This window comes from Dendropsophus ebraccatus, chromosome 3 (assembly GCF_027789765.1).
Source record: "Dendropsophus ebraccatus isolate aDenEbr1 chromosome 3, aDenEbr1.pat, whole genome shotgun sequence".
Lineage (NCBI taxonomy): Eukaryota > Metazoa > Chordata > Amphibia > Anura > Hylidae > Dendropsophus > Dendropsophus ebraccatus.
The window spans coordinates 200,170,665-200,223,497 of NC_091456.1; the positions used below are offsets into that span (position 1 = coordinate 200,170,665).

Below are 52,833 nucleotides of genomic sequence, written 5' to 3' on the forward strand. Positions count from 1 at the left end.
GTCTAGCAAAGCCAATATCTCAGTGAGGCAGATAAAGTTCTGATGTCTCCCAGTTCTGGCTGTCCTCGTTTCCCCACAGGAATTGTTCACTTGGCCAATCTCTGGGTGGGGCAGGTCATCGCTGAGCAGGGAGTTCCTACAGGGACGAAATGTCACAGAAAGCAGCAGAGACCAGGAGCTATGACTTTTTTTTCCTTTTTAGGCAACCCAAGATAACCAAATACCCATTTTAGAACCTGTAATGTATTCAGCAAGTGAGCTGTCCAGCAGTCTAAGGAGCTCAGTGGCAAGAGCAGAACCCTGGTTTGTTGGAGGCAATGGATTCCAATCTTGACACCTAGTGGCATTGACAGTAGAGATATATTGTAAGGGAGGACCCCCACTTTATCTGTCAGCTGGAGCTTTTTTGAAGATAGGAGGCCCCAATTCTAAGGTGTCCCTGGTTCACCTGTGACACATTATAGTTCCCTCGTATATTTCATCCACTATTATAACTGTTTGGGGCACTATAGATGGGGGACAGATAGGGAGGGTACTGGAAATCATCCTGGCGGTCTGGACCATAAGGACACAGAAAATGGAAAATGGGAGACTCTGATTAGAGAAGATGAACAATGCGCATGTACACAGAAATCACGGGGCGCACAGCATGCCAAGAATACCATCCCAGGGACAATCAGTAGTGACATACCCAGGTCGTATCTCAGTATAGATACATATTCAGGCGTATCTCAGTTTAGATATATACCCAGGTCGTATCTCAATATAGATACATACCCATGTGGTATCTCAATATAGATACATACCCAAGGGATATCTCAATATAGATACATACCCAGGTCGTATCTCAATATAGATACATATTCAGGTGTATCTCAATATAGATACATACCCAGGTAATATCTCAATATAGATACATACCCAGGTCATATCTCAATATAGATACATACCCATGTGGTATCTCAATATAGATTCATACCCAAGTCATATCTCAATATAGATACACACCCAAGTCATATCTCAATATAGATATATACCCAGGTCGTATCTCAATATAGATATATACCCAGGTCGTATCTCAATATAGATACATACTCATGTGGTATCTCAATATACTGTAGATACATACCCAGGTCGTATCTCATTATAGATACATACCCATGTGGTATCTCATTATAGATACATACCCATGTGGTATCTCAATATAGATACATACCCATGTGGTATCTCAATATAGATACATATACAAGTCATATCTCAATATAGATACAATAGAAGCAATATAGACACTAATAACTATAGATACAATATAGACACTAATAACTATAGATATAATATAGACACTAATAACTATAGATACAATATAGACACTAATAACTATAGATACAATATAGACACTAATAACTATAGATACAATATAGACACTAATAACTATAGAAGCAACTAAGAAATATAGATACCCTTGGCCCCAAAGCAGAATGGATCCGTAAAGAAAACCACCTAATCCCTATGTGCATGGGAGAAACAATAGTAGGTGACGGGACATATCACCCAATGTGGTAACCAAAGTTCCCCAATCCAAACGCAATAGCACAGTGCAATCTCATTTAATACATTACATATATATGTCACATAATTCCACATATTGCCACATAAGAAGTTAGTTAAACCACAAGGCCTTAAGTATATTATAATACTGTGCTTGTAATTTGAATTGTTTTTGAGGAAAAATGTCGGCTGTCCAAAAAGATGGGGAAAATATTGTGTTCCATAGCCTAAGTCTGCATCCATGGGAAGTCATTCATGTACGGTATGGTTTCTCCATTACCGACCTCATCTCGATGATGGACCGCAATTACATCTAGAAGAGCAGGAGAAGAAGAGCGGAACAGTCATACGTGTGTAGTAAAACCACCCGAGATTACAGAAAACATATAGTAATAAATAAAAAAATATACAAAATATACGTAAAAAGAGAAGTATGGGAAAAAAATGTGTGAAAAATTGTATAAAAAGTGTAAAAAGATATGAATGTGAAAGGTATGTAAAAAGGAAAAGAGAAAAGATAGTGTGTACATTGTGAAGAGAATTCAGATAAAAGAGATGTTAGTAGTAATATGTTAGTAGCTTTATTTCGTATCATCAGGACCTGGTCACAGGGGCCAGCATAGCTACCATCCTCTTGCAAACAATAGGAATTATTGGCCTTGCCGTGCTCAACCGCCCCATCCCCCACATCTCCCGGTCCCCACTGCCCTCTGTCCCTTCCTGGTTCCTGTAACACAATGTCCCCACAGGAATTGTTCACCAGCCAATCACAGGTGGGGGCGGGTCTCCAGTGAGGACAGTGATTGGCTGAGCAGGGAGTTCCTGCAGGGATAAGGTTTCACAGGAAGCCGCGGGGACCAGGATCCATCAGGATGGTTACGGCAGGTCACATGACTCTTTTTCCCATCCCCCAGCTGTGGTATTACCCTTTTAAGAAACAAGAACCTGTAATGTATTCAGCAGGGGATGTGTCCAGCAGCCTCAGGAGCTCAGAGAGAAGAGCAGGAGGCTATGGAGTCCAATCCTGACACCTACTGGCATCGAGAGGAGAGGTGTATTATAGAGGGAGCTGACGGACGTGTATTATAGAGGGAGCTGGCGGACGTGTATTATACAGGGAGGACCCCACTATATCTGCCAGCCGGGGGTGTATTATACAGGGAGGACCCCACTATATCTGCCAGCCGGAGGTGTATTATACAGGGAGGACCCCACTATATCTGCCAGCCGGAGGTGTATTATACAGAGAGGACTCCACTATATCTGCCAGCCGGGGGTGTATTATACAGGGAGGACCCCACTATATCTGCCAGCCGGGGGTGTATTATACAGGGAGGACCCCACTATATCTGCCAGCCGGGGGTGTATTATACAGGGAGGACCCCACTATATCTGCCAGCCGGAGGTGTATTATACAGGGAGGACCCCACTATATCTGCCAGCCGGAGGTGTATTATACGGGGAGGACCCCCACTATATCTGCCAGCCGGAGGTGTATTATACAGGGAGGACCCCACTATATCTGCCAGCCGGAGGTGTATTATACAGAGAGGACTCCACTATATCTGCCAGCCGGAGGTGTATTATACAGGGAGGACCCCACTATATCTGCCAGCCGGGGGTGTATTATACAGGGAGGACCCCACTATATCTGCCAGCCGGGGGTGTATTATACAGGGAGGACCCCACTATATCTGCCAGCCGGAGGTGTATTATAGAGGGAGGACCCCACTATATCTGCCAGCCGGGGGTGTATTATACAGGGAGGACCCCACTATATCTGCCAGCCGGGGGTGTATTATACAGGGAGGACCCCACTATATCTGCCAGCCGGGGGTGTATTATACAGGGAGGACCCCACTATATCTGCCAGCCGGAGGTGTATTATAGAGGGAGGACCCCACTATATCTGCCAGCCGGGGGTGTATTATAGAGGGAGGACCCCACTATATCTGCCAGCCGGGGGTGTATTATACAGGGAGGACCCCACTATATCTGCCAGCCGGAGGTGTATTATACAGGGAGGACCCCCACTATATCTGCCAGCCGGGGGTGTATTATACAGGGAGGACCCCACTATATCTGCCAGCCGGGGGTGTATTATACAGGGAGGACCCCACTATATCTGCCAGCCGGGGGTGTATTATAGAGGGAGGACCCCACTATATCTGCCAGCCGGGGGTGTATTATAGAGGGAGGACCCCACTATATCTGCCAGCCGGGGGTGTATTATACAGGGAGGACCCCACTATATCTGCCAGCCGGAGGTGTATTATACAGGGAGGACCCCCACTATATCTGCCAGCCGGGGGTGTATTATACAGGGAGGACCCCACTATATCTGCCAGCCGGGGGTGTATTATACAGGGAGGACCCCACTATATCTGCCAGCGGGGGGTGTATTATACAGGGAGGACCCCACTATATCTGCCAGCCGGAGGTGTATTATACAGGGAGGACCCCACTATATCTGCCAGCCTGAGGTGTATTATACAGGGAGGACCCCACTATATCTGCCAGCCGGGGGTGTATTATACAGGGAGGACCCCACTATATCTGCCAGCCGGGGGTGTATTATACAGGGAGGACCCCACTATATCTGCCAGCCGGAGGTGTATTATACAGGGAGGACCCCACTATATCTGCCAGCCGGAGGTGTATTATACAGGGAGGACCCCACTATATCTGCCAGCCGGGGGTGTATTATACAGGGAGGACCCCACTATATCTCCCAGCCGGGGGTGTATTATACAGGGAGGACCCCACTATATCTGCCAGCCGGGGGTGTATTATACAGGGAGGACCCCACTATATCTGCCAGCCGGGGGTGTATTATACAGGGAGGACCCCACTATATCTGCCAGCCTGAGGTGTATTATATAGGGAGGACCCCACTATATCTGCCAGCCGGGGATGTATTATACAGGGAGGACCCCACTATATCTGCCAGCCGGGGGTGTATTATACAGGGAGGACCCCACTATATCTGCCAGCTGGGGGTGTATTATAGAGGGAGGACCCCACTATATCTGCCAGCTGGGGGTGTATTATACAGGGAGGACCCCACTATATCTGCCAGCCTGAGGTGTATTATACAGGGAGGACCCCACTATATCTGCCAGCCGGGGGTGTATTATACAGGGAGGACCCCACTATATCTGCCAGCTGGGGGTGTATTATACAGGGAGGACCCCACTATATCTGCCAGCCGGGGGTGTATTATACAGGGAGGACCCCACTATATCTGCCAGCCGGGGGTGTATTATACAGGGAGGACCCCACTATATCTGCCAGCCGGGGGTGTATTATACAGGGAGGACCCCACTATATCTGCCAGCCGGGGGTGTATTATACAGGGAGGACCCCCACTATATCTGCCAGCCGGAGGTGTATTATACAGGGAGGACCCCACTATATCTGCCAGCCGGGGGTGTATTATACAGGGAGGACCCCACTATATCTGCCAGCCGGAGGTGTATTATACAGGGAGGACCCCACTATATCTGCCAGCCGGGGGTGTATTATAGAGGGAGGACCCCATTATATCTGCCAGCCGGGGGTGTATTATACAGGGAGGACCCCACTATATCTGCCAGCCGGAGGTGTATTATACAGGGAGGACCCCACTATATCTGCCAGCCGGGGGTGTATTATACAGGGAGGACCCCACTATATCTGCCAGCCGGGGGTGTATTATACAGGGAGGACCCCACTATATCTGCCAGCTGGGGGTGTATTATAGAGGGAGGACCCCACTATATCTGCCAGCCGGAGGTGTATTATACAGGGAGGACCCCAATATATCTGCCAGCCGGAGGTGTATTATACAAGGAGGACCCCACTATATCTGCCAGCCGGGGGTGTATTATACAGGGAGGACCCCACTATATCTGCCAGCCGGGGGTGTATTATACAGGGAGGACCCCACTATATCTGCCAGCCGGAGGTGTATTATAGAGGGAGGACCCCACTATATCTGCCAGCCGGAGGTGTATTATACAGGGAGGACCCCACTATATCTGCCAGCCGGGGGTGTATTATAGAGGGAGGACCCCACTATATCTGCCAGCCGGGGGTGTATTATACAGGGAGGACCCCACTATATCTGCCAGCCGGGGGTGTATTATACAGGGAGGACCCCACTATATCTGCCAGCCGGGGGTGTATTATACAGGGAGGACCCCACTATATCTGCCAGCCGGGGGTGTATTATAGAGGGAGGACCCCACTATATCTGCCAGCCGGGGGTGTATTATACAGGGAGGACCCCACTATATCTGCCAGCCGGGGGTGTATTATACAGGGAGGACCCCACTATATCTGCCAGCCGGGGGTGTATTATACAGGGAGGACCCCACTATATCTGCCAGCTGGGGGTGTATTATACAGGGAGGACCCCACTATATCTGCCAGCCGGGGGTGTATTATACAGGGAGGACCCCACTATATCTGCCAGCTGGGGGTGTATTATACAGGGAGGACCCCACTATATCTGCCAGCTGGGGGTGTATTATACAGGGAGGACCCCACTATATCTGCCAGCTGGGGGTGTATTATACAGGGAGGACCCCACTATATCTGCCAGCCGGGGGTGTATTATAAATAGGTAACTTACCCCACTTTAATCTCATATTCCTGCTCCTCCGTTGTGTCCTGGAATAAATGTGAGAACATTCAGGATAAGACACAAGAAGATGTCCAGGGGGGTAAATAAGGGGGGGGGGGGGCTGTCACAGTTATAACTGCCCCCTGTAACTATATAGACATCCTCAGGACACCCATAGAGATGAATACTGCAGTGGACCATGTGCGCAAGCAGCAATCTACAGGGGGACTCTGCATACATATGGCTATATACAGGGGGACCCTCCCAACTGGGAGCTATATACAGGGGGACCCTCCCAACTGGGAGCTATATACAGGGGGACCCTCCCAACTCGGAGCTATATACAGGGGGACCCTCCCAATTGGGAGCTATATACAGGGGGACCCTCCCAACTGGGAGCTATATACAGGGGGACCCTCCCAACTGGGAGCTATATACAGGGGGACCCTCCCAACTGGGGGCTATATACAGGGGGACACTGCCAACTGGGAGCTATATACAGGGGAACACTGCCAACTGGGAGCTATATACAGGGGGACACTGCCAACTGGGAGCTATATACAGGGAAACACTGCCAACTGGGAGCTATATACAGGGGGACACTGCCAACTGGGAGCTATATACAGGGGACACTGCCAACTGGGGGCTATATACAGGGGAACACTGCCAACTGGGAGCTATATACAGGGGGACACTGCCAACTGGGAGCTATATACAGGGGACACTGCCAACTGGGAGCTATATACAGGGGAACACTGCCAACTGGGAGCTATATACAGGGGACACTGCCAACTGGGAGCTATATACAGGGGACACTGCCAACTGGGGGCTATATACAGGAGGACACTGACAACTTGGAGCTTTATGCAAAAAACAAAGAGTGGTCAGCACTCGCAACGTAAAGGCCCCTTTAAATGGAATGTGGTGTTCTTGTTTTGGCTGTATGCCTCTCCACGAGCACGCGAGAAAAAACCCCCGGACCCAAGGGCATCCAACAAGGTATAAGCATAAAGGTACTCTCCAGCTCGCTTGATTGCTTTTAAACCTTTATTGTGTGATATTTAAAAGGCCGACGCGTTTCGGGCTATCTTGCCCTTATTCATGGCTCTAAACAACATGGAATACAGTGTATTAGAACATACATATCTACATATACAACCATGTAAGTAACAAAACAGATAAAAGAAAACAACCCTAATGTAAAGCATATATACATACAGAAATGTGAATGACATGCACTGAAACAAATACATGAAGTTAGTGATGTTAATATTAAAACATGCAATGTCACGTATGAATTGAAAAAAGTACTGGGATGAAAGAAATGCTTGAATGAAAATGCTAGGATGAGAAAAAAAAAAAAAAAAAAAAACTATTATATAATGTGTCCTGAGTATACCTATCCGGTTCCTACTGCTTGGAAATTTATCTGGGTTCTTCTTAAACAAGGATTTGTCTGTAGTCCCTCTCTTATACCTATAAGCATGTGTATATGAAGACTGCCCGAATGCACTAATATGATGAACCTAATATATGTACAAAAGAAAATCTTATTTGACTATCGGTTCAAATAATGCCAAAAGTTATTTCAAATAGCATACCTCTGTCAGGAGGTCCCAGGACGACCCATGAATTAAGAAGTCGTCACCCAAAATATAAGGGGGGACTATTCTAGACAAGATAAGATAAAAAAAAAAAAAAAAATTTTTTTTATAAATATATAAGCCATAATGCTGTTATGAACAAACAATAACATGAATGAAGATGGCAAATGTTTGTTCGATGTGTAATAATAAGATAGACTTACCCCTGTCCATGCCCTACAATGATAAAGGAAGAAGGTGAGCAGAGTGGCGTCAGTAGCCCCGCCACAAGGACTGTCTGCTTACCACTGTGTGTCCTTAAATAGCTGCAAGTGAGGGCGGGAGTGGAGCCAAGGTGATTGAGGTGACGTCATAATCGCGACGTCGCGTGCTGCTGTGAGCACCCCGTAATGCGTTCCAACGTGGAACGCACCACAAAGTGGAACACCTGCTGGCTGGGTATGGCTATCTAGATGCGGATCACGTGATCGCCCACGCTCACCGGATGATGTAGGTATTCCGGGTCCCAAGAGCGATCACGTGCTGAAAGCGGCTGGTCTCCAGAGAGGTCATGTGATGCGCTCCGTTCGGAACACAGATGATCACATGCTAGAGAGCAGCTGATCTCTGGGAAAGTCATGTGATGCGTTCCAGTCTGGAACGCAGCATCAGACAGCAGAAGAATGGATGATGTGTAGAGTATATCAGATAAAGAGAAACTGGATTAAGATGTGAGAAACTAATGAAAAGGATGGAAACTCTATGGACACAAGTAAGTCTAAACTTATGTGTGTAGGGCAGAATGGAAATAATTAAGTTGTATGTGAGATGAGAAAAAAAAAAAAAAAAATTTATAAAGAAATCAAAAAATCAAAAAAATCAAAAAATCATGAAAAATAAAAAAGAGAAGAATTGAAATAAAAATAAAATAAAATAAAATAAAATGAAAAATAAATAAAAAGGGGGAAAGGGGTTTATGGGAACAGAATTGAAACAAATGTGAAAAATAAAATTAAATGAATAAATAAGTATAAAGGAAGGGGAAAGTACAAAGGAAACACCAAACTTAAAGCAACATTAGTGAAAAAAACTCAAATCATTTTTGATATTTAAACCATTAGGGGACCTCGTGTCTAATCTAAATATCCATTCTGCTTCTCTTTTTAGGAGAGTTCTTCTCCAGTCGCCCCCTCTAGTAGGTTTATTGACTCGGTCTATCGCATAACATTCAAGCGACCTAATGTCTCCACTATGTTGAGTAATGAAATGTCTGGCTGCTTTTTTTTTTTTTTTTTTTTTTTCTCATCCTAGCATTTTCATTCAAGCATTTCTTTCATCCCAGTACTTTTTTCAATTCATACGTGACATTGCATGTTTTAATATTAACATCACTAACGTCATGTATTTGTTTCAGTGCATGTCATTCACATTTCTGTATGTATATATGCTTTACATTAGGGTTGTTTTCTTTTATCTGTTTTGTTACTTACATGGTTGTATATGTAGATATGTATGTTCTAATACACTGTATTCCATGTTGTTTAGAGCCATGAATAAGGGCAAGATAGCCCGAAACGCGTCGGCCTTTTAAATATCACACAATAAAGGTTTAAAAACAATCTAGCGAGCTGGAGAGTACCTTTATGCTTATACCTTGGAGCTATATACAGGGGGGACACTGCCAACTGGGGGCTATATACAGGGGGACACTGCCAACTGGGGGCTATATACAGGGGAACACTGCCAACTGGGGGCTATATACAGGGGGACACTGCCAACTGGGAGCTATATACAGGGGACACTGCCAACTGGGAGCTATATACAGGGGGACACTGCCAACTGGGGGCTATATACAGGGGGGCACTGCCAACTGGGGGCTATATACAGGGGGACACTGACAACTGGGGGCTATATACAGGGGAACACTGCCAACTGGGGGCTATATACAGGGGGACACTGCCAACTGGGAGCTATATACAGGGGACACTGCCAACTGGGGGCTATATACAGGGGGACACTGACAACTGGGGGCTATATACAGGGGGACACTGACAACTGGGGGCTATATACAGGGGAACACTGCCAACTGGGGGCTATATACAGGGGGACACTGACAACTGGGGGCTATATACAGGGGGACACTGACAACTGGGGGCTATATACAGGGGACACTGCCAACTGGGAGCTATATACAGAGGGACACTGCCAACTGGGGGCTATATACAGGGGGACACTGCCAACTGGGGGCTATATACAGGGGGACACTGCCAACTGGGGGCTATATACAGGGGGACACTGCCAACTGGGGGCTATATACAGGGGGACACTGCCAACTGGGGGCTATATACAGGGGGACACTGCCAACTGGGAGCTATATACAGAAGGACACTGCCAACTGGAGGCTATATACAGGGGGACACTGCCAACTGGGGGCTATATACAGGGGGACACTGCCAACTGGGGGCTATATACAGGGGGGACACTGCCAACTGGGAGCTATATACAGGAGGACACTGCCAACTGGGGGGTATATAGAGGGGGACACTGCCAACTGGGGGCTATATACAGGGGGACACTGCCAACTGGGAGCTATATACAGGGGGACACTGCCAACTGGGAGCTATATACAGAAGGACACTGCCAACTGGGGGCTATATACAGGAGGACACTGCCAACTGGGAGCTATATACAGGGGGACACTGCCAACTGGGGGCTATATACAGGGGGACCCTCCCAACTGGGGGCTATATACAGGGGAACACTGCCAACTGGGGGCTATATACAGGGGGACACTGCCAACTGGGGGCTATATACAGGAGGACACTGCCAACTGGGAGCTATATACAGGGGGACACTGCCAACTGGGGGCTATATACAGGAGGACACTGCCAACTGGGGGCTATATACAGGAGGACACTGCCAACTGGGAGCTATATACAGGGGGACACTGCCAACTGGGGGCTATATACAGGAGGACACTGCCAACTGGGGGCTATATACAGGAGGACACTGCCAACTGGGAGCTATATACAGGGGGACACTGCCAACTGGGGGCTATATACAGGGGGACACTGCCAACTGGGGGGTATATAGAGGGGGACACTGCCAACTGGGAGCTATATACAGGGGGACACTGCCAACTGGGGGCTATATACAGGGGGACACTGCCAACTGGGAGCTATATACAGGGGGACACTGCCAACTGGGAGCTATATACAGGGGGACACTGCCAACTGGGAGCTATATACAGGGGGACACTGCCAACTGGGGGCTATATACAGGGGGACACTGCCAACTGGGGGCTATATACAGGGGGACACTGCCAACTGGGAGCTATATACAGAAGGACACTGCCAACTGGAGGCTATATACAGGGGGACACTGCCAACTGGGAGCTATATACAGGGGGACACTGCCAACTGGGAGCTATATACAGAAGGACACTGCCAACTGGGGGCTATATACAGGAGGACACTGCCAACTGGGGGGTATATAGAGGGGGACACTGCCAACTAGGGGCTATATACAGGGGGACACTGCCAACTGGAGGCTATATACAGGGGGACACTGACAACTGGGGGCTATATACAGGGGGACACTGACAACTGGGGGCTATATACAGGGGACACTGCCAACTGGGAGCTATATACAGGGGGACACTGCCAACTGGGGGCTATATACAGGGGGACACTGCCAACTGGGGGCTATATACAGGGGGACACTGCCAACTGGGGGCTATATACAGGGGGACACTGCCAACTGGGGGCTATATACAGGGGGACACTGCCAACTGGGAGCTATATACAGAAGGACACTGCCAACTGGAGGCTATATACAGGGGGACACTGCCAACTGGGAGCTATATACAGGGGGACACTGCCAACTGGGAGCTATATACAGAAGGACACTGCCAACTGGGGGCTATATACAGGAGGACACTGCCAACTGGGGGCTATATACAGGGGGACACTGCCAACTGGAGGCTATATACAGGGGGACACTGACAACTGGGGGCTATATACAGGGGGACACTGCCAACTGGGGGCTATATACAGGGGGACACTGCCAACTGGGAGCTATATACAGGAGGACACTGCCAACTGGAGGCTATATACAGGAGGACACTGCCAACTGGGGGCTATATACAGGGGACACTGCCAACTGGGGGCTATATACAGGGGGACACTGCCAACTGGGAGCTATATACAGGGGGACCCTCCCAACTGGGAGCTATATACAGGGGGACACTGCCAACTGGGAGCTATATACAGGAGGACACTGCCAACAGGGCTATATACAGGGGACACTGCCAACTGGGGGCTATATACAGGGGGACACTGCCAACTGGGAGCTATATACATGGGGCACTGCCAACTGGGAGCTATATACAGGGGGACACTGCCAACTGGGGGCTATATACAGGGGAACACTGCCAACTGGGGGCTATATACAGGGGACACTGTCAACTGGGGGCTATATACAGGGGGACACTGACAACTGGGGGCTATATACAGGGGGACACTGCCAACTGGGGGCTATATACAGGGGGACACTGCCAACTGGGGGCTATATACAGGGGGACACTGCCAACTGGGGGCTATATACAGGAGGACACTGCCAACTGGGAGCTATATACAGGGGGACACTGCCAACTGGGAGCTATATACAGGGGGACACTGCCAACTGGGAGCTATATACAGGGGGGGGGGGACACTGCCAACTGGGAGCTATATACAGGGGGACACTGCCAACTGGGGGCTATATACAGGGGAACACTGCCAACTGGGGGCTATATACAGGGGGACCCTCCCAACTGGGGGCTATATACAGGGGGACACTGCCAACTGGGGGCTATATACAGGGGGACACTGCCAACTGGGGGCTATATACAGGGGGACACTGCCAACTGGGGGCTATATACAGGGGGACACTGCCAACTGGGGGCTATATACAGGGGGACACTGACAACTGGGGGCTATATACAGGGGAACATTGCCAACTGGGAGCTATATACAGAGGGACACTGCCAACTGGGGGCTTTATACAGGGGACACTGCCAACTGGGGGCTATATACAGGGGACACTGCCAACTGGGAGCTATATACAGGGGGACACTGCCAACTTGGAGCTATATACAGGGGGACACTGCCAACTGGAGGCTATATACAGGGAGACACTGCCAACTGGGGGCTATATACAGGAGGACACTGCCAACTGGGGGCTATATACAGGGAGACACTGCCAACTGGGGGCTATATACAGGGGGACACTGCCAACTGGGAGCTATATACAGGGAGACACTGCCAACTGGGGGCTATATAGAGGAGGACACTGCCAACTGGGAGCTATATACAGGGGGACACTGACAACTGGGAGCTATATACAGGGGGACACTGCCAACTGGCGGCTATATACAGGGGACACTGCCAACTGGGAGCTATATACAGGGGGACACTGCCAACTGGGGGCTATATACAGGGAGACACTGCCAACTGGGGGCTATATACAGGAGGACACTGCCAACTGGGAGCTATATACAGGGAGACACTGCCAACTGGGGGCTATATACAGGAGGACACTGCCAACTGGGAGCTATATACAGGGGGACACTGACAACTGGGGGCTATATACAGGAGGACACTGCCAACTGGGGGCTATATACAGGAGGACACTGCCAACTGGGAGCTATATACAGGGAGACACTGCCAACTGGGGGCTATATACAGGGGACACTGCCAACTGGGAGCTATATACAGGGAGACACTGACAACTGGGAGCTATATACAGGGAGACACTGCCAACTGGGGGCTATATACAGGAGGACCCTCCCAACTGGGGGCTATATACAGGGGGACACTGCCAACTGGGGGCTATATACAGGGGACACTGCCAACTGGGGGCTATATACAGGGGGACACTGCCAACTGGGGGCTATATACAGGGGGACACTGCCAACTGGGGGCTATATACAGGGGGGACACTGCCAACTGGGAGCTATATACAGGGGGACACTGCCAACTGGGGGCTATATACAGGGGGACACTGCCAACTGGGAGCTATATACAGGGGGACACTGCCAACTGGGAGCTATATACAGGGGGACACTGCCAACTGGGAGCTATATACAGGAGAACACTGCCAACTGGGGGCTATATACAGGGGGACACTGCCAACTGGGAGCTATATACAGGGGGACACTGCCAACTCGGAGCTATATACAGGGGGACACTGCCAACTGGGAGCTATATACAGGGGGACACTGCCAACTGGGGGCTAAATACAGGGGGACACTGCCAACTGGGAGCTATATACAGGGGGACACTGCCAACTGGGGGCTATATACAGGGGGACACTGCCAACTGGGAGCTATATACAGGGGGACACTGCCAACTGGGAGCTATATACAGGGGGACACTGCCAACTGGGGGCTATATACAGGGGGACACTGCCAACTGGGAGCTATATACAGGGGGACACTGCCAACTGGGAGCTATATACAGGGGAACACTGCCAACTGGGGGCTATATACAGGAGGACACTGCCAACTGGGGGCTATATACAGAAGGACACTGCCAACTGGGGGCTATATACAGGGGACACTGCCAACTGGCGGCTATATACAGGGGACACTGCCAACTGGGGGCTATATACAGGGGACACTGCCAACTGGGGGGTATATACAGGGGCACACTGCCAACTGGGGGCTATATACAGGGGGACACTGCCAACTGGGAGCTATATACAGGGAAACACTGCCAACTGGGAGCTATATACAGGGGGGCACTGCCAACTGGGGGCTATATACAGGAGGACACTGCCAACGGGGGGCTATATACAGGGGGACACTGCCAACTGGGGGCTATATACAGGGGACACTGCCAACTGGGGGCTATATACAGGGGACACTGCCAACTGGGGGCTATATACAGGAGGACACTGCCAACGGGGGGCTATATACAGGGGGACACTGCCAACTGGGGGCTATATACAGGAGAACACTGCCAACTGGGGGCTATATACAGGGGACACTGCCAACTGGGGGCTATATACAGGGGACACTGCCAACTGGGAGCTATATACAGGGGGACACTGCCAACTGGGGGCTATATACAGGGGACACTGCCAACTGGGGACTATATACAGGGGGACACTGACAACTGGGGGCTATATACAGGGGAACATTGCCAACTGGGAGCTATATACAGAGGGACACTGCCAACTAGGGGCTATATACAGGGGGACACTGCCAACTGGCAGCTATATACAGGGGACACTGCCAACTGGGAGCTATATACAGGGGGACACTGACAACTGGGAGCTATATACAGGGGGACACTGCCAACTTGGAGCTATATACAGGGGGACACTGCCAACTGGAGGCTATATACAGGGAGACACTGCCAACTGGGGGCTATATACAGGAGGACACTGCCAACTGGGAGCTATATACAGGGGGACACTGACAACTGGGGGCTATATACAGGGAGACACTGCCAACTGGGGGCTATATACAGGAGGACCCTCCCAACTGGGGGCTATATACAGGGAGACACTGCCAACTGGGGGCTATATACAGGGGACACTGCCAACTGGGGGCTATATACAGGGGGACACTGCCAACTGGGGGCTATATACAGGGGGACACTGCCAACTGGGAGCTATATACAGGGGGACACTGCCAACTGGGGGCTATATACAGGGGGGACACTGCCAAATGGGAGCTATATACAGGGGAACACTGCCAACTGGGGGCTATATACAGGGGGACACTGCCAACTGGGAGCTATATACAGGGAGACACTGCCAACTGGGGGCTATATACAGGAGGACCCTCCCAACTGGGGGCTATATACAGGGAGACACTGCCAACTGGGGGCTATATACAGGGGACACTGCCAACTGGGGGCTATATACAGGGGGACACTGCCAACTGGGGGCTATATACAGGGGGACACTGCCAACTGGGAGCTATATACAGGGGGACACTGCCAACTGGGGGCTATATACAGGGGGGACACTGCCAAATGGGAGCTATATACAGGGGAACACTGCCAACTGGGGGCTATATACAGGGGGACACTGCCAACTGGGAGCTATATACAGGGGGACACTGCCAAATGGGAGCTATATACAGGGAGACACTGCCAACTGGGGGCTATATACAGGGGACACTGCCAACTGGGGGCTATATACAGGGGGACACTGCCAACTGGGAGCTATATACAGGGGGACACTGCCAACTGGGGGCTATATACAGGGGGGACACTGCCAAATGGGAGCTATATACAGGGGAACACTGCCAACTGGGGGCTATATACAGGGGGACACTGCCAACTGGGAGCTATATACAGGGGGACACTGCCAAATGGGAGCTATATACAGGGGGACACTGCCAACTGGGAGCTATATACAGGAGGACACTGCCAACTGGGGGCTATATACAGAAGGACACTGCCAACTGGGGGCTATATACAGGAGGACACTGCCAACTGGGGGCTATATACAGGAGGACACTGCCAACTGGGGGCTATATACAGGGGGACACTGCCAACTGGGGGCTATATACAAGGGACACTGCCAACTGGGGGGTATATACAGGGGCACACTGCCAACTGGGGGCTATATACAGGGGGACACTGCCAACTGGGAGCTATATACAGGGGGGCACTGCCAACTGGGGGCTATATACAGGAGGACACTGCCAACGGGGGGCTATATACAGGGGGACACTGCCAACTGGGGGCTATATACAGGGGACACTGCCAACTGGGGGCTATATACAGGGGGACACTGCCAACTGGGGGCTATATACAGGGGGGACACTGCCAACTGGGAGCTATATACAGGGGGACACTGCCAACTAGGAGCTATATACAGGAGAACACTGCCAACTGGGGGCTATATACATGGGGACACTGCCAACTGGGGGCTATATACAGGGGGACACTGCCAACTGGGAGCTATATACAGGGGGGCACTGCCAACTGGGGGCTATATACAGGAGGACACTGCCAACGGGGGGCTATATACAGGGGGACACTGCCAACTGGGGGCTATATACAGGGGACACTGCCAACTGGGGGCTATATACAGGGGGACACTGCCAACTGGGGGCTATATACAGGGGGACACTGCCAACTGGGAGCTATATACAGGGGACACTGCCAACTGGGGGCTATATACAGGGGGACACTGACAACTGGGGGCTATATACAGGGGAACATTGCCAACTGGGAGCTATATACAGAGGGACACTGCCAACTGGGGGCTATATACAGGGGGACACTGCCAACTGGGGGCTATATACAGGGGGACACTGCCAACTGGGGGCTATATACAGGGGGACACTGCCAACTGGGAGCTATATACAGGGGACACTGCCAACTGGGAGCTATATACAGGGGGACACTGCCAACTGGGAGCTATATACAGGGGAACACTGCCAACTGGGGGATATATACAGGGGGACACTGCCAACTGGTGGCTATATACAGGGGACATTGCCAACTGGGAGCTATATACAGGGGGACACTGCCAACTGGAGGCTATATACAGGGGACACTGCCAACTGGGAGCTATATACAGGAGGACACTGCCAACTGGGAGCTATATACAGGGGGACACTGCCAACTGGGGGCTATATACAGGGGGAAACTGCCAACTGGGGGCTATATACAGGGGGACACTGCCAACTGGGGGCTATATACAGGGGGACACTGCCAACTGGGAGCTATATACAGGGGACACTGCCAACTGGGAGCTACATACAGGGGGACACTGCCAACTGGGAGCTATATACAGGGGGACACTGCCAACTGGGGGCTATATACAGGGGGACCCTCCCAACTGGGGGCTATATACAGGGGGACACTGCCAACTGGGGGCTATATATAGGGGGACACTGCCAACTGGGTACAATATACAGGGGGACACTGCCAACTGGGGGCTATATACAGGGGGACACTGCCAACTGGGGGCTATATACAGGGGGACACTGCCAACTGGGGGCTATATACAGGGGGACACTGCCAACTGGGAGCTATATACAGGGGACACTGCCAACTGGGGGCTATATACAGGGGGACACTGCCAACTGGGGGCTATATATAGGGGGACACTGCCAACTGGGTACAATATACAGGGGGACACTGCCAACTGGGGGCTATATACAGGGGGACACTGCCAACTGGGGGCTATATACAGGGGGACACTGCCAACTGGGGGCTATATACAGGGGGACACTGCCAACTGGGAGCTATATATAGGGGGACACTGCCAACTGGGGGCTATATACAGGGGGACCCTCCCAACTGGGAGCTATATACAGGGGAACACTGCCAACTGGGAGTTATATACAGGGGGACACTGCCAACTGGGAGCTATATATAGGAGGACACTGTCAACTGGGAGCTATATACAGGAGGACACTGCCAACTGGGGGCTATATACAGGGGGACACTGCCAACTGGGAGCTATATACAGGGGGACACTGCCAACTGGGGGCTATATACAGGGGGACACTGCCAACTGGGGGCTATATATAGGAGGACACTGTCAACTGGGAGCTATATACAGGGGGACACTGCCAACTGGGGGCTATATACAGGGGGACACTGCCAACTGGGAGCTATATACAGGGGGACACTGCCAACTGGGGGCTATATACAGGAGGACACTGCCAACTGGGAGCTATATACAGGGGGACACTGACAACTGGGGGCTATATACAGGGGAACATTGCCAACTGGGAGCTATATACAGGAGGACACTGCCAACTGGGGGCTATATACAGGAGGACACTGCCAACTGGGGGCTATATACAGGAGGACACTGCCAACTGGGGGCAATATACAGGGGACACTGCCAACTGGGAGCTATATACAGGGGGACACTGCCAACTGGGGGCTATATACAGGGGACACTGCCAACTGGGAGCTATATACAGGGGGACACTGCCAACTGGGGGCTATATACAGGGAGACACTGCCAACTGGGGGCTATATACAGGGGGACACTGCCAACTGGGGGCTATATACAGGGGGACACTGCCAACTGGGGGCTATATAGAGGAGGACACTGCCAACTGGGGGCTATATACAGGGGGACACTGCCAACTGGGGGCTATATAGAGGAGGACACTGCCAACTGGGAGCTATATACAGGGGACACTGCCAACTGGGAGCTATATACAGGGGGACACTGCCAACTGGGAGCTATATACAGGGGGACACTGACAACTGGGGGCTATATACAGGAGGACACTGCCAACTGGGAGCTATATACAGGGGGACCCTCCCAACTGGGGGCTATATACAGGGGGACACTGCCAACTGGGGGCTATATACAGGGGGACACTGCCAACTGGGGGCTATATAGAGGAGGACACTGCCAACTGGGAGCTATATACAGGGGACACTGCCAACTGGGAGCTATATACAGGGGGACCCTCCCAACTGGGGGCCATATACAGGGAGACACTGCCAACTGGGAGCTATATACAGGGGGACACTGCCAACTGGGGGCTATATACAGGGGGACACTGCCAACTGGGGGCTATATAGAGGAGGACACTGCCAACTGGGGGCTATATACAGGGGGACCCTCCCAACTGGGGGCTATATACAGGGGGACCCTCCCAACTGGGGGCTATATACAGGGGAACACTGCCAACTGGGGGCTATATACAGGGGGACACTGCCAACTGGGGGCTATATACAGGGGGACACTGCCAACTGGGGGCTATATACAGGGGAACACTGCCAACTGGGGGCTATATACAGGGGGACACTGCCAACTGGGGGCTATATACAGGGGGACACTGCCAACTGGGGGCTATATACAGGGGGACACTGCCAACTGGGGGCTATATACAGGGAGACACTGACAACTGGGAGCTATATACAGGGGGACACTGCCAACTGGGGGCTATATACAGGGGGACACTGCCAACTGGGGGCTTTATACAGGGGGACACTGCCAACTGGGGGCTATATACAGGGGGACACTGCCAACTGGGGGCTATATACAGGGGGACACTGCCAACTGGGGGCTATATACAGGGGGACACTGCCAACAGGGCTATATACAGGGGGGGGCACTGCCAACTGGGAGTTATATACAGTAGAACACTGCCAACTGGGAGCTATATACAGAGGGACACTAGCTACTATGTGGCAATCAACAAGGGAAATCTACATATATACTGGGGGACATCTATATCTATCTGTGGGGGAAACTACATACAGGGATAGACCTGTCTACCTATTGGAGTGACCTACTTATTAGGGGGATTTATCTACCTCCCCCCCTTCCCGAGCTCACTTATTTCCCCACATTATTGTGCAGGACACCTAGGGGCCTAATTACTGTTTGGGGCACTATAGATGGGAGGCAGGTAGGGATGGGACTGGATGTGCAGACCATACGGTGTGAGAGGTTCGATGAGCTGTCCATAGAAACATAAAAGGAGAAGACGCCCCCTGTGAGTCACTGGGTGTAATTGCACTGTGGTCAAGAAGTGGCGGAATTATTTCGCCCCTGAAGATGTCGGGTCACAAGTCACACATACTGTACACTCTGGGAAATGACTTACCTCTAGCTTTTATGAACTTGATGACACCAATGAATAGAGCCACCCCAAGCATGGTGGAGAACACTATAACAAAGATGGTCAACCTAATGGAGAAGTCATACGATAATATCGAAGAAATATCAGATGGTACGCCTTCTGCTGACAATCTTCTCTGTTTCTAATAACCCAGCCACTCACCTGTTACTTGGTTCTGCTGTTGGGGGCACTGCTGCTGTTGGGGGCACTGCTGATGTTGGGGGCACTGCTGCTGTTATACTGAAACAAGGAGCAGATATACCAGAGTTATCTCTCAAAAAACCCATGTAATTGCTGTCCAGAATTAATGCAATAAAACTCCAACGTTTGTGAACGTCCCCTTATGTATCTAAGCTGTGCTGGCAGGGTGACATTGGGTACTGAGGGGTGAGAGATTGGGGCACACCAGGGGGATGGGGTGTGGAAGTCCATTATAATAATATAATAAGGGGGGGAGGGATAAGGAAACACCAGGGGTTGAGGTATAGAAGTCTATGGCAAATCACGCCCCTCTCAGTCTATGGCAGCACATTATTCCACTATAGCTGTCATGTTCTCCTCTTCTCCCAGGAGGATGGGCAGTTTCTCTTCCTCCTCTCTGAAGGTGAAGTGAGTGTCCCTGACTGCTGAGTATTTGGGGTAGTTCTTCAGAATGGTCTTAAGTTTTCACTCAAACGATGCGTTTTTTAGGGAGTTAACAAAACACCAAGTTTTGTTGAAGTACCTTGGAGTGCTGCTGTCATGTCCGCACCTGTTCAGACCACAGCGCAGTCCTGTGCCTGTAAAATATGGCCAAGACTGCGCTTCTGGCCATGATTCCGTGCCTGAATTGTTTCCATGCACCAGTCTGAAGTCTGATTCCAGCACTTGTGATTGACAAGTTCCACCACACCCGTCTGGTTTCTTTTAGCCTAGTACCAGGCTGCAGACGGATTAAAGTAGTAATGGACAGTCGCTTCTCCACTTACCTCCCTTCCCTGTCAGTCTGTCTGGTCTGGATGTCAGAGGGCTGGTCCTATCACTTTCTGTCAGTCTGTCTGGTCTGGATTTCAGAGGGCTGGTCCTATCACTCCCTGTCAGTCTGTCTAGTCTGGATGTCAGAGGGCTGGTCCTATCACTCCCTGTCAGTCTGTGTGGTCTGGATGTTGGAGGGCTGGTCCTATCACTCCCTGTCAGTCTGTGTGGTCTGGATGTGAGAGGGCTGGTCCTATCACTCCCTGTCAGTCTGTGTGGTCTGGATGTCAGAGGGCTGGTCCTATCACTCCCTGTCAGTCTGTCTGGTCTGGATGTCAGAGGGCTGGTCCTATCACTCCCTGTCAGTCTGTCTTGTCTGGATGTCAAAGGGCTGGTCCTATCACTTCCTGTCAGTCTGTGTGGATGTCAGAGGGCTGGTCCTATCACTCCCTGTCAGTCTGTACGGTCTGGATGTCAGAGGGCTGGTCCTATCACTCCCTGTCAGTCTGTGTGGTCTGGATGTCAGAGGGCTGGTCCTATCACTCCCTGTCATTCTGTCTGGTCTGGGTGTCAGAGGGCTGGTCCTATCACTCCCTGTCAGTCTGTCTGGTCTGGATGTCAGAGGGCTGGTCCTATCACTCCCTGTCAGTCTGTGTGGATGTCAGAGGGCTGGTCCTATCACTCCCTGTCAGTCTGTGTGGTCTGGATGTCAGAGGGCTGGTCCTATCACTCCCTGTCAGTCTGTGTGGATGTCAGAGGGCTGGTCCTATCACTCCCTGTCAGTCTGTGCGGTCTGAATGTCAGAGGGCTGGTCCTATCACTCCCTGTCAGTCTGTGCGGTCTGGATGTCAGAGGGCTGGTCCTATCACTCCCTGTCAGTCTGTCTGGTCTGGATGTCAGAGGGCTGGTCCTATAACTCCCTGTCAGTCTGTGCGGTCTGGATGTGAGAGGGCAGGTCCTATCATCCCTGTCAGTCTGTGTGGTCTGGATGTCAGAGGGCTGGTCCTATCACTCCATGTCAGTCTGTGCGGTCTGGATGTCAGAGGGCTGGTCCTATCACTCTCTGTCAGTCTGTCTGGTCTGGATGTCAAAGGGCTGGTCCTATCACTCCCTGTCAGTCTGTGCGGTCTGGATGTCAGAGGGCTGGCCCTATCACTTCCTGTCAGTCTGTGTGGTCTGGATGTCAGAGGGCTGGTCCTATCATTCCCTGTCAGTCTGTGTGGTCTGGATGTTAGAGGGCTGGTCCTATCACTCCCTGTCAGTCTGCCTGGTCTGGATGTCAGAGGGCTGGTCCTATCACTCCCTGTCAGTCTGTCTGGTCTGGATGTCAGAGGGCTGGTCCTATCACTCCCTGTCAGTCTGTGTGGTCTGGATGTCAGAGGAATGGTCCTATCACTCCCTGTCAGTCTGTGTGGTCTGGATGTCAGAGGGCTGGTCCTATCACTCCCTGTCAGTCTGTGTGGTCTGGATGTCAGAGGGCTGGTCCTATCACTCCCTGTCAGTCTGTGTGGATGTCAGAGGGCTGGTCCTATCACTCCCTGTCAGTCTTTCTGGTCTGGATGTCAGAGGGCTGGTCCTATCACTCCCTGTCAGTCTGTGCGGTCTGAATGTCAGAGGGCTGGTCCTATAACTCCCTGTCAGTCTGTGCGGTCTGGATGTGAGAGGGCTGGTCCTATCATACCTGTCAGTCTGTCTGGTCTGGATGTGAGAGGGCTGGTCCTATCACTCCCTGTCAGTCTGTGCGGTCTGGATGTCAGAGGGCTGGTCCTATCACTCCCTGTCAGTCTGTGTGGTCTGGATGTCAGAGGGCTGGTCCTATCACTCCCTGTCAGTCTGTGTGGTCTGGATGTCAGAGGGCTGGTCCTATCACTCCCTGTCAGTCTGACTGGTCTGGATGTCAGAGGGCTGGTCCTATCACTCCCTGTCAGTCTGTCTGGTCTGGATGTTAGAGGGCTGGTCCTATCACTCCCTGTCAGTCTGTGCGGTCTGGATGTCAGAGGGCTGGTCCTATCACGCCCTGTCAGTCTGTGTGGTCTGGATGTCAGAGGGCTGGTCCTATCATTCCCTGTCAGTCTGTCTGGTCTGGATGTCAGAGGGCTGGTCCTATCACTCCGTCAGTCTGTGCGGTCTGGATGTCAGAGGGCTAGTCCTATCACGCCCTGTCAGTCTGTGTGGTCTGGATGTCAGAGGACTGGTCCTATCACTCCCTGTCAGTCTGTCTGGATGTCAGAGGGCCGGTCCTATCACTCCCTGTCAGTCTGTGTGGTCTGGATGTCAGAGGGCTGGTCCTATCACTCCCTGTCAGTCTGTGCGGTCTGGATGTCAGAGGGCTGGTCCTATCTCTCCCTGTCAATCTGTCTGGTCTGGATGTCAGAGGGCTGGTCCTATCACTCCCTGTCAGTCTGTCTGGTCTGGATGTCAGAGGGCTGGTCCTATCACTCCCTGTCAGTCTGTCTGGTCTGGATGTCAGAGGGCTGGTCCTATCACTCCCTGTCAGTCTGTGCGGTCTGGATGTCAGAGGACTGGTCCTATCACTCCCTGTCAGTCTGTGTGGTCTGGATGTCAGAGGGCTGGTCCTATCACTCCCTGTCAGTCTGTCTGGTCTGGATGTCAGAGGGCTGGTCCTATCACTCCCTGTCAGTCTGTGTGGTCTGGATCTCAGAAGGATGGTCCTATCACTCCCTGTCAGTCTGTGTGGTCTGGATGTCAGAGGGCTGGTCCTATAACTCCCTGTCAGTCTGTGAGGTCTGAATGTCAGATGGCTGGTCCTATCACTCCCTGTCATTCTGTCTGGTCTGGATGTCAGAGGGCTGGTCCTATCACTTCCTGTCAGTCTGTGCGGTCTGGATGTCAGAGGGCTGGTCCTATCACTTCCTGTCATTCTGTCTGGTCTGGATGTCAGAGGGCTGGTCCTATCACTCCCTGTCAGTCTGTGTGGTCTGGATGTCAGAGGGCTGGTCCTATCACTCCCTGTCAGTCTGGCTCGTCTGGATGTCAGAGGGCTGGTCCTATCACTCCCTGTCAGTCTGTCTGGTCTGGATGTCAGAGGGCTGGTCCTATCACTCCCTGTCAGTCTGGCTCGTCTGGATGTCAGAGGGCTGGTCCTATCACTCCCTGTCAGTCTGTCTGGTCTGGATGTCAGAGGGCTGGTCCTATCACTCCCTGTCAGTCTGTCTGGATGTCAGAGGGCTGGTCCTATCACTCCCTGGACCAGGGCTCTGACATCTCATAGGAAGTCCTCTTGTGCCCTGGAACCTTACTTGTTATTGAGGGCCTGTCTATCTATATCCTGTCTATATACCTGTCTGTATACTGTCTATATACCTTTCTGTCTATCTATACCCTGTCTATATACCTGATTACTGTATATACCTGTCTATATACCTTTCTGTATATCTATATACTGTCTGTATACCTGTCTGTATCCTGTCTATATCCTGAATATATACCTATATACTGTCTATATACCTTTCTCTCTATCTATATCCTGTCTATATCCTGATTATATACCTGTCTATATACTTTTCTGTATATCTATATACTGTCTGTATCCTGTCTATCTACCTTTCTGTCTACCCATGTAATAAGACAGTCACTTACTTGTCGCTCGCTGCTCTTGTAGTGGACACGGCTGCAGTCATACTATAAGAGAGGATCAGATATGGCAGAGATCAGCGTTATCTATAGAAGATCTCCAGCCGTCAGACAATGTAAGTGACCCCTCCGCTGCTTCCTTCCTCATACAATGTGATCGGATTGTTCTCTATAAGTGATGAGCGCTGATCTCTCTGATCATTGCTCCGTCAGTCGTGCGGCTGACGAATGATCGCTGGGTCAGTGCATACACCGATATAGACACATCAGCGCTGTTGTCCTATTTGCCCTACTGGGGTCAGTACCGTACTGTAGTGGTCACTGCCCTTGTGTTTTAGAAGGACCCCAGGCATAGACAAGGCTATCCCTCCTGAGGGGTTCTAGCACTGCATGCTTGCATAGAAGAATCTCTCGGCTTCTTTGGTCCCTGACAAGGGTCCTGGCCTAAGCCAGGCCGGGCTTCACTGCAGCAGGGTCTCTGTCTCTGTGTCTCAGCCCTTCCCCACCTCTACTGACAAAAGACCTCCCACCAAGGACCAACCTCTCTTTTATAGGGGACAAACAGCTGTGTGGTGATTGGTGGGCTGTGGAAAGAGGAGAAGGAAGAAGTAGGATGGGTGGGAAAAGAGAGGGAACCCAGGACAGGACATGTGACACAAAACAGGTAACCCATTCCACCGTCACCTGTGCTTCATACATAACATAGAATACAGAGAACAGTGACACCTAGTGGGGAAAACACATAGTGACATCTCCTTCATCCCCCTGTCTGATACCTGACAGAGATAAGTTACTCAGGTGTGATGGAACTTAGTGGCCGCTGTGCCGGGACAGACAGACAGACAACCTCATACATCTACCTCATACCTCTCAGTCCCCATTAGTGGCCGCTGTGTCGGGACAGACAGACAGATAACCTCATACATCTACCTCATACCTCTACCTCATACTTCTACCTCATACCTCTACCTCATACATCTACCTCATACATCTACCTCATACCTCTACCTCATACATCTACCTCATACCTCTACCTCATACATCTACCTCATACATCTACCTCATACATCTACCTCATACCTCTACCTCATACATCTACCTCATACCTCTACCTCATACCTCTACCTCATACATCTACCTCATACATCTACCTCATACATCTACCTCATACCTCTACCTCATACCTCTACCTCATACATCTACCTCATACATCTACCTCATACATCTACCTCATACATCTACCTCATACATCTACCTCATACCTCTACCTCATACCTCTACCTCATACATCTACCTCATACATCTACCTCATACATCTACCTCATACCTCTACCTCATACATCTACCTCATACCTCTACCTCATACCTCTACCTCATACCTCTACCTCATACATCTACCTCATACATCTACCTCATACATCCACCTCATACCTCTACCTCATACATCTACCTCATACCTCTACCTCATACCTCTACCTCATACCTCTACCTCATACATCTACCTCATACATCTACCTCATACATCTACCTCATACCTCTACCTCATACATCTACCTCATACATCTACCTCATACATCTACCTCATACATCTACCTCATACCTCTACCTCATACATCTACCTCATACCTCTCAGTCCCCATTAGTGGCCGCTGTGCCGGGACAGACAGACAGATAACCTCATACATCTACCTCATACCTCTACCTCATACCTCTACCTCATACATCTACCTCATACATCTACCTCATACATCTACCTCATACATCTACCTCATACATCTACCTCATACCTCTACCTCATACATCTACCTCATACATCTACCTCATACATCTACCTCATACCTCTACCTCATACATCTACCTCATACCTCTACCTCATACATCTACCTCATACCTCATACCTGTACCTCATACCTCTACCTCATACATCTACCTCATACCTCTACCTCATACCTCTACCTCATACCTCTACCTCATACATCTACCTCATACATCTACCTCATACATCTACCTCATACCTCTCAGCCCCATTAGTGGCTGCTGTGCCGAGACAGACAGACAGACAGACAACCTCATACATCTACCTCATACCTCTACCTCATACATCTACCTCATACATCTACCTCATACCTCTACCTCATACATCTACCTCATACATATACCTCATACCTCTACCTCATGCATCTACCTCATACATCTACCTCATACCTCTACCTCATCTCTCTACCTCATACCTCTACCTCATACCTCTACCTCATACATCTACCTCATACCTCTACCTCATACCTCTACCTCATACCTCTACCTCATACATCTACCTCATACCTCATACCTCTACCTCATACCTCTACCTCATACATCTACCTCATACATCTACCTCATACCTTTACCTCATACATCTACCTCATACCTCAACCTCATACATCTACCTCATACATCTACCTCATACCTCTACCTCATACATCTACCTCATACATCTACCTCATACATCTACCTCATACATCTACCTCATACCTCTACCTCATACATCTACCTCATACATCTACCTCATACCTCTACCTCATACCTCTACCTCATACATCTACCTCATACATCTACCTCATACCTCTACCTCATACATCTACCTCATACATCTACCTCATACCTCTACCTCATACCTCTACCTCATACATCTACCTCATACATCTACCTCATACCTCTACCTCATACATCTACCTCATACCTCTACCTCATACATCTACCTCATACCTCTACCTCATACATCTACCTCATACCTCTACCTCATACCTCTCAGCCCCATTAGTGGCCGCTGTGCCGAGACAGACAGACAGACAACCTCATACATCTACCTCATACCTCTACCTCATACATCTACCTCATACATCTACCTCATACATCTACCTCATACATCTACCTCATACCTCTACCTCATACATCTACCTCATACATCTAACTCATACATCTACCTCATACCTCTACCTCATACATCTACCTCATACATCTACCTCATACCTCTACCTCATACCTCTACCTCATACATCTACCTCATACCTCTACCTCATACATCTACCTCATACCTCTACCTCATACCTCTACCTCATACCTCTACCTCATACCTCTACCTCATACATCTACCTTATACCTCTACCTCATACATCTACCTCATACATCTACCTCATACATCTACCTCATACCTCTACCTCATACCTCTCCCTCATACATCTACCTCATACCTCTACCTCATACATCTACCTCATACATTTACCTCATACCTCTACCTCATACATCTACCTCATACATCTACCTCATACCTCTCAGTCCACATTAGTGGCCGCTGTGTCGGGACAGACAGACAGATAACCTCATACCTCTACCTCATACCTCTACCTCATACATCTACCTCATACATCTACCTCATACATCTACCTCATACATCTACCTCATACCTCTACCTCATACATCTACCTCATACCTCTACCTCATACATCTACCTCATACATCTACCTCATACATCTACCTCATACATCTACCTCATACCTCTACCTCATACATCTACCTCATACCTCTACCTCATACATCTACCTCATACATCTACCTCATACATCTACCTCATACATCTACCTCATACATCTACCTCATACCTCTCAGCCCCATTAGTGGCTGCTGTGCCGAGACAGACAGACAGACAGACAACCTCATACATCTACCTCATACATCTACCTCATACATCTACCTCATACATCTACCTCATACCTCTACCTCATACCTCTCAGTCCCCATTAGGGTATTGGATGTAATAAATCCTGAGGTTCTTCTGCTTCTTTTCCGGATTCCTCTTCTGGACGACATTTTACTATAAAGTAAGAGAATATGTAAAAGAAGGTAATCCGGACATCTCCGACCATGTAATAAGTGTATAATATATGTATATACCCCGCATCTGTCCTGCTGCCTCCATCTCTGACCATGTAATAAGTGTATAATATATGTATATACCCCGCATCTGTCCTGCTGCCTCCATCTCTGACCATATAATAAGTGTATAATATATGTATATACCCCGCATCTGTCCTGCTGCCTCCATCTCTAACCATATAATAAGTGTATAATATATGTATATACCCCGCATCTGTCCTGCTGCCTCCATCTCTGACCATGTAATAAGTGTATAATATATGTATATACCCCGCATCTGTCCTGCTGCCTCCATCTCCGACCATATAATAAGTGTATAATATATGTATATACCCCGCATCTGTCCTGCTGCCTCCATCTCTGACCATGTAATAAGTGTATAATATATGTATATACCCTGCATCTGTCCTGCTACCTCCATCTCTGACCATGTAATAAGTGTATAATATATGTATATACCCCGCATCTGTCCTGCTGCCTCCATCTCTGACCATGTAATAAGTGTATAATATATGTATATACCCTCCATCTGTCCTGCTGCCTCCATCTCTGACCATGTAATAAGTGTATAATATATGTATATACCCCGCATCTGTCCTGCTGCCTCCATCTCTGACCATATAATAAGTGTATAATATATGTATATACCCCGCATCTGTCCTGCTGCCTCCATCTCCGACCATATAATAAGTGTATAATATATGTATATACCCCGCATCTGTCCTGCTGCCTCCATCTCCGACCATATAATAAGTGTATAATATATGTATATACCCCGCATCTGTCCTGCTGCCTCCATCTCTGACCATGTAATAAGTGTATAATATATGTATATACCCTGCATCTGTCCTGCTACCTCCATCTCTGACCATGTAATAAGTGTATAATATATGTATATACCCTGCATCTGTCCTGCTGCCTCCATCCCCGACCATGTAATAAGTGTATAATATATGTATATACCCCGCATCTGTCCTGCTGCCTCCATCTCTGACCATGTAATAAGTGTATAATATATGTATATACCCTCCATCTGTCCTGCTGCCTCCATCTCTGACCATGTAATAAGTGTATAATATATGTATATACCCCGCATCTGTCCTGCTGCCTCCATCTCTGACCATATAATAAGTGTATAATATATGTATATACCCCGCATCTGTCCTGCTGCCTCCATCTCCGACCATATAATAAGTGTATAATATATGTATATACCCCGCATCTGTCCTGCTGCCTCCATCTCTGACCATGTAATAAGTGTATAATATATGTATATACCCCGCATCTGTCCTGCTGCCTCCATCTCTGACCATGTAATAAGTGTATAATATATGTATATACCCTGCCCAGCTGTCAGTCACATACAGCACGTCATATGTCAGCGACTACCAGGACTATACGTATACAATGCTCAATATCTGTGATAATATATAATATCAGTGTATGACCCTGTGTCACATATATAGCGGTGTATGATCCTGTGTCACACATATATAGCGGTGTATGATCCTGTGTCACATATATAGCGGTGTATGATCCTGTGTCACATATATAGCGGTGTATGACCCTGTGTCACATATATAGCGGTGTATGATCCTGTGTCACACATATAGCGGTGTATGATCCTGTGTCACATATATAGCGGTGTATGATCCTGTGTCACATATATAGCGGTGTATGACCCTGTGTCACATATATAGCGGTGTATAATCCTGTGTCACACATATAGCGGTGTATGATCCTGTGTCACATATATATAGCGGTGTATGACCCTGTGTCACACATATAGCGGTGTATGATCCTGTGTCACATATATAGCGGTGTATGATCCTGTGTCACACATATAGCGGTGTATGACCCTGTGTCACATATATAGCGGTGTATGACCCTGTGTCACATATATAGCGGTGTATGACCCTGTGTCACATATATAGCGGTGTATGATCCTGTGTCACATATATAGCGGTGTATGACCCTGTGTCACATATATAGCGGTGTATAATCCTGTGTCACACATATAGCGGTGTATGATCCTGTGTCACATATATAGCGGTGTATGATCCTGTGTCACATATATAGCGGTGTATGATCCTGTGTCACATATATAGCGGTGTATGATCCTGTGTCACACATATAGCGGTGTATGACCCTGTGTCACACATATATAGCGGTGTATGATCCTGTGTCACGTATATAGCGGTGTATGATCCTGTGTCACATATATAGCGGTGTATGATCCTGTGTCACATATATAGCGGTGTATGATCCTGTGTCACACATATATAGCGGTGTATGATCCTGTGTCACACATATAGCGGTGTATGACCCTGTGTCACACATATAGCGGTGTATGACCCTGTGTCACACATATAGCGGTGTATGATCCTGTGTCACACATATATAGCAGTGTATGATCCTGTGTCGCACATATATAGCGGTGTATGATCCTGTGTCGCACATATATAGCGGTGTATGATCCTGTGTCACATCTATAGCGGTGTATGATCCTGTGTCACATATATAGCGGTGTATTATCCTGTGTCACATATATAGCGGTGTATGACCCTGTGTCACACATATATAGCGGTGTATGATCCTGTGTCACACATATAGCGGTGTATGATCCTGTGTCACATATATAGCGGTGTATGATCCTGTGTCACATATATAGCGGTGTATTAGTCAGTGTTGCATTGTCACCATGTGATACATACCACGCGATTGCCGGGTCCTTACATAGTTTCCTTCCCCCTCTTACACAGTTGGCGGCTTCCTTCTCCTTGCACTCCTGGGTCTTGGATTTTCGAGCTGTGCACAAGAAGCATAGAACACGGCTATAAGTCTCTTCATTCATTGTTATCATCACCTTCGTCATCAGTGTCACTATTGCAGTCCTTATCATTGTCACCAACATCATCATAATAAGTTAAAGGGGCTGCTCGTTCAAGTGCCTGGTGGGACAGTGAGGACCTGCTCGTTCACGTGGCTGGTGGGACAGTGAGGACCTGCTCGTTCAAGTGCCTGGTGGGACAGTGAGGACCTGCTCGTTCAAGTGCCTGGTGGGACAGTGAGGACCTGCTTGTTTATGTGGGACAGTGAGGACCTGCTTGTTCATGTGCCTGGTGGGACAGTGAGGACCTGCTCGTTTATGTGGGACAGTGAGGACCTGCTTGTTCATGTGCCTGGTGGGACAGTGAGGACCTGCTCGTTTATGTGGGACAGTGAGGACCTGCTTGTTCATGTGCCTGGTGAGACAGTGAGGACCTGCTCGTTCACGCACCTGGTGGGACAGTGAGGACCTGCTCGTTCACGCACCTGGTGGGACAGTGAGGACCTGCTCGTTTACGTGCCTAGTGGGCAAATGAGGACCTGCTCGTTTACGTGGGACAGTGAGGACCTGCTCGTTTACATGGGACAGTGAGGACCTGCTCGTTTATGTGGGACAGTGAGGACCTGCTTGTTCACATGTCTGGTGTGACAGTGAGGACCTGCTTGTTCACGTGGGACAGTGAGGACCTGCTCGTTCACATGCCTGGTGGGACAGTGAGGACCTGCTCGTTCACGTGCCCGGTGGGACAGTGAGGACCTGCTCGTTTACATGGGACAGTGAGGACCTGCTTGTTCACGTGCCTAATGGGACAGTGAGGACCTGCTCATTCACGCACCTGGTGGGACAGTGAGGACCTGCTTGTTCACATGCCTGGTGGGACAGTGAGGACCTGCTCGTTCATGTGCCTGGTGTGACAGTGAGGACCTGCTCGTTTATGTGGGACAGTGAGGACCTGCTTGTTCACATGTCTGGTGTGACAGTGAGGACCTGCTCGTTCACGTGGGACAGTGAGGACCTGCTCGTTCACATGCCTGGTGTGACAGTGAGGACCTGCTCGTTCACGTGCCTGGTGGGAGAGTGAGGACCTGCTTATTTACGTGGGACAGTGAGGACCTGCTCGTTTACGTGGGACAGTGAGGATCTGATCGTTCACGTGGCTGGTGGGACAGTGAGGACCTGCTCGTTCACGTGGGACAGTAAGGACCTGCTTGTTTACGTACCTGGTGGGACAGTGAAGACCTGCTCGTTCATGTGCCTGGTGGGACAGTGAGGACCTGCTCGTTTACGTGGGACAGTGAGGACCTGCTTGTTCACGTGCCTGGTGGGACAGTGAAGACCTGCTCGTTCACGTGCCTGGTGGGACAGTGAGGACCTGCTCGTTCATGCACCTGATGGGACAGTGAGGACCTGCTCGTTCACGGGCCTGGTAGGACAGTGAGGACCTGCTCGTTCACGCACCTGGTGGGACAGTGAGGACCTGCTCATTCACGTGGGACAGTGAGGACCTGCTCATTCACATGCCTGGTGGGACAGTGAGGATCTGCTCGTTCACGTGCCTAGTGGGACAGTGAGGACTTGCTCGTTTACATGGGACAGTGAGGACCTGCTCGTTTACGTGGGACAGTGAGGACCTGCTCGTTCACGTGCCTTGTGGGACCGTGAGGACCTGCTCATTCACATGCCTGGTGTGACAGTGAGGACCTGCTTGTTTACGTGGGACAGTGAGGACATGCTCGTTCACGTGCCTAGTGGGACAGTGAGGACCTGCTTGTTTACGTGGGACAGTGAGGACCTGCTCGTTCACGTGCCTAGTGGGACAGTGAGGACCAGCTTGTTTACGTTGGACAGTGAGGACCTGCTCGTTCACGTGCCTGGTGGGACAGTGAGGATCTGTTTGTTTACGTGGGACAGTGAGGACCTGCTTGTTTACGTGCCTGGTGGGACAGTGAGGACCTACTCGTTCACGTTCCTGGTGGGACAGTGAGGACCTGCTCGTTCACGCACCTGGTGGGACAGTGAGGACCTGCTCGATCACATGCCTGGTGTGACAGTGAGGACCTGCTCGTTCACATGGGACAGTGAGTACCTGCTCGTTCGCGTGCCTGGTGGGACAGTGAGGACCTGCTCGTTCATGTGGCTGGTGGGACAGTGAGGACCTGCTCGTGCACGCACCTTGTGGGACGTTGAGGACCTGCTCGTTCACGTGCCTGGTGCTACAGTGAGGACCTGCTCATTCACATGCCTGGTGTGACAGTAAGGACCTGCTCATTCACGTGCCTGGTGGGCAGTGAGGACCTGCTCGTTCACGTGGCTGGTGGGACAGTGAGGACCTGCTCGTTCACGTTCCTGGTGGGACAGTGAGGACGTGCTCATTCACATGCCTGGTGGGACAGTAAGGACCTGCTCATTCACGTGCCTGGTGGGGCAGTGAGAACCTGCTCGTTCATGTGGCTGGTGGGACATTGAGGACCTGCTCGTTCACGTGCCTGGTGGGACAGTGAGGACCTGCTTGTTTACGTGGGACAGTGAGGACCTACTCGTTCACGTGCCTGGTGGGACAGTGAGAACCTGCTTGTTTACGTGCAACAGCGAGGACCTGCTCCTTCACGTGCCTTGTGGGACAGTGAGGACCTGATCGTTCACGTGCCTTGTGGGACAGTGAGGACCTGATCGTTCACGTGCCTTGTGGGACAGTGAGGACCTGCTTGTTTACGTGCCTGCTGGGACAGTGAGGACCTGCTCGTTCACGTTCCTGGTGGGACAGTGAGGGCCTGCTCGTTCATGTGGCTGGTGGGACAGTGAGGACCTGCTCGTTCACATGGGACAGTGAGGACCTGCTCGTTCACGTGCCTGGTGGGACAGTGAGGGCCTGCTCGTTCATGTGGCTGGTGGGACAGTGAGGACCTGCTCGTGCACGAACCTCGTGGGACATTGAGGACTTGCTCGTTCACGTGCCATGTGCTACAGTGAGGACCTGCTCATTCACGCACCTGGTGGGACAGTGAGGACCTGCTCATTCACATGCCTGGTGTGACAGTGAGGACCTGCTCATTCACGTGCCTGGTGGGACGGTGAGGACCTGCTCGTTCACGTGGCTGGTGGGACAGTGAGGACCTGCTCGTTCACGCACCTGGTGGGACAGTGAGGACGTGCTCGTTCACGTGCCTTGTGGGACAGTGAGGACCTGCTCATTCACGTGCCTGGTGGGGCAGTGAGGACCTGCTCGTTCATGTGGCTGGTGGGACATTGAGGACCTGCTCATTCACGTGGGACAGTGAGGACCTGCTCGTTTACGTGGGACAGTGAGGACCTGCTTGTTCACGTGCCTGGTGGGACAGTGAGGACCTGCTCGTTTACGTGGGACAGTGAGGACCTGCTCGTTCACGTGCCTTGTGGGACAGTGAGGACCTGCTCGTTTACGTGGGACAGTGAGAACCTGCTCGTTTACGTGCAACAGCGAGGACCTGCTCCTTCACGTGCCTTGTGGGACAGTGAGGACCTGCTCGTTCACGTGCCTGGTGGGACAGTGAGGACCTGCTTGTTTACGTGCCTGCTGGGACAGTGAGGACCTGCTCGTTCACGTTCCTGGTGGGACAGTGAGGGCCTGCTCGTTCATGTGGCTGGTGGGACAGTGAGGACCTGCTCGTTCACATGGGACAGTGAGGACCTGCTCGTTCACGTGCGTGGTGGGACAGTGAGGGCCTGCTCGTGCACGCACCTCGTGGGACATTGAGGACCTGCTCGTTCACGTGCCTTGTGCTACAGTGAGGACCTGCTCGTTCACGCACCTGGTGGGAGAGTGAGGACCTGCTCATTCACGTGCCTGGTGGGACGGTGAGGACCTGCTCGTTCACGTGGCTGGTGGGACAGTGAGGACCTGCTCATTCACGCACCTGGTGGGACAGTGAGGACGTGCTCGTTCACGTGCCTTGTGGGACAGTGAGGACCTGCTCATTCACGTGCCTGGTGGGGCAGTGAGGACCTGCTCGTTCATGTGGCTGGTGGAACATTGAGGACCTGCTCGTTCACGTGGGACAGTGAGGACCTGCTCGTTTACGTGGGACAGTGAGGACCTGCTCGTTCACATGCCTGGTGGGACAGTGAGGACCTGCTCGTTTACGTGGGACAGTGAGGACCTGCTCGTTCACGTGCCTTGTGGGACAGTGAGGACCTGCTCGTTTACGTGGGACAGTGAGGACCTGCTCGTTCACGTGCCTTGTTGGACAGTGAGGACCTGCTCGTTTACGTGGGATAGTGAGGACCTGCTCGTTCACGTGTCTGGAGGGACAGTGAGGACCTGCTCGTTCACGTGTCTGGTGGGACAGTGAGGACCTGCTCGTTCACATGCCTGGTGTGACAGTGAGGACCTGCTCGTTCACATGCCTGGTGTGACAGTGAGGACCTGCTTGTTCAAGTGCCTGGTGGGACAGTGAGGACCTGCTCGTTTACGTGGGACATTGAGAACCTGCTTGTTCAAGTGCCTGGTGGGACAGTGAGGACCTGCTCGTTTACGTGGGACAGTGAGGACCTGCTCGTTCACGTGCCTGGTGGGACAGTGAGGACCTGCTCGTTCACGTGCCTGGTGGGACAGTGAGGACCTGCTCGTTCATGTGCCTGGTGGGACAGTGAGGACTTGCTCGTTTATGTGGGACAGTGAGGACCTGCTTGTTCATGTGCCTAGTGGGCAAATGAGGACCTGCTCGTTCGCGTGCCTGCTCAGTGAGCCAAGAACTCAAAGACAGTATCCCTGCCGAGCCGCCCATGACATCAGAAGATGATGCGTTTTGACAGGGGAGGGAGGACTTGGAGTGGATATTTTCGAATACTCAAACAAATAGTGTGCTCGAAAGAAAGAGCTTCTCTCTAATCATTACAATCACAGTCCTCATTGTCCCCAGTATATTACCATCATGGCTGTCACCATCATTATCTCCATCATGCTCCTCCTTACCATCACCAGACTCATGGATGGGACAGCAGTTTCCATCATTTCCACCTTCACCATTATTATTGCCGTTGTCTTCGTCACCCTTGATGGAGCCCGATGTGCTGACCCCTGCAGAGGAGAGACGCCATGTTAGTGTGTATACGGACAAGGCTTCCCTCCTATCACCAGAGATCTATAACATTGTAATGGTGGATGACTGAGGGTCCGATGAGATCCCCTGATCACTGGAATGGGTGATGCCCATCTATAACCTGTGTATTTCCTGAACATACCGGCAGCTATTAGGGGTAAGGGTGGTCTGTAATGTGTAGAGGGCTATGAAGAGTCTGCACTACCTTGAGGAAGAAGGGAAAAGTGTATAAAGTGGTAGATGGGACTGACTGCCCAACAGAGAGCCCAAGGACCCCATAGTGAAGAAGCCCCGACGAGGTGTAAATATCACTCTGATGTCCTACAGCTTCCCAGAATCCTCTGTTCTTTTACCATAAAGCCATGAGCTTTCTCCAGAATTCTGTGCTCCCTCACTGTGATGTCATCACTACTCAATAGATTACCCTGCTCCCTCACTGTGATGTCATCACTACTCCATAGATCACCCTGCTCCCTCACTGTGATGTCATCAGCCCTCCATAGATCACCCTGCTGTCACTGTGATGTCATCAGCCCTCCATAGATCACCATGCTCCCTCACTGTGATGTCATCAGCCCTCCATAGATCACCATGCTCCCTCACTGTGATGTCATCAGTCCTCCATAGATCACCATGCTCCCTCACTGTGATGTCATCACTACTCCATAGATCACCATGCTCCCTCACTGTGATGTCATCAGCCCTCCATAGATCACCTTGCTCCCTCACTGTGATGTCATCACTACTCAATAGATTACCCTGCTCCCTCACTGTGATGTCATCACTACTCCATAGATCACCATGCTCCCTCACTGTGATGTCATCAGCCCTCCATAGATCACCATGCTCCCTCACTGTGATGTCATCAGTCCTCCATAGATCACCATGCTCCCTCACTGTGATGTCATCACTACTCCATAGATCACCATGCTCCCTCACTGTGATGTCATCAGCCCTCCATAGATCACCTTGCTCCCTCACTGTGATGTCATCACTACTCAATAGATTACCCTGCTCCCTCACTGTGATGTCATCACTACTCCATAGATCACCTTGCTCCCTCACTGTGATGTCATCAGCCCTCCATAGATCACCCTTCTGTCACTGTGATGTCATTAGCCCTCCATAGATCATCCTGCTCCCTCACTGTGATGTCATCAGCCCTCCATAGATCACCCTGCTCCCTCACTGTGATGTCATCAGCCCTCCATAGATCACCCTGCTGTCACTGTGATGTCATTAGCCCTCCATAGATCACCCTGCTGTCACTGTGATGTCATCAGCCCTCCATAGATCACCCTGCTCCCTCACTGTGATGTCATCAGCCCTCCATAGATCATCCTGCTGTCACTGTGATGTCATTAGCCCTCCATAGATCATCCTGCTCCCTCACTGTGATGTCATCAGCCCTCCATAGATCACCCTGCTGTCACTGTGATGTCATTAGCCCTCCATAGATCATCCTGCTCCCTTACTGTGATGTCATCAGCCCTCCATAGATCATCCTGCTCCCTCACTGTGATGTCATCAGCCCTCCATAGATCACCCTGCTGTCACTGTGATGTCATTAGCCCTCCATAGATCATCCTGCTCCCTCACTGTGATGTCATCAGCCCTCCATACATCATCCTGCTCCCTCACTGTGATGTCATCATCAGCCCTCCATAGATCACCCTGCACCCTCACTGTGATGTCATTAGCCCTCCATAGATCACCCTGCTGTCACTGTGATGTCATCAGCCCTCCACAGATCACCCTGCTCCCTCACTGTGATGTCATCAGTCCTCCATAGATCCCCCTGCTGTCACTGTGATGTCATTAGCCCTCCATAGATCCCCCTGCTCCCTCACTGTGATGTCATCACTACTCCATAGATCACCCTACTCCCTCACTGTGATGTCATCAGTCCTCCATAGATCCCCCTGCTGTCACTGTGATGTCATCAGCCCTCCATAGATCCCCCTGCTCCCTCACTGTGATGTCATCACTACTCCATAGATCACCATGCTCCCTCACTGTGATGTCATCAGCCCTCCATAGATCACCATGCTCCCTCACTGTGATGTCATCAGCCCTCCATAGATCCCCCTGCTCCCTCACTGTGATGTCATCACTACTCCATAGATCACCCTGCTCCCTCACTGTGATGTCATCAGCCCTCCATAGATCACCATGCTCCCTCACTGTGATGTCATCAGCCCTCCATAGATCACCATGCTCCCTCACTGTGATGTCATCACTACTCCATAGATCACCATGCTCCCTCACTGTGATGTCATCACTACTCCATAGATTACCCTGCTCCCTCACTGTGATGTCATCAGCCCTCCATAGATCACCCTGGTGGTTTAGGAAACGTTTGAGTTAAACTAAAAGCAGAAGAAATAAGAGGAAGAGAAAGTGTGATGGGTTCTAAATAGAATCAGCGGGAGATAGATGATCAACCCCGACCACAAGACATGACCGGCTAACGCCCAGATGTGTCCGCACAGCTCTCGCTCTTATTTCCAGGATTGTCAGAGGAGGAGAAGACGATAACTTACCCCTGACCATCATACTGGGAGACCCCATGGGAGCCCTGGGGACTGCCTTATGTTTTGTGGGTTATTGAGCCCATGGGGGGATGGTGGGCGAGGCCGTTACAGAATACGTCCCCAGCTTTGAACCCCATAGTTAGACCTGGCACTCTGATATATCAATGCACATTGCATATTCAATGCATCAGAAGAGAGAGCTGCACATTAACATTGGTTTCTGGGCTGGAAAGGTATAAAATGATTCACCCCAATAAGAAAGAAAAAAGTCCGAACATCATTAAAATCCATGATGAGTAATGTGTGTGACTTTATGGTGGAGACGTATGGCAGGCAGAGTGGTGGAAAAGTATGGCCGGCAGAGTGGTGGAGATGTATGGCAGGCAGAGGGGTGGAGACGTATGGCCGGCAGAGCGGTGGAGATGTATGGCCGGCAGAGCGGTGGAGACGTATGGCAGGCAGAGTGGTGGAAACGTATGGGCGGCAGAGCGGTGGAGACGTATGGCCGGCAGAGCGGTGGAGACGTATGGCCGGCAGAGCGGTGGAGACGTATGGCTGGCAGAGTGGTGGAGATGTATGGCCGGCAGAGCGGTGGAGACGTATGGCCGGCAGAGCGGTGGAGACGTATGGCTGGCAGAGTGGTGGAGACGTATGGCAGGCAGAGTGGTGGACAGCAGGGCAGGCAGACTGGTGGACAGCAGGGCAGGCAGAGTGGTGGACAGCAGAGTAGAGGAGACATATGGCCGGCAGAGGGGTGGAGACGTATGGTCGGCAGAGCGGTGGAGACGTATGGCCGGCAGAGTGGTGGACAGCAGGGCAGGCAGAGTGGTGGACAGAAGGGCATGCAGAGTGGTGGAGACGTATGGCAGGCGGGGTGGTGGACAGCAGGGCAGGCAGGTGCGGTCAGTGACTTACCCAGGAGGAAGATCACAAGAAGAACGATGGAGAAGCTCCTCATGTCCGCTGCTCTCCGGAAGACGTCTTCTCTGCACCCAGAGTCGCGGCGGAATTTCTCGGGTTTAAGATCGAGGAAGTGGTTCAGGAAGTAGAATTTTGCAAACACCCAAGAATAAAACAGATCGAAAATGTAAGGAAAAAAAAAAAACGTATGTATAGCATCGGCTGATTCTGAGGAGGTTCCAGAGGTAACGTCATATATATGTTACACACTGTACCCCCAAAACATACTGTAACACATACTGTACCCCCGAAACACGTTATAAAAATGCACTGAACCCCCACAACACATTGTAACGTACACTGTACCCCCAAAACACACTATACCCCCAAAACACACTATAACACATACTGTACCCCAGAAACACGTTATAAAAATTCACTGAACCCTCAAAACACATTGTGACGTACACTGTACCCCCGAAACACGTTATAAAAATACACTGAACCCCTGAAACACATTGTAACGTACACTGTGCCCCTGAAACACATTGTATCATACACTGTACCCCTGAAAGACATTGTATCATACACTGTACCCCCCAAATACACTGTACCCCTGAAACACACTGTTACACACACTGTACCCCGAAACACGGTATAAAAATACACTGAACCCCCGAAACACATTGTAACGTACACTGTACCCCAAAACACACTGTTCCCCCGAAACACGTTATAAAAATACACTGAACCCCTGAAACACATTGTAACGTACACTGTACCCCCGAAACACACTGTTCCCCCGAAACACCTTATAAAATACACTGAACCCTCGAAACACATTGTAACGTACACTGTACCCTCTAATCACATTGTAGCATACACTGTACTCCTGAAACACGTAACATACACTGTACCTGTACCCCCTAAACACATTGGAACATGAACTGTACACATGAAACACATTATAACATACACTGTACCTCTGAAACACATTGGAACATACACTGTACCTCTGAAACACATTGTATCATACACTGTACCCCTGAAACACGTTGTATCATACACTGTACTTCCGAAACACATTATAATATACACTGTACCCCTGAAACACATTATAACATACACTGTACCCCTGAAACACGTTGTAACATACACTGTACCCCTGAAACACATTGGAACATACACTGTACTCTTGAAACACATTGTAATATACACTGTACCCCTGAAACACGTTGTAACATACACTGTACCCCTGAAACACAATGTAACATACACTGTACCCCTGAAACACGTTGTAACATACACTGTACCCCTGAAACACATTGTAATATACACTGTACCCCTGAAACACGTTGTAACATATACTGTACCCCTTTAAATTATTTATAATAGAAGTTTATCCCTTTAATTCATTGTACTATGCCCCATACCCCATAATGCTGCTAAACTCCCTATACACAGTAATATACACCAGACCAAGGCACCATTACTGTGACAGACCATAGAAGTGACTACAGTGCAATTACATGCAGTGACTCTCAGGGGGCATCTTCTCTGATCAAAATTCTTCCCTTTCCCTTTTCTTCTCCATCCAGCCCAGACCGTCATCTCTGCAGAACCTACCAGACAGACATCTTCCTATTCATACCCACATATAATGCTCCAAATAGCAATAATGCCCCCTTTGTGTCCCGCGCGGTGAGTAGGTAAGTTTGTTGGGGTGAGGTGTATGCCCCCCTCATTACATAGGTCACTCCGGTAAATCACCCACTAGGTCATTTTCCTGTCAGGTAGGTCCCCCGGTTTGCTTGGTGAAGTAGATGCCCACATATATTACTTAGGCTAGTAGCCCCTAGGTCTAGTTTCCACTAGGTCTCCCTATAGGTCATTTCCTTCCTTAGTTGTCCTGTACCCCAGATGTCAGTGTGTCATGCCCTGTTCCGCAGATGTCGAGAGAGTCCCAACCTAAGTAGTACTGTGCTCTGCCGGAACCTTAGAGTTAGAATAAGTAGAATACTTGAGAGTAGAGAGAGAATACTTGTGTCCGTGTTTTGAATCTTTAGTCTTTGCACCATCTATTGCCCCCAGTGTCAGGCGAACCGTCCTAGAGAATGACACAAGCCCCAGACCTTGTTACAAGGGTTGAGCAGAGTGGTCAGAGTTTTCTGATTACACCGCACTGCAACATAGAGTACGTAGGCTTCTAGCAACTTTGCTTTATCCGGATCAGTTCCTCTTTCTTTATGATACTGTCCTACACCTTGAGGCTATGTTCACACTACGTATATGTCCGGCCGCATATTTTCACGGCCGGACATATACGTGTTAAACTCCGGCCGGGGATTTACGTAAGTTGCGGCTGGCTACGTACGGTCCGCGAACTTACGCCCGTAGTCTACTTGTGCTTCCCGAGCGCCCTACGTAGCGATCTGACAGCTGTCTTTTACTTGGAAATCTTCAGCTAGCCCCGGACACCCCACAGAACCTTTTGGATCAGCAAATCAAAGTGCAAAAATGAAGAAATCACCACTCCGTACGGGACCGCATGTTACGTTACGGGCGTAAGTTACGGCATTTTCTTCCTCAAACAATGGTCTGGTTCATTTTTTACGGCGCCGCGTACGATCCTGGCGTAAGTTCTTACGTAGTGTGAACTGTGCGTCGTATACTTTTTCACGGAACGCGCTACGTCCGGAAACTTACGTAGTGTGAACATAGCCTTAGACTTGTTCACGGCGTGGGCTGGGATAATCCCTGGCTTGTCCTCTCTGAGAGTGTTTAGCATAGTGTGTAGAAATGCTGCTTTCAAGAAAAGTGTCCTTGCTTCACATGTGCGTCTGTAGACTAGACTACACCGGACCTGTCCTCTAACAGGGGACATGGCATAAGCCAGGGCCTAGCTTGGCCGCTGTAGGAACTATTCTGGCTTGTGTCCTCTCTGTGCAGGAACCAGACTAAGGGTACTATTACATGGAACGATAATCGGCCAAATCGGCCCGATTCGGACGATTATCGTTCCATGTAATAAATACAATGATCAAGGATCATCGGCTGATCGTTGATATTGGTTCTAACCTATTTTCGTCGGGCACCGACCGCGCACCGCTATGTGTACCTATCCATGCTCCAGGGCTGCTGTCTTCTTCTCCCCGGGTCCTGCGCTCTGTAACGTCAGAGGGGCCTGTCAGCTGACAGGTTGCCCGGCCAATCACAGGCCACGGCGGTCCTGGCCTGTGATTATCTGAGTGGCCTGTCAGCTGACAGGCCACTCTGACGTTACAGTGCGATGTTACAGACCCGAGGAGAAGAACACCGCAGCAGCAGCCCTGGAACGTGGATTGGTAATGTATATAGTTATGCAAGGGCTGCAAGGACATCGGTAACGATGTCCCTGCAGCCCTTGTTTAACGATTATCGGGCCTTGTAATAGGCCCAGTAAACGAGTGGCGATCTAGCAGATCGCTGCTCGTTTACAGGTATTATCAGGCCCTGCTCGGCCCATGTAATACCACCCTAAGACTCACTAACACTTCCTCTACCAATGTGACTACCTCCTACAGGGTGTGTAATACCTGCTGTGAGTGGGTGAGAAGAGAGTGTAGAAGAAGAAGGAGAAAAGAGATAGGTAGAGAAGAGAAAGAGCTCTCATTGGTGCACAAGTCACAAATAAAAATAACCCCTTGAGTACTACAGCTGTGCAACACTGAGTATACAATATATATACTAGTGACCTATACTAGTAACCTAGGTACGACTGCATTACCACTTTTACTTAGAGTATATGCTTATGCGAAGGGTGTATACACTAGCAACACCCGTGGTGGGACACCACATCAGTGTGTCACTATCCTGTACCCCACACGTCATTGTGTTGTGCCCTATAAACTAAGTGTCCATGTGTGGTGTCCTGTACCCCAGATGTCTGTTTGTCTTTTCCTGTACCCCAGGTGTCAGCGTGTCACTATCCTGTACCCCAATTGTCAGCGTGTGACCATCCTGTACCCCAGGTGTCACTATCCTGTACCCCAAGTGTCACTATCCTGTACCCCAAGTGTCATTATCCTGTACCCCAAATGTCACTATCCTGTACCCCAAGTGTCACTATCCTGTACCCCAAGTGTCCCTATCCTGTACCCCAAGTGTCACTATCCCGTACCCCAAGTGTGAGTGTGTCACTATCCTTTACCCCAGGTGTCAGCAGGTCACTATCCTGTACCCCAAGTGTCAGCGTGTTACTATCTTGTACCCCAAGTGTCAGCGTGTTACTATCCTGTACCCCGGGTGTCAGCATGTCACTATCCTGTACCCCAAGTGTCAGTATGTCACTATCCTGTACCCCAAGTGTCACTATCCTGTACCCCGATTGTGTCAGCGTGTCACCATCCTGTACCCCAAGTGTCACTATCCTGTACCCCAAGTGTCAGCGTGTCACCATCCTGTACCCCAAGTGTCACTATCCTGTACCCCGGTTGTATCAGCGTGTCACCATACCATACCCGGGGTGTCAGCATGTCACTCTCCTGCACCCCAGTTGTGTCAGCGTGTCACCATCCTGTACCCCAAGTGTCACTATCTTGTACCCCGAGTGTCAGCGTGTCACCATCCTGTACCCCAAGTGTCACTATCCTGTACCCCGAGTGTCAGCATGTCACCATCCTGTATCCCGGTTGTGTCAGCGTGTCACCATCCTGTACCCCAGGTGTCATCGTGTCACCATCCTGTACCCCGGTTGTGTCAGCATGTCACTATCCTGTACCCCAAGTGTCAGAGTGTCACTATCCTGTACCCCATGTGTCAGCGTGTCACCATCCTGTACCCCATGTGTCAGCGTGTCACCATCCTGTACCCCATGTGTCAGCGTGTCACCATCCTGTACCCCATGTGTCAGCGTGTCACCATCCTGTACCCCGGTTTTGTCAGCGTGTCACTATCTTGTACCCCGCGTGTCACCATCCTGTACCCCAAGTGTCACCATCCTGTACCCCGTGTGTCAGCGTGTCACCATCCTGTACCCCATGTGTCAGCGTGTCACCATCCTGTACCCCGGTTGTGTCAGCGTGTCACCATCCTGTACCCCGGTTGTGTCAGCGTGTCACCATCCTGTACCCCGGTTGTGTCAGCCTGTCACCATCCTGTACCCCATGTGTCAGCCTGTCACCATCCTGTACCCCATGTGTCAGCGTGTCACCATCCTGAACCCCGGTTGTGTCAGCGTGTCACCATCCTGTACCCCGGTTGTGTCAGCGTGTCACCATCCTGTACCCCATGTGTCAGCGTGTCACCATCCTGTACCCCGGTTGTGTCAGCGTGTCACCATCCTGTACCCCATGTGTCAGCGTGTCACCATCCTGTACCCTGGTTGTGTCGGCGTGTCACCATCCTGTACCCCGGTTGTGTCAGCGTGTCACCATCCTGTACCCCGGTTTTGTCAGCGTGTCACCATCCTGTACCCCATGTGTCAGCGTGTCACCATCCTGTACCCCGAGTGACAGCGTGTCACTATCCTGTACCCCGAGTGTCACCGTGTCACCATCCTGTACCCCGGTTGTGTCGGCGTGTCACCATCCTGTACCCCGGTTGTGTCAGCGTGTCACCATCCTGTACCCCGGTTTTGTCAGCGTGTCACCATCCTGTACCCCATGTGTCAGCGTGTCACCATCCTGTACCCCGGTTGTGTCAGCGTGTCACCATCCTGTACCCCATGTGACAGCGTGTCACCATCCTGTACCCCATGTGACAGCGTGTCACCATCCTGTACCCCGGTTGTGTCAGTGTGTCACCATCCTGTACCCCAGGTGTCAGCGTGTCACCATCCTGTACCCCATGTGTCAGCGTGTCACCATCCTGTACCCCGGTTTTGTCAGCGTGTCACTATCTTGTACCCCAAGTGTCACCATCCTGTACCCCATGTGTCAGCGTGTCATCATCCTGTACCCCGGTTTTGTCAGCGTGTCACCATCCTGTACCCCATGTGTCAGCGTGTCACCATCCTGTACCCTGGGTGTCACCATCCTGTACCCCGGTTGTGTCAGCGTGTCACCATCCTGTACCCTGGGTGTCACCATCCTGTACCCCGAGTGTCAGCGTGTCACCATCCTGTACCCCGGTTTTGTCAGCGTGTCACCATCCTGTACCCCGTGTGTCAGCGTGTCACCATCCTGTACCCCGGTTTTGTCAGCGTGTCACCATCCTGTACCCCATGTGTCAGCGTGTCACCATCCTGTACCCCGGTTGTGTCAGCGTGTCACCATCCTGTACCCCATGTGTCAGCGTGTCACCATCCTGTACCCCATGTGTCAGCGTGTCACCATCCTGTACCCCATGTGTCAGCGTGTCACCATCCTGTACCCCGGTTTTGTCAGCGTGTCACTATCCTGTACCCCGGTTGTGTCAGTGTGTCACCATCCTGTACCCCGGTTGTGTCAGCGTGTCACCATCCTGTACCCCATGTGTCAGCGTGTCACCATCCTGTACCCCGGTTTTGTCAGCGTGTCACCGTCCTGTACCCCGGTTGTGTCAGCGTGTCACCATCCTGTACCCCGGTTGTGTCAGTGTGTCACCATCCTGTACCCCATGTGTCAGCGTGTCACCATCCTGTACCCCGGTTTTGTCAGTGTGTCACCGTCCTGTACCCCGGTTGTGTCAGCGTGTCACCATCCTGTACCCCGGTTGTGTCAGTGTGTCACCATCCTGTACCCCATGTGTCAGCGTGTCACCATCCTGTACCCCGGTTGTGTCAGTGCGTCACCATCCTGTACCCCATGTGTCAGCGTGTCACCATCCTGTACCCTGGGTGTCACCATCCTGTACCCCGTGTGTCAGCGTGTCACCATCCTGTACCCCGGTTTTGTCAGCGTGTCACTATTCTGTACCCCGGTTGTGTCAGCGTGTCACCATCCTGTACCCCCGTTGTGTCAGCGTGTCATCATCCTGTACCCCGGTTTTGTCAGCGTGTCACCATCCTGTACCCCATGTGTCAGCGTGTCACCATCCTGTACCCTGGGTGTCACCATCCTGTACCCCGGTTGTGTCAGCGTGTCACCATCCTGTACCCTGGGTGTCACCATCCTGTACCCCGAGTGTCAGCGTGTCACCATCCTGTACCCCGGTTTTGTCAGCGTGTCACCATCCTGTACCCCATGTGTCAGCGTGTCACCATCCTGTACCCCATGTGTCAGCGTGTCACCATCCTGTACCCTGGTTTTGTCAGCGTGTCACCATCCTGTACCCCGGTTTTGTCAGCGTGTCACTATCCTGTACCCCGGTTGTGTCAGTGTGTCACCATCCTGTACCCCGGTTGTGTCAGCGTGTCACTATCCTGTACCCCATGTGTCAGCGTGTCACCATCCTGTACCCCGGTTTTGTCAGCGTGTCACCATCCTGTGCCCCATGTGTCAGCGTGTCACCATCCTGTACCCCGGTTTTGTCAGCGTGTCACCATCCTGTACCCCGGTTGTGTCAGTGTGTCACCATCCTGTACCCCATGTGTCAGCGTGTCACCATCCTGTACCCCGGTTTTGTCAGCGTGTCACCGTCCTGTACCCCATGTGTCAGCGTGTCACCATCCTGTACCCCATGTGTCAGCGTGTCACCATCCTGTACCCCGGTTGTGTCAGTGTGTCACCATCCTGTACCCCATGTGTCAGCGTGTCACCATCCTGTACCCCATGTGTCAGCGTGTCACCATCCTGTACCCCGGTTTTGTCAGTGTGTCACCGTCCTGTACCCCGGTTGTGTCAGCGTGTCACCATCCTGTACCCTGGGTGTCACCATCCTGTACCCCGTGTGTCAGCGTGTCACCATCCTGTACCCCGGTTTTGTCAGCGTGTCACTATTCTGTACCCCGGTTGTGTCAGCGTGTCACCATCCTGTACCCCCGTTGTGTCAGTGTGTCACCATCCTGTACCCCATGTGTCAGCGTGTCATCATCCTGTACCCCGGTTTTGTCAGCGTGTCACCATCCTGTACCCCATGTGTCAGCGTGTCACCATCCTGTACCCTGGGTGTCACCATCCTGTACCCCGGTTGTGTCAGCGTGTCACCATCCTGTACCCTGGGTGTCACCATCCTGTACCCCGGTTTTGTCAGCGTGTCACCATCCTGTACCCCATGTGTCAGCGTGTCACCATCCTGTACCCTGGTTTTGTCAGCGTGTCACCATCCTGTACCCCGGTTTTGTCAGCGTGTCACTATCCTGTACCCCGGTTGTGTCAGTGTGTCACCATCCTGTACCCCGGTTGTGTCAGCGTGTCACTATCCTGTACCCCATGTGTCAGCGTGTCACCATCCTGTACCCCGGTTTTGTCAGCGTGTCACCGTCCTGTACCCAGGTTGTGTCAGCGTGTCACCATCCTGTACCCCGGTTGTGTCAGTGTGTCACCATCCTGTACCCCATGTGTCAGCGTGTCACCATCCTGTACCCCGGTTTTGTCAGCGTGTCACCGTCCTGTACCCCATGTGTCAGCGTGTCACCATCCTGTACCCCATGTGTCAGCGTGTCACCATCCTGTACCCCGGTTGTGTCAGTGTGTCACCATCCTGTACCCCATGTGTCAGCGTGTCACCATCCTGTACCCCGGTTTTGTCAGCGTGTCACCATCCTGTATCCCGGTTGTGTCAGTGTGTCACCATCCTGTACCCCATGTGTCAGCGTGTCACCATCCTGTACCCCATGTGTCAGCGTGTCACCATCCTGTACCCCGGTTGTGTCAGTGTGTCACCATCCTGTACCCCATGTGTCAGCGTGTCACCATCCTGTACCCTGGGTGTCACCATCCTGTACCCCGTGTGTCAGCGTGTCACCATCCTGTACCCCGGTTTTGTCAGCGTGTCACCATCCTGTACCCCATGTGTCAGCGTGTCACTATCCTGTACCCCATGTGTCAGCGTGTCACCATCCTGTACCCCGGTTGTGTCAGCGTGTCACCATCCGGTACCCCGGTTGTGTCAGTGTGTCACCATCCTGTACCCTGGGTGTCACCATCCTGTACCCCATGTGTCAGCGTGTCACCATCCTGTACCCCGGTTTTGTCAGCGTGTCACCATCCTGTACCCCGGTTTTGTCAGCGTGTCACTATCCTGTACCCCGGTTGTGTCAGTGTGTCACCATCCTGTGAACCATGTGTCAGCGTGTCACCGTCCTGTACCCCGGTTGTGTCAGCGTGTCACCATCCTGTACCCCGGTTGTGTCAGTGTGTCACCATCCTGTACCCCCGTTGTGTCAGTGTGTCACCATCCTGTACCCCATGTGTCAGCGTGTCACCATCCTGTACCCCGGTTTTGTCAGCGTGTCACCATCCTGTACCCCGGTTTTGTCAGCGTGTCATTATCCTGTACCCCGGTTGTGTCAGTGTGTCACCATCCTGTATCCCGGTTGTGTCAGTGTGTCACCATCCTGTACCCCGATTGTGTCAGTGTGTCACCATCCTGTACCCCGAGTGACAGCGTGTCACCGGCCTGTACCCCGATTGTGTCATCGTGTCACCGGCCTGTACCCCGGTTCTGTCAGCGTGTCACCATCCTGTACCCCGGGTGTCAGCGTGTCACCATCCTGTACCCCGGGTGTCAGCGTGTCACCATCCTGTACCCCGGTTGTGTCAGTGTGTCACCATCCTGTACCCCGAGTGACAGCGTGTCACTATCCTGTACCCCAAGTGTCACTGTGTCACAATCCTGTACCCTGGTTGTGTCGGCGTGTCACCATCCTGTACCCCGGTTGTGTCAGCGTGTCACCATCCTGTACCCCGGTTTTGTCAGCGTGTCACCATCCTGTACCCCATGTGTCAGTGTGTCACCATCCTGTACCCCATGTGTCAGCGTGTCACCATCCTGTACCCCGAGTGACAGCGTGTCACTATCCTGTACCCCGAGTGTCACCGTGTCACCATCCTGTACCCCGGTTGTGTCGGCGTGTCACCATCCTGTACCCCGGTTGTGTCAGCGTGTCACCATCCTGTACCCCGGTTTTGTCAGCGTGTCACCATCCTGTACCCCATGTGTCAGTGTGTCACCATCCTGTACCCCATGTGTCAGCGTGTCACCATCCTGTACCCCATGTGACAGCGTGTCACCATCCTGTACCCCAAGTGTCAGCGTGTCACTATCTTGTACCCCGCGTGTCACCATCCTGTACCCCATGTGTCGGCGTGTCACCATCCTGTACCCCGGTTTTGTCAGTGTGTCACCATCCTGTACCCCAAGTGTCAGCGTGTCACCATCCTGTACCCCATGTGTCAGCGTGTCACCATCCTGTACCCCATGTGTCAGCGTGTCACCATCTTGTACCCCGGTTTTGTCAGCGTGTCACCATCCTGTACCCCATGTGTCAGCGTGTCACCATCCTGTACCTCATGTGTCAGCGTGTCACCATCCTGTACCCTGGGTGTCACCATCCTGTACCCCGGTTGTGTCAGCGTGTCACCATCTTGTACCCCGGTTTTGTCAGCGTGTCACCATCCTCTACCCCATGTGTCAGCGTGTCACCATCCTGTACCCCGGTTGTGTCAGCGCGTCACCATCCTGTACCCCGGTTGTGTCAGCGCGTCACCATCCTGTACCCCGGTTTTGTCAGCGTGTCACCATCCTGTACCCCAAGTGTCAGCGTGTCACCATCTTGTACCCCATGTGTCAGCGTGTCACCATTCTGTACCCCGGTTGTGTCAGCGTGTCACCATCCTGTACCCCGGTTGTGTCAGCGTGTCACCATCCTGTACCCCATGTGTCAGCGTGTCACCATCCTGTACCCCATGTGTCAGCGTGTCACCATCCTGTACCCCATGTGTCAGCGTGTCACCATCCTGTACCCCATGTGTCAGCGTGTCACCATCCTGTACCCCATGTGTCAGCGTGTCACCATCCTGTACCCCGGTTGTGTCAGCGTGTCATGTGTCTGATGTTCTCACTTTATACTCTTAGTAGTTTTGTTGCTTTCTATATGACACAGATTTTCCTTGATGACTTGTAGTTTTGGCTCTCAATATTCTCATAACTTCCTCACTTTACTTCTCTTTTTGTTTATTTGGCGCCAGGACTGAATCCGACGATGAAATTCAGAAATGGCGATAAAAGATGAATGATTTTATTTGTGGCCTTTGGTTGTATGACGATACAATGACGATAAAAGGCACCAGGGAGCAGGCCGACTATACGTGGTCAGCAGGCCGGGTCATCAGCGGGACAGTCAGCACAGTACCAGGGATGTGACAGGTATCATACTCAGACAGGCGAGAGGCCAGGGCAGGCAGCTTCAGAGGCAGGTCACACAATCCCAGTCAACAACAGGAGGAGGCAGTCAGTACAGACAGGGCCCCGGTCAGAATACTCCTACTCATGGGTAGAATAAGTAATATGCAGAGAAACATCCAATGGAGTACTTCAGCTTATGCTCTTTGCTCCACTGCAGACAAATACTGGCTTTGGAGTGTCCTGAGTAGTTCTGATCCCAGGTGTAGGCAAGGTTGAACCCAGGTGACTCCACCCCTGGGTTTAGCAGTGCTTAGTAGTTTCTCTCACAAACTCTAACTAAACTGTATCTCTCGCTCTCCAACAACTGACAAAAGACCCTCCCACTAGGAAATAACCTTCCTAAATAGAAGTGACCATGACTAACCTCCTTTGGGTGTGGAAAATGCTAGAAGAAGGGAAGTGTAAACTTGTGATAGGCAAAGACAGTGTGTGGCACCCAAGCTAGTGATTGGTAAACAGAAAACCTTTTCCCTTCTTGCAGCTGTGCCAACAAACAGGGGAGAGTAACATTTTGGTGATGATGCGAAAAGGCACCCATCATCCCAGAGTTTGACACCTGACATAGTTACCTTTGGACAAGTGAAATAAGACTTAGTGGCAAACCTGTACTGGGACACTACATACTCCCCCACTTGAAAGAAGCCGACCACATCGTAACACCAGGCAAAAGTAACAAGGAAAGGTTAGACACAGGACCATGGTAAACCTTTGATAAGGCATCATAAGAACAACAGTAAATAACAATATAAATATACACAAAGGCATTAAAATATATATAAAACGTTAGCAAAGTGTCATAGGCAATGGTAAGATTGCCCATAGTGCATTAAGTTTGTAAAGTGGAATAACTAGGCAATGGTGAGATAGTAAAACGTTTGGTAATCTGGAACAACAGGAAGGAAATGTGCTATGAGAGTTTCTGATAGCAACATATATACAAGGCCAAAGTCCATTAGTCCATGGCTTAAACTACAATGAACAAAATCGACTTAAGAAGGCAAACATCTAAGCAGACAAAGAGGTAGAATTTAATTTACTCCCTGTATTGGGCAGGCAGTTGACCTTTTGTGCTACCCTCAGATCGCCTCAGCATAGGTTCCGCTGGAACTGGATCTGGAACCAGGTAGCTGGGACTTACTGGAGCAGGATAGGGCGAGTAGTGATCTTGGCTGCATTGAGGGGTGGAAGGGACTGAGGGTGGAACAGGGAAAACTGAGGAATAGCCGTAATCTTCAGGCCCAAGAGTGCATCCCCAATTGTAGGAAGTCTAGGAACATCTTCAGTCACTGGAGTGTAGGCAGGGTCTTGAGAGGGTAGTGGCAGCTCTTCACTGGAGCAAAGCTTGAGCAGATTGCAATGAATGAAGAAGGGAGTTCTACTCTGTGTCTGGTTTTCCTACACCTCATCAGCTCAGTAGGGATTGCTGTAATCACCTAGGGT

General features: G+C 50.9%; 1 protein-coding gene across 1 annotated transcript; it reads right to left on the reverse strand.

Moving 5' to 3' along the window:
• Positions 1-1,591: 1,591 nt before the first annotated feature.
• Positions 1,592-40,204, reverse strand: LOC138786694 (uncharacterized). The gene is made up of 8 exons (XM_069963675.1): positions 40,162-40,204; positions 36,586-36,690; positions 31,519-31,612; positions 28,656-28,742; positions 24,899-24,940; positions 20,507-20,584; positions 20,330-20,412; positions 1,592-1,861 (listed from the first exon to the last, which is right to left on the reverse strand). Exons 1-8 carry the CDS (start codon positions 40,202-40,204, stop codon positions 1,776-1,778), a joined length of 618 nt encoding a protein of 205 aa, XP_069819776.1. The 3' UTR covers positions 1,592-1,775.
• Positions 40,205-52,833: the final 12,629 nt, after the last annotated feature.

Bases quoted from the DNA above. Each gene is read 5' to 3' on its own strand.
- LOC138786694 (XM_069963675.1), bottom strand. From the start codon at position 40,204: ATGAGGAGCTTCTCCATCGTTCTTCTTGTGATCTTCCTCCTGG. The intron at 31,613-36,585 runs GTAAGGAGGAGC...TCTTGTGCACAG, and splicing joins CATCCATGAGTCTGGTGATG to CTCGAAAATCCAAGACCCAG. The intron at 24,941-28,655 runs GTATGAGGTAGA...CCTCTCTTATAG, and splicing joins ACCCTAATGGGGACTGAGAG to TATGACTGCAGCCGTGTCCA.